The sequence below is a fragment of the Dipteris shenzhenensis genome, chromosome 11 (genome assembly GCF_047967505.1).
Source record: "Dipteris shenzhenensis isolate YYH24624 ecotype China chromosome 11, Dip_SZ_1.0, whole genome shotgun sequence".
Taxonomy (NCBI): Eukaryota; Viridiplantae; Streptophyta; class Polypodiopsida; order Gleicheniales; family Dipteridaceae; genus Dipteris; species Dipteris shenzhenensis.
The window spans coordinates 26,417,360-26,489,448 of NC_141606.1; the positions used below are offsets into that span (position 1 = coordinate 26,417,360).

The 72,089-nt window shown below is 44.2% G+C and overlaps 1 protein-coding gene across 1 annotated transcript; it reads left to right on the forward strand.

The window, feature by feature from the left end:
• Positions 1-24,947: 24,947 nt before the first annotated feature.
• On the forward strand, positions 24,948-55,754 carry LOC147896835 (COP9 signalosome complex subunit 6-like). The gene is made up of 9 exons (XM_087381393.1): positions 24,948-25,396; positions 25,913-26,001; positions 51,045-51,138; positions 51,265-51,326; positions 51,417-51,495; positions 51,595-51,687; positions 54,611-54,711; positions 54,887-54,942; positions 55,205-55,754. Exons 1-9 carry the CDS (start codon positions 25,147-25,149, stop codon positions 55,284-55,286), a joined length of 906 nt encoding a protein of 301 aa, XP_087237519.1. The 5' UTR covers positions 24,948-25,146; the 3' UTR covers positions 55,287-55,754.
• The last annotated feature ends 16,335 nt before the right edge of the window (positions 55,755-72,089 follow it).

Below are 72,089 nucleotides of genomic sequence, written 5' to 3' on the forward strand. Positions count from 1 at the left end.
CCAGAGCAAAATCCAGTTGCAGAAAAGATGAACCGTACTATTCAAGAAAGGTTGCAATGCATGCTTTCCAATGCAAGTCTTTCTGGTGGTTTTTGGGCTGAGGCAATGAAGACTGCAGTGCATTTTGGGTGTGAGGCATATGCACATTTGCCAAAAGAAGCTAGATCCTAAGTCTAGGAAATGCATCTTTCTGGGTTATGGTGAAAGTGGAGAGATGGGCTATCGTCTCTGGGATCCAGAAGCAAAGAAGATCATACGCAGCCATGATGTAGTCTTGAATGAGAAGAAGATGCATAAGGCACCCATGAGGGATGTGGAAATGAGGAAAATCACTTTCCAGGATGTGAATGCACCTGCATATGTTGATAGACAGCAAGCTGTCCATGCACCAAATGTGCAAGAAATGGTACCACCAAGTACTCCCACAGGTATACAATCAAGGGTAGATGATGGATCATCTATTGGTGGATATGATGAGCCAAATTTGGCTGATATGCAGGTGGGACAGCAAGCTGAAATGCCCTTGAGAAGATCTTCTAGAGTGTCTAGACCGCCTGATAAGTTTGTTACAGGGGTAGACTATATGATGCTTACTGATTGCGGGGAGCCTTCTTGCTACAGAGAGGCTATGATGCGTGAGGATCAATGCAAGTGGGAGTTATGCTATGTAATCAGAGATGAGTTCACTTATGAAGAATAAGACTTGGGACTTGGTTTCTTTGCCACATGGAAAGAAAGCATTGCCATGTAAATGGGTCTACAAAATGAAGGTCACAGGTGATGATGTGCCTAGGTACAAGGCCCGTTTGGTTGCTAAAGGGTTCAAGCAAGAGAAGGGTGTGGACTTTGATGAGATATTCTCTCCAGTTGTGAAGATGACCACACTTAGATGCATGCTTGGACTAGTGGCATTAGAGGATATGGAGCTTATGCAGATGGATGTCAAGACAGCTTTCTTGCATGGGGATTTGCATGAGGAAATTTACATGGTGCAGCCGGAAGGCTTTGAAGAAAAGGGCAAAGAGCATTTAGTTTGCAAGCTAAAGAAGAGTCTCTATGGTCTTAAGCAAGCGCCTAGAGAATGGTATCAGAAGTTTGATGCTTTCATTCGGTCCAAGGGTTTTAGAAGGAGTGAAATTGATCACTACCTCTACACTAAAAGGGCTAAGGATAATAGCCTGATAATCCTGGCACTATATGTGGATGATATGCTATTGGCTAGCAAGAATACTTATGAGCTAGATGCATTAAAGGCCAAGTTGCATGAGGCCTTTGATATGAAGGATTTGGGACTTGCAGGTCATATTCTTGGTATGCGCATCACACATGATCGGAGTAGGAAACTCCTTTGGCTTTCACAAAAAGAGTATGTTACAAAAGTATTGCAGCATTTCAATATGGAGGGGGGGAAGGCAGTGAGTACTCCATTGCCTCCATATGTGAAACTGAGTCATACAGATAGTCCCAAATCAAATGAGGAAAGGGCCATGATGGCCAAGGTTTCTTATGCATCAGCAGTTGGGAGTCTTATGTATGCTATGATAACTACTAGACCAGACATTGCATTTGCAATGGGAGTCATTAGCCGGTATATGGCTAATCCAGGAAAGAGGCATTGGGAGGCAGTTAAGTGCATCATGAGGTACATGAAGGGTACCAAGGAGATGTGCATCTGCTTTGGTAGAGGAGACATGTGTGTACTTGGGTACACAGATTCAGACTATCCAAGGCATGTGGATAGTAGGAGATCCACTTCTGGTTATGTGTTCACCTTTGCAGGTGGTGCAGTGTCATGGATGTCTCGTGCACAGAAGTGCGTTGCTTTGTCTACCACAGAGGCTAAGTATGTTGCAGCCACAGAGGGTTGCAAGGAGGCTATATGGCTTGATCGACTAGTGGGAGATTTGGGGATTAATACAGGTGTACCGACATTGCATAGTGATTCCATGAGTGCTATTCAGCTAGCACGGAATCCGGTCTTTCATGCAAAGACCAAACACATTGAGGTCAGGTACCATTTCATCAGGGAGGTACTTGAGGACAAGTGCATAGAGCTTGTCAAGCTTCATACAGACGATAACCCTACAGATATGCTGACTAAGAGTCTACATAGTCAGCGGTTTGAGTATTGTCATGTATTGATGGGCATTCAATAGTATGCTCACTGATTGTTCTCCCTTAAAGGCACATTGTCCTTTAAGTGGGAGGTTGTGGGGGTTAAAGGTCACCGTGTCTTTACCCCGGTTATGTACAATACTCAAACACATATATAAATGAATGAAAAAGAAGATTAGGGTGGTTCTGCACCCACCAAAACTTGTGTGGCTCTCTGTTTCTCTCTCTCCCTCTTCCATTCTTGCTTCCGTTGAGAGCGCTCTCAAAATTCTAGTGACTCAATTTGGTAGCTCTAATAATATGGACAATTCAGTCATCGGGGGCTTGCACGATAATTTTATTGGTATCTCTAGAAACTTAGTTTGGTAGCTCGAAAAATGCGAACAATTTTAGACACCAGGCTAACATGCATGACTTAATTATCTTTAAAATGATGGTTCAGTGAGGACCATCTAATTTGGTGATCTAGAGTGGCACTTAGAATGTAATTGGTGATGGATGATTAAATTCCAATGACTTAATTTGGTTGTTCTAAAATTGTGGGCAATTACAGGCACTAGGCTTGCATGATCTACCATGTGTGGCTTAATTAGCTCTAAAATGATGGTGTGGTTTAGGAGTATCTATCTACCATGGTGGAGGACATGGTTTAAGAGGATCACCACTGTGGTGGAGATGAATGATGGCCATTGGGTTGACATGCATGACTTAATTAATGTAATGCGGTCTCATGCTTTATGTTAGAGGTTTAAATGAATAGCTAAAGTAATAGCCCACTGGATCAAATTAATTCTTCAAGTGGTGGGATCTAGTGGGATTTGGAATTTGACTAAGCTTAGGAAGCTAAGAAATTTCCATGGTGGCCAAGATAGGCTACCATGGAATGTTGCACTGGATTGGGATGCCTTTTCTATGATTGCAGAGCAAAACAGAAGTGCCTGTGATCGAATTGTTCAGTTGGCTTATTTTGGGTTGATGCACATCGTTGCTTTTCTTGTATTTGGATGCCTTCAAAATAAATGATAAAGAAATACCAAAAGGGGCGCTAAGTTTAGGGCCAATATGTTGTTTGGTGTCTAGTGCAGGTAAGGGCACTCTAGCTCCTGATTTTGGTTTTTGTTATGTATTTGGTTGGCTGCAATAATTCTGTAATTGGCTGTAATCATGGTATTTGCTGGTTATTAATTGTTCACTACCCTTTGGAGTTTCTGAAGGCCGACTACAATGGTTATGTTGACAGGACATCACCAACTTTCTTAAGGGGGTGAGATATGTGGTTGTTCTGGATGATGCTGGGATTAGGCATATTGCCCTCTCTCAAGAGGCGAGGCATGTGGTTGCTAAGAGAATTCAGCCAAGACAATTAAGTCAAGATGTGTGCAGTGAAAGCATAAGATGTGCCAAAGTATATGCCTCATGCGGAATAGCCAGAGACAGAGGAACATGATGAGATCTTGATTAAAGAACAATTATTGGCACACAATGGTAGAGTTTCCTCGTCGCTATTTGGATGTGATGTGGATGGAGGAGGGCGAACTGGTAGATTTACCTTAATTGATGCAACTCTACTTTTCAGTTTGAACTAACTCCGGTTGTGGCTTTCAGGCTCAGCAGAGCATTGGTCTGGAGCATTGGATGATGCTCAAGAAGGGGTAGCACCTCCACTCACTTGGTACATAACACTTCAAATATCTAGAGGTCGCTTGGTGACACTGTATGTCTCACCCAAGATACTGCTTGTCGACGGTATATCTGCCACCATGAGACTTCAAAAGGCTTGTGTAGTGGATTGCCATTAGTGGAAAATGTAACTTTTCATTGGAAAGGCTTGTGTAGTGCCATTCTTGTAACTTTTCACTTAAAAGGCTTGTGCAGTGGATTACCATTAGTGGCAAATGTAGAGTTGAATGGATTGGTGTTCCTCCAATGTTGAATGTTGCTTTCCCAGTGCACGCTAGCAAGAGAAATTTGGGGGATTCGATGTTGTGAGTTTGTTTATGTGAATAATGCCTTAAGAGGCTTGAACCATGGCCATTAGCATGAGTGTTTTCCCAATTCCAACATTTCCTATTAGGAAAATGTGAAATGCAGGTTTTGTGGTGTCAATCCTTTTTTTGAGCATGACATCCTCTATTATTAGTCATTGCTCTTTGTTTAGCCTTTTTAACATAATGTAATACTCATTATTAGATAGAAGTTTGTATGTTAGCAAGGATGGTATGTGGAGTTGATTTTGTTTTGTTATTATTTATGTTTTTGAATGTAGATTCATTGGTTGAGGTTGTGGGAGTAGTTGAGGTACATGTTGAATTTGTTTCAAATTTGGGAATAAGCTTGTTGAATTTGTCCTTGTTTTGGTCAATGATAAGTTTGTTGCAATGATACATATCATGCCATGTAGTAGTGTTTTGGTCAAGAGTGGGTTCAACATCGTGATATGGCAAGAACAAAGTGCACAGCTCTCTGAAGTAGTCCTCAGGATTGTTGACTTGATTGTAGTTATTGAAATTTAATATTTTACTTTCCCCCATTTTTTTGGCATTTGTTGCAACAATTGTGTATTCAATTGCGAAAGTTGCCAAGCAAATTTTGTGGGGATGGGCAAAATGTTTCAACTATTTAGTAATGATGTCGTCAAAGAATATGTTGTGCTTTCTATATTGAATTGTTGTAGTTGTTCTCATCATTTCAGTGGCAGTGTGCGCTTTGGTGCGCTTTGGAGGGTTTCTATTAATATATTGAATTGTCTTGTGGAGGTAGAAAGTGGCAAAGACAAAGCTAAGTAGACTACTTGTTGTGAGCTTAAGTGTTGCATAGATTGTGTTTCCAACTCATCAAATTCGCTCATTTGGTGATGCATTGGATGCTATGCTTTGTGATAGTGCTTCTTTTACTGCTAATGTGGTTTCTTTGTCTATTTTGGTGATGTACGATGTGCAATAAGAGGTTGTCCATGGGGATTGAATGTCTATGTTTGCATCTCACAACTTTGACAAAGTTGGATTGAAGATGTTTGTGTATATGTCTTTGGGCTCTCTTCTCAGAAATAGTGTTGGTTGGAAATAGAAGCTTGTAGTGTTAAAATGTACTCTTCTTTAGACTAATAGCAGCCAAGAATGAAATATAGTTTAAGAATGTTGTTGTGTCTTCCATCAAAATGGAGTTAATGAACTTGATGTTCTTTCTAAGGACGATTTGACTAGAGTCAATTTCCAATGGCAATAATACTTTTGTGTTTTGCATAGGTGGACCTAGGGGAAACCAAATCTGCATATTTTATTCTTTTTGAAGGATGTTTTATGGTGCGTGTGTGTTTGAATTTCCCTTTGCTAAAATGGAAACTCAGATATGTTTGTCAAATGTATTTATCCACGAAAGCTTTTATCTCGGTATTAGAAGATTTCCCAAAAGTAGGTGCATTCTCAACACAGAGAAGCCCATGATCGTGTTGGCTTCCCTTGTTTTGGAATTCAGTGATGAAAAAGAAGAAGTTAATCTTTCCTAAAATGCTCTAGTCTTTCCACCATGGGAAGGCACTCTAAAGTGGGCACTTTTGGATGCGAAGGAGAAAGCACATAATTTTTTTGGCTATTAAAAGGCCAATTTTGCTTGAAGGTAAAACATTGTTTGAGCCACACAAGTTGATTAGCATTTTTTTAAAATTATGCATGGAAATTCACCAAGGAGATTCTAATTCTCGACTAGAGCACTACCTCTAAGGAGCCAGTGCTAATATGTTTCACTCATACAATCACCACTACTCCTCAAATCACAAGGGCATTCATTTGCTTGAGTGATCCAGGTGTTCAGTTGCCTTTTGCATCTTTGCATTGTACAAAGCTATGCACACCCCTTCCTTGTGTCTGTGAGTTTGGGTGCATGGCAAGAAACAAAAAACTCTATTATGTTATATATGGCAGTACTATAGCTTGGAAGTTTATTCTAGCACATTCCTCGTGTCACTCGCCCCTAGGGTCCACTTTGAGTGATTGGGATTATACCCTCTTGCGCTTGCAAAGACTTATATAAACACTGACATGTTGATGCTCCTCTGCCTGTGTTGTTGGATTTAGTTTTTTCAGGAAATTCATCAATGGTTCCCAAAGTTTCTCGGGTATTGAGAGTGTAGATAGTACTTGTAGTCAACAAATGTTTGAAGATGTGTGAAGTCTCGATATCCTATGTTTAATTCTAGCAATTTCTTGATGTTTGTATCCAAGAGTGCATCCTTGACTTGTAGTGCTCTACCTTTTGTCTACACTTTGTGAATACGAACCCAAGATGATGATAGTACTTGCCGTACTAAAATTTTCATCATTTTAAAGAAAAGATTGTCTATGGAGAGTGCAAATCGATGGTCCATGTTGGTGAGTTCCCAAGCTACGGTATTTTCGTATGATGTATGATTTGGAATGTTATAGTTTTGTTGGCTGCCAAAGAAAAGTTTGGGGAATGCTAGCTCCTCACAAATTTTGTCTTTGAAGATGCTCAAAGGTGAAAAGCCTTTAGAAGGGGCATTGGCAATAGTTGAAATACATGGAGAACTTGGAATATTTGAAATTGCTTTTGTGTATTGTTCTTCATAAGATTTGTGATTCCTTTGTCTTTTCCATCTTTGAACTTTTGTGTCAAGTCCCGATGTTTATCTTGTTGAGGTTGGTGTCTCAGAAGTACAATTAGGTGCTAGCACAACTCTTCTCATCTTGTATATTTTGTTTAAAGTAGCTTGGAGTGTATATGCACTTTTCAAACAACGGCTTTGAAACATGGATGCAATTACTTAGGCAGGGAAGTTTGAAATTTGCAACACAAGCTGTTGTAGTTGTGCATCATCTTCTCTAATCCATATTTTGTAGAAACGTTTCTCATGTAAATGAATCAATAGAGTGATTGTACAAACATGGTCTGATTCATCCAACAATAAGTCATATTGTAAATGTTCTTTGTTTTTTCGTATGGTATATTTTTGGAAAAGTTTTATTCCATCATAGCATAACAAAGTAAATGATGCTCTAAAGATGGAATGAAAACGCTATAGAATGTCTACAATTAACGCGTGAGATGTTGAAGAATTAACAACTAAATTTGTATGTTTTCAATTGTGAGGAAGGCATCTTTAGGCATTGTAGTGAACATGTGCCATGGAGTATTAGATGTTCAAAAGTGGACATGATGTTGTCAAAGATGGTACTTAGCACTTGTTGATTTGTTAGACTTGGAAAGAACTCTAGAACTCATTGTATTATGAAAGATGAAATTTGGATTTTGTGCTAATTGTTTTTTTTGAAGAAGTTTGTGTATGTCCATGGTCTCTTGTTGCTTTTTTTCAAAGTCTAAAGAATGAATTCATTAGAAGGTTGAAATATTTGCTAGTGCAAGTAAGGACATTGGATGTTGACCAATGAAAGTAGCAAAAAAACATGTCATAAAGATAGGGGAATACATTATGCATTTGGCTCAAATGCAATAAAAAACCCAAAGCTATTAACAATGAAGCTTCCACTAGGTTTGCAACTCTTGAGTTTGTATGTGCCATCATGAGGTCTTCTTCGTACAATTGAAGAAAGGGGATGCCTAAAGAAAGTACAATGTCAATGTATGGGCCTCTAATATGAATCGCGACTTGGTCACCTCCACGTTGGACAATGTCTCCAATCAGGCAAGGAACCTTGGTAACGATGTATGGGCTTTTGCATGAGAAGCAGTAAGGACGAAGGTGATCTTGGCTAATGTGAACACCTCCACAATCCTTGCAAATGTACTCAAGCAAATCAGCATTTACATTGGTGAAGTATAACACCCCAAACACTTGTAATTTTGAAAATTAAAATATGTTGCAAAATAAGAATAAATGATTAGCCATAGTATGTCCGAAGTAAACTAAGCAAGCAAAAAACAACCTAACTTACTATTGCTGTGGCTCAGTCTTCATCGCGTGGACCATCAGCAATAATAATTTGGTCTGCCATGCCCTCATCACTTACAACTTTGATGATCAGAATTGCAAGTTTTCCCATCACACTAGATATCGGCAATTTGGTAAAGTTGATCATCTCAAAAGACCAAGGAACAATTGTGGATGGTGAATGATCAGGTAGCAATCAGAGATTTCCCTTAAAAGGTTCTCCTCTAATGATGCATGTAGTGGCATCAATGAGTGAAGAGAACCTAGAAGTCCAGCCTTCAGATGTCCCTCTTGGCATGCATGACACTTGCCCCCTCTACTCTATAAAATTCTCCAATTTGCAAGAAACTAACAAATTGGTGAATGTAAGTAGAAGTGTAAAGAATAAGGGAGAGAGATAGGAGACTCAAGTGCAGCTTTCTTCACAACACACAAAAGAGAGAGGACACAAGGTTGGAGGGTGAAGCCTTTCTTCACTTTTGCACACAACAACAATACAATAGAAGAGGGAAATACCCTATATGTCAAACCTAGAATACGTGGTTCATATGTGAACCCAAACCAAAAACATACGTGGTAGTCTAACTACACCACGAGTACAACTAACATAGGCGGTGACATAAATGATAGTCATCCAGGAGATATATCGGCGGTAGAGCTTGATATCTCAACACTCCCCCTCAAGCTCAAATCTATCTCATGTACACCAAGCAAGCTCCTAAATCTGCGAAGCTTCTCGGTACCCAATGCCTTCGTAAAAATATCAGCCACCTGCTCCTCAGTGCTGACATAGACAAGATCAATCTCACCAGCTAGAACCTTCTCTCTCACAAAGTGATAATGCACCTCAATGTGCTTCGTTCTAGCATGATAAACTGGGTTATTAGCAAGCATGATGCTGCTAATGTTGTCACAATGAATGACAACTGCTGCATGAATTGACTGTCCCATATCTGCAAGTAGCTTCCGTAACCAAGCTACCTCACATGCAGCCATTGCTGCACCCCTGTACTCAGCCTCTGTGCTTGACAAGGCAACTGTTGGCTGCTTCTTACTGCTCCAACTAATGGCACCACTCCCAAGGGAAAACATAAAACCACTAGTAGATCTCCTGTCTGAGACACTACCAGCCCAATCAGCATCTGTGTATCCATGTACCTGTAATGCACACCCAGCTTCATAAAACAGTCCATAATGCAATGTGGACTTCACATACCGCAGTATGCGCCTAGCCGCATCCAAATGTGGCTTCCTCGGTGCCTGCATAAACTGACTCACCAGCCCCACAGCATAGCTCAAATCTGGTCTGGTTATAGTCATGTAAATCAAGCTACCTACTATGCGCCTGTACATAGTAATATCTTCAAGAAGCTCACCTGTCTCTGCATTGAGCTTCACATTCTGCTCCAATGGAACAGAGATAGGCTTACAGCCTGTCATCCCATATTTGGACAGCATGTCCAAACCGTATTGCCTTTGCAACAGCCATATCCCACTCGGGGATCTAATAACCTCAATGCCCAAGAAGTAACGCAGCTCTCCCAAATCCTTCATCTCAAATTTCTGCTTCAACAGCAGCTTCACTTCATTAATGTCTGCATCACTATCACCTGTAATAATCAAGTCATCAACATAGATGACTATAAGCACAATCCCTCTGTTTGTCCTTTTCACATAAAGTGAAAAATCTGAATTGGAAATTTGAAATCCAATAGTGACAAGATATTGCCCTATCTTGTCTGACCATGCCCTCGGCGCCTGTTTTAAGCCATACAAGGCTTTGCGCAACCTGCATACAAAATCGGGATGTGAATTATCCTCATAACCTTCCGGCTGCATCATATAAACCTCTTCCTGCAAATCACCATGCAAGAAGGCATTTTTCACATCCATCTGATGCAAAGACCATCCCTTTGCAGCAGCCATAGCAATTACTGCTCTCACGGTTGCCATCCTTGCAACTGGGCTGAAAGTTTCCTCATAGTCAATTCCATATGTCTGCGCAAAACCTTTGGCAACCAATCTTGCCTTGTACCTGCTAACAGACCCATCAGCATTGTGCTTTACTTTGTAAACCCACTTGCAGCCAATAGCCTTCTTATCATGAGGCAAAGGCATCAAATCCCAAGTGTGGTTTGCATCCAAGGCAGCCATCTCTTCATCCATAGCTGCTTCCCAATTTTTATGCCCTGCTGCATCCTCAAAACATGTGGGCTCTGGCTCCTCTAGAACCTTGACCATATAAGCATAGTGATGTGCTGTATACCCATCATATCTCAGCCTGTCAACTGGATACTTAATACGAGTGGACCTCCGTACAACTGGATCAGTTGTAGGAGTCTTTAAATCATGCCTGCTTTTCCTTGCACCAGGTGTAACAACAGACCGAATCCCAAGTTCCTCATCAAGGCTCATTTCAGAGCCGCTTGACTCTCCATCAACATGAGAGCTACCAGCAGACACATCAAACACTGGAGCATGGTCCACTTTTTCTTTTCCCTTATGTGATACCTGCACAACACTATCAGGACTGCCATGTGACGATTCACTAGATCTCAATCTCCCTGTCCATGCATTAGATCCACTAGTAGAGGACTCTCTGGGTCCACTCAAGGCTTGAGATTGCTGCTCTGCATTTATTGCAGCATTCCCATTTCCTGCATCTGCATCTCCTACCATAACAGTTGGTGCATACCAGCTGCTCATTTCATCAAAAACAACATCTCTGCTCACTTGCATTTTGCGGGTGGAAGGGTTATAACAGCGATACCCTTTCTGGTGCAGAGCATATCCAATAAAGATGCATTTTTCTGCCTTTGGATCCAGCTTTGTTCTCTTCTCATCAGGAACATGAACATAAGCTATGCAACCAAATACCTTCAAGTGAGAAATATCTGGTTTTTGGCCTGTATACATTTCTTCAGGCGTCATGCCATGGACAGCTGCAGTGGGGGTTCTGTTCATAATATAAACAGCAGTTGCTACTGCTTCAGCCCAAAAATAATCAGGCATGTTTTTCTCATTTAGGATCGCCCGTCCTACTTCTGCAATATGCCTGTTCTTCCTTTCTGCAACCCCATTCTGCTGAGGGGTAGACCTGCATGAGTACTTCCTTTGAATTCCCTGTTCTTTCAGATATTCACAAAATTCTTCTGAAAAGTACTCTCCCCCTCCATCAGATCTTAGCACTTTAATATGCACACCTTTCTCTTTTTCAACCATGGCCTTAAAAGCCTTGAAATGGCTGAACACTTCACTTTTGTGCTTCATAAAATAAATCCACACCTTCCTAGTGTAGTCATCAATAAACGTCACATAATAATGGCATCCACCAATAGAAGCAGTTTTGGTTGTCCAAACATCTGAATGGATCACTTCCAAAGGTCTTCTGCTCACCTTAGCATTTTTGGGAAATGCATGTCTGGCCTGCTTACCCATTTGGCATGCTTCACATACCTTTTGCATTCCCTCAACTCTGAATTTAGGCAAACCTGCAACAATGTTTTTCGTTTGCATAGATTTCAGCCTTTGTATATTCACGTGCCCAATGCACTTGTGCCATATCTCAATATCTGCAATGACACCTCTCCCATGCGCAAACATAGCAGCTTTCACCTCAGGCATATCAACATCGAAGGTGAACATTCTGCCATTTTTGTTGCCTTTCGCAACCAAGCGGCACTTATTTTTCAAGTCCTCAACAAAGCATCCATCAGGATTAAATCTAACCTGCAGACCTTGCTCAACCATCTGGCCAACTGAAACCAGGTTCTTAGTGATTTTTGGAACATGAAGTACATCTGCCAAGTACTTCGTTTTGCCATCCTGCATAGCCAATGGCACTTTACCAACTTGCGTAATTGGGTGCGCAGTATCATCACTTGTTTCAACATAACCTGGCTTATCCAAATTTCTAACATCATGAAACCACTCACCATGACTGGTCATGTGGTTAGAGGCACCTAAATCAACATACCAAACATCATTGCAAGCTGCAGCATCTCCTGACATGGAGTTAACCATATGCTGCATCACAAAAAGGTGCTCATTTCTGTCATCACCATGCCCACTTGATGATGCATAGTTGCTTTGCTGCAACTTCCCACTTTTGATGTCATTCTGCTTTTTATAGCATGTATTCTCCTTGTGTCCAGGCTTTCCACAATAATAGCATTCTGTGCTGCTATTTACTTGCTGGTTCCTTTGCCATGAACCACGGCCTCTTTGGCTCCCCCTGCCTCTAGAACTACCACGTCCTCCTCCATAGGACTGGTTTTCTTGTTGTTGCTGTTGGTTCTAATTTCCTGCACGGCCACCAAAACGGCCTCTTCCTCTACCCCTGGCTCTACCTGTATTCGAGTAGAAAGCAGTCTCTTGAGAAGTTGAGGTGGCTGAACCACCATTCCTTTGCTCTTCACTCAGCAAGAGAGCAATAAGTTCCTGAAAATCAGGAAATGTTTCACGGACTCCAATGGATGTCCGAAACTGTGCATAATCTTTCCCAAGACCATTCAAGGTCACGGACACTAAGTCCTCATCATCAACAGGTGCTCCAATGGAGGCAAGAGAATCTGCAAGGCCTTTCACCTTCAAGGAATACTCATTTATATTCATATTTTTCCTTTGCACATTGTGCAACTCCTGCTTTAGCTGCATCTTTCGTGCTTTGGTATTTGTGCTATACAGCTTCACCAATGTATCCCATGCCTCCTTAGGTGTCTCTACATCCTGTATATGCACAATCATAGAATCTGAAATGCTAACAGACAGCCAATACAAGCATTTTCTGGCTTTTTCATGCCATTCTTTAAAGGCCTTCAATTCAGCAGGAGTGGGAGCAGTACCCAAAACTGGTTCTGCAGTTTCACCACTGATGTACTCCCAAACTCCCTTTCCCATAAGGAAGTTTGTCATCCTGAACTTCCATGCTTGGAAGTTGTTCTTGTCAAGCTTCTCACTGACAATGGTAGACAGATTCTCAGACATTTTACAAATCACGAATTGCAACAGCAACCTGTAAACATAGCAAATGCCTCACAAGGGCAAATAGCAAAACTTCTGCAAAAAGCCTCACAGGGGCAGATCTGCAACACTGACGAAAGTGGTATTTCACCACACAGTCACTTCCTAGTGACGATTTTGCATCAACAGGCAACAGGCATGAATCTGCAACTCCCAATATCTCTGCACACAGGCATACGATGCAATTTCCGTGGCACCTTTCCACCGACTAGCCGCGCAGTGGTCGCACAGCGAAAAACAGGGCCTTTTTCTGAGTGCCTGCGAAGAACTTCCGCCTTCAAAACGGGCCCCGAAACGGCCTCAAATCCCAAAAATAAAGTCACCCAGGGCTTCGCCCTATCCCACAGCATATACTGCGCTCTCGCCACACCGCGAAGGGCCTCTCAATCTGAAACAGTGCACTCCTGCACTTCTGGCTGTGCTACCTGCAGAGATTTGCTCCCAAACTCGAAATAGGAAAGCAACACTGGTCCTCTTACCAGGACACCACAAACTTGGCTTGCTTTCTTGAGCTCCTTACCACGAACAAGGCTCTGATACCATGTAAAGAATAAGGGAGAGAGATAGGAGACTCAAGTGCAGCTTTCTTCACAACACACAAAAGAGAGAGGACACAAGGTTGGAGGGTGAAGCCTTTCTTCACTTTTGCACACAACAATAGAAGAGGGAAATACCCTATATGTCAAACCTAGAATACGTGGTTCATATGTGAACCCAAACCAAAAACATACGTGGTAGTCTAACTACACCACGAGTACAACTAACATAGGCGGTGACATAAATGATAGTCATCCAGGAGATATATCGGCGGTAGAGCTTGATATCTCAACAAGAAGGTATCAGCAATGTCACTGTGTGAGAACAAAACTTATCGGTAAAGTATCCTTTCAAGAATGTGGGGTATTTTCTTGGTATTTTTGGTTTATGACTTTGTATGTGCCTTATATGCAAAGTAATTTTCCTTCTATAAGGCACACAATTGGATAGATGAGTTATGCTTAGTGAGACCAATGAATTACACCCTCTTACAAAATTCTCTTTGGATGCGATAATTGCTTTTGCAGTGGGTGAAAAATTATGGGGTGATGGTTGGAAGTTGTTAGCATCATTAGGGCCATTGTATGAATTCACTTCATCATTCTCTTCCTCGGTCATAAGTTCCTTGCTTGCTACAAATACAAATATGAGAACAAGTAAGATTGCATTCTCCTAGTTTGTCTTCCATAATATCCCCATAATATGTTTCTTTTAACCATCAAAAGAAATAAAAAGAGTGCATGTTTAATCATTGGTCAAACCACATCTACATTGGATATTATTAATATGAAGATACGTTTCAAAGAAGGTCTCTACGTTTCACAAGAATGCATCAAGACAACAACAATACTTCATATCGAGATTTCTACAGAAACAAAGTGCCATCATGAGCAAATCCCATATTCGAGCAACAACTTAGTCGGAGTCAACGTTAATAACATTGATCGTGCCGGTCTTAGGTAGGGACAACTTCTCCTCCAAAAATACTTGCACATTGCACATGAGAAGTAATTGTGGACTTAAAATTAACATAATCTGAATTTTTGTGTATAAGATTCCTCACTGAATACCAAAGAAAAGAGGCCAATAAATTATAAAGTAGCACTTGCTAAAATCATAGAATAAGATAAAGTTATTTCTTTACCTTGAGCGTAAGCTTCTTGTGCCATTTCTTGGAAAGAGTCCTTCAATGAACGACGTGAGGTCTTCCTAATTAGAGAGTTCTTCAACAAATTCTCCTTAGGAGGTCTACTTGGAGAAGCATTGTCCAATGGACTTGATTTTGGAGTAGGTGGAGAAGCACTTTTCTCCATGTAATAACAAGCTGATGTTGCCACAACCCCTGCAAGAAACATAGAAGTCAGCCATGGAAGTATCTTCAATGAAGGACACGTGCAAGCAAGAGTATGGCCATGTTGCAAGACCATAACATGGACAAGTAACAATGAAAGAAATTAACACCTTAGCAACTGTAACATAGGAAGACAAAGAAAGTGAATATATATAAAATATTCAACTGTATTTTCGTCTTTTTGTTCGACTTCTCTTGTTAAATAGATAGAGGGGTCCATGAAACTGAATAGCAAAATCTATTCAATGTTATTCAAACAAAATGAAATACAAAAGTCAATGGTCGAACCTTACACTGAAACATATATATGCTTGCATACACAAAACTTTAGCACAAGCGAAACGGAATCTGAAACTAATCTATAACGCACGTTGAGACGGAGCTGCGGAGCTGCAGTGCCAAAAGAACGCAATATATTGTTCTATGTAGATGGAACAGCAGCACAAACTGAAATGCAAACTGAATCTAATCATTCACGCACGTGGACATGGAATTGAAGTGCGAACGGAACGCGCAGACGGAATTGCAGCGCGAACAGAACCCAATGGAACGCAAGGAACTGCACTCAAACGGAACCGCGCTGCAATTGCGTTCCGTACTATTTTATAGTGTATAACAAAGAGATTTGCCGCGGAGAACCCAATGCTTTTGTTACACTATAAAATAGACGGAATTGCAGCGCGAACGGAACGCAAATTGGAAGTAATTCATTAACGCAGTAATTTTACACGTGGTACTCCATTTGTTCAACGTTCCTTCGTCAAATGAAACTGCGAACAAACAAAGCACACAAACATGAAAGTTCTGGGTTTCAACCATGGCCACAACTAGTTGCGTTGAGATCGTTCGCCATCTATTCCACAACGGCTAGCTTCGCACTGGTTGGTGAGACGGGAGATCCAATTACTTCAGGACAGACCTTTGCAAGGTCTTCATACAACCGAAGTCATGAGCGACAAACGAAACAAGTCCAAAGTGAAGGAAAGACGCTCTGGATCAATCACATGACAAAAGTGAAGCCAAATAATCCGTCTGTATCACACCTTTGACAAAAGCTCCACTGTTGCAGATCTTCAAAGAAAATGGAGTGCCTAATTCCTCACAACGTACCATTTTATAGTGTAACAAAGAGATTTGCCGCGGAGGAGAAAATGCGTAACAGAGCATACCAAATCTGTTTGTAAATCTTTGCAATTAACATCGATGGAGCTGTTTATGCTCAAATCCTAACTATTTTCTTATCTTTAAAGGAATGAGGTGTCGATCGGTGTTCAGATAGCTCTTATCTAGCTCTCCTCTTATCGGTGTTGCGGGTTACAACGTTTGGCGTGGCGTTTGGCTATGCGCTTTCACCTTCCCACCTCCAAGCTCGGCTGTGCCCTCCCCCCTCCTCCTCTAGGCAGGGTTCATCGCTGCAAAGCCAAGACCCTCCATCTCTACTTAAATCTCCTCGATGTCTTCCATCCTTCTTCTCCTCTCCAACCGTTCTTCAGCAGTTCTTTTGCATTCACTCCCGACTTGAACCCTCCTTGAACACTTCTTCTCTGCAGTTCTGAACCGCCCCGCCCTTTCGATCTCTGTCAACAAAACCACCATGGATGACCAATAGACTTTTGGAATTGGCAACGCCTCTGTCGGAAGTCCTGGCGTTTCCATGCACGGTGTTGTCATGAGCCTGCCTTCACCCCCTTTCGGTTGAAGCTAGAAAAGAAAAGCAAGATGGTACCTTAGTTGCCTCTTAGTTTTCCCTGCCCATTGACTCTAAGACCAGGGACGTAATCTGTGGTGACTTCTTTTAATTATTGTTCAACGAGCATTTGAGATTGAAGGGCCTTTTGCCTACTTGCAAGCCGACATTGCTTCAGCCTGCTTCAGCCTAAATTCAAGCTTTGCCTGTTGCTATTTCAAGCTTTGCTTGCTTTTCTTGCTACGAGCAACGTCATGTGAGTCGATGGGTAACTTTCAAGCACCCCAAAACCCAATCCATCGGCTAAGCATAGCATGCGTTAGGGATGAATGGTTTTTGGTTCGAAATAGGACCTTTGATAATCCACACCTACTAGAATAGCTGTTGAACTAGGGTGCGGTAGGCCGCCTAACGGGAACAAAGGAATGAATTGCAAAATTTATAATAAGTTGATTTAAACTAACAATGTTTTAAATTGAAATGAAAAAAGTAAGCTGAGAATATCAAAATTGTATGCTTTTCGCTTAAAAAGCAAAGATATGCTTTTACTTGTATAAAACTTTCATGATTGACATTAATTAAAATCAATCTATAGGCTCATATTTGTAAGGGCTAAAATCAATGTAGGGGCTTAAATTCGTTACAAGTGACTCAAGGAGATGGAAGAAAACTGAAGAATATGATTTCTGTACGTTTTGAAAGTCAAGAAAGGAAAATACCTTAGTATAAACTAAGCAGGCAATAGTAGGTCTGAGCAAATGTCGTGTGTAAGTGTTCTGTTCTTGCAAGTACCTCAACACAGAAGCAGATAAGAATTTAGAATATGCAAAAGCAAAAGTCAACAAACAAGGTGAAATTCAAAACATATATATGCATATATATAATATACTTTATATAACCACACATAGTGTGGGCGGGGAGGCGGTGCGCTTCCTTCCCTAAAGAGTTATAATCTGAGGGAACGGGCCCTTCCTCGTGCGTCGAGAATATTAGCGCCGAGATTGAGTATCGCGAATATGTAAGAGACTAACACATTACTTAAATCTCAATGGGCATGTTTGTATTCCAAGTTGAACATCCAAATTCGTGTACGCACCAAGTATGTACGTCTGCTTCACTTTCTAAAAAGATACAAAAAACACGTCTGAAATGGAAACAGTATTAAAATACGATATTATTGAACAACAAATGATTAGTCTAGCTTTTATCAAAATTATATATATAAATTGCTACATGTAGTGTTGGAATGTAAACGACATTTTCAAGGTAAGGTCATAAACATATGTGTCTCTCAATCAAAATCACCAATTCTGATATGAATTTGTCTCGAGTCTCCACTCAGTTCCATGGTTTGATGTATATGTGGAACACTCCAAACTATGCAAAAGTCTAAATATGTTGGCATGGTTTGTTGCATTGTATGCGAATATTTTAACATTGGGAGGGAGCTTCCTCTTCTTCTAATATAGAAGAAGATCAATTCGACCATCCTAGGATATATGAAGGTGATCTGCCAAATGGTGCTCGTAGCGGCAAGCTTACTTTATGAATCACTTCCTCAAGAAATCATCGCCGCATACAATTCTTGCATATCTGCAAATCCTCCTATCCCTCTACATGCTCTTCGGCATCATCTTGGTGAGCCAATTAAATATCAAAGAAGGAATCCCTGATCAAATCTTTGTCCTCGAAGCTTCAGCCTTTGTTAAAGCCATAGCTCAATTCAAAGTTCTTATGTTCATCATCCTTTTGACCAAGCTTTGCCCTACCGACAGTGAAGGCTCATTAGTTGCTTTCTTCATGTCCTGCCACTTCGTGGCATCCATATCTAGTGGCTATCTAGGCTAGGCACCATCCTTGCGTAGATAGTGAGAAGGAGGGAGAATTTGGGTGGTGAGGAAGAGAGGGTAGTTTCACTGACAAACCTCAGCAACCCATTCTGGTTTTGGTCTTCTTACTCATTCCTCACTTTCTTGATCCTGCTAATTCCAAGATGTTTATTCCACCATAAATGCTTTTCATGAAAAGCTTTCTTCGTCTGGTGTGCGCTGGTAAACCTACTAGCTTGTGACATCCTACCCAATTACTTGAAGCACAAAATTGCTCGAGCGAGATGAAAAGGAAAGCTAGTGGGCAAGAAAGGGAGCAAGCATCTTATGGCTGTTCAGAGCTTTTGTTGTCAAGCGTACATTATTAGAGCTAATGTAAATATTTTAAAGAAGTGTATCTGCTACATTATGAAGGGGCATTTGGTCTTCATCTCTTCTTATGAACTCACTTTGACATGACTATGGAATCATATCCACTCTGGTGCAGTTGCATATGATTGACAAACGCTAGCTTGGGCAAAACGAATGAGCAACATAGAAGCCTTTGAGGGTATTGGCAAAGATTCTCAGGAGGCAAAACTGCATCGATCGACGTTGCCTGCCCACGCTTGCATATACAGCCAAGGCTTTTCCAAAGCATCGTCACCGAGATCGAATCAGATATGAGCTCCCATATCATTCTCTTAAGACCGTTCATGAGGAGCTTGAAGCCCTAGCTCGGTCGCCCCGGGGATTTTCGTCCCTGATAGCTACGTTTGTCGAGCTTTGTCAAGACCAACCTTGCTAGTTGAAAATCCCGCAAAATATGGAAAACTTGAGTACATAATGTGAGCCTAAAATCAGAAGAATGGCGTACCTCCATGACTCCTACTAGTGATGTAACCCGTATAAATTGCTAGCAAAGCTTTGATAAGTAGGTATTATCTCCAGAATAGCTTAGACGACTGTCGACACAGAGCATTCCACAATCTATATCTCCTTGGAATGATGAGCAAAAAGTAGATCCTTATATCGAAGTCTCTCGCGAAGCAGTAAGTTTATGTGAAATTCAGTGCTAGCAGCTTCCTGTAGCTGAGATTTGATCTGAAGGTCGATGTCCTTTTCAAGAAGTCCAACTCAGTTCTAATTTCCAACATGAAGCCAATGAAACGTATACGGCATGCAAATAAAATTATCAGAACCGAGGAATGTGAGTCGTGACACACAGCTTGACACCTATCCATAAGAGAAAACGATGGTGGCTGGCCTCTGCTTAGGGAAGACCAATCCACTCGCACCAAGAATCCTATGTACTAGATGCAAGGTGTTAGTGATGCTCGGATCGCATCTCCTTCTTTAACATCTTCAAATCAGCTTTCACAAACTCTATCATCAAATGGAAGTCGCCATTGTGATGGTGCAAGACATAAGTGTTCCAAACTCGTAACACTATCTTCTTTACTCTGCGATGACCAAGGACACTGCACTATAACCCAAAGATAGCAGAACCAAAGGCATAGGTGACGAAGGCTGAGAGACTGAGATTTTCTACTGTAGTGATGAAAGCGATTCAGAGCCAAGGCGAGCTGGAAGCTCTCATGCTGGAGGACTGCAGGTAACGAATACGGGGAGTGCCAAAGTGACAGGAGAAACAAACAAATTTATTGCTAGAACCACAACTTCCTTAAAACTGTTGCTAAAAGGTAAAGCTACAAAATCAAAAAGCAAAGCTTTCCCAATCCACACCATTAGATCTTGAGAAAATCAACATATGAAATTGAGACAAGTGGCTTCGTGAGAGCTTAGGTAGCCTACCGTAAAGATAATGCAATATTCACCTCTTACGATAAGACTAGCAAGCCATGTGGTGGATGTCCATTTGGGTTTGAATGCTAGTGAAGGCGCTTACTGAGAGGCAAAGGTTTGATAGGAATAACCGGAGATGATTTGCTCCCTGCTGTTCACATCCAAGGCCCTCTCAACCCAGGCTCTTCTATCTCCTTCTCTATTTCTTTCTCCATCCCTAATCTTTTGAGAGAAAGAAAGGTTCGCACTCTTAGTAGGAATTTTTGGCAAAGAGGAGGGATGGAAACAAACGTGAGAGGGGGGAGATATGAGATTTACCTAGTTTAAGAGAGAAAGGCAAATAAGGATGTGGCTGCCTAACCCGTTGTAAAAAGGTCAGGTTACTTACTCATTAAAATACAACCTTATTAAGGTGCAAAACAACACAAGAGCATCGAAAGAACATTAACTGCATCGCTCTGCCTCTTGCCTATAATGATACAGCAAAAGAATTTGCAATCGATGTCCACGCAAAACATAAATTCCACTTACCAACAAGTGAGTACAAGTACTCGTGAGTACTACCTTCAAATTGGCTCTGTTAAAGGAAAACAATTGTCAAGATGAATGAATGATTAATTTGCAACGCTTGTGATGGAAGCCCGTGCATAGGAAAGTTTGAATGGTGTGTGTGCATGTGTGTGTGTGTGTGTGTGTGTGAGAGAGAGAGAGAGAGAGAGAGAGAGATATCTTAAAAAAAGAAAGTGTGTGTGAGTGAGTGTGTGTGTGTGTGTGTGTGTGTGTGTGAGAGAGAGAGAGAGAGAGAGAGAGAGAGAGAGAGAGAGAGAGAGAGAGAACCAAAATAAAAGGGGCCACTTGGCAACAAAGTGTGTGGGACACTTTTGAACAAAAATGTTACTAGAGCGCTGCCTGGAAGGCAGTGCTAACAAAGATATATCCATGAAAGACCACGTGGACTACCTTCACCCAATAAAAAACAAGCTAATCATTGAAATTCCACTAATTGGGTTATTTCCACTTTTGCAATTTAGAGCCAATGCTAAGGCTACCCCTAAGGCACGCCAAAAAGGCCAACCGCCACTACAAAACGGCATCAAAACGGTGACTCAAAGGGGTAGCCAATCGATGGTGCAACCTACAAGGTAGGCAAGATAGAGCCGCAAAGCACAAGAGCACTAGCAAAAACCATGAGCAGCACTAAAGATGATAGCAAGAACTGGTAGAAGTGAGTTAATGGCATAGAGCATGGGAGCCAAGATGGGCAAGAGCTGGCGGGGCGAAACAGCTTAACAGTTTGATAGAGTAGACAACTGAGCACAAAGTAGCTGCCAAGCATGTAGTACATGTGGGTCCCACTCTCCCATGAGGTGCAAAGCATCTTGAGCACAACAAAGCACACAAGGACTAAAAATCGGTCACGTCAGAGCTGAAGACATGCTTGGTTTAGATGAAGCTTATGCACGTGACACGTAGTGTGGGAAGAAGAGGCTACCCAAAGATGCTCATTGGCAACAAGGTGAGGAAGCCTGTGAATGTAGCCATTAAAACCGTGGCAAAAATATATGGTAATTGGCATGGTTTAATTCAAAGGGAGATATATGCTCCCTTGAAGGGGCCTTTAGAGCCCTTTGAGGTATAAAATCACGCATTACAAGTGTGCAAAAAATACCACCAAAGATCCTCCAAAGAGAATACCATGCAATTAAAAAAAGTGAGTGCCTAGAAAAATATATTAATACAATTATGCAATAGAAGAAGATTCACACAGTGAAAGCCGAATGAAGAATGCAAAGGGTGCGCATGAGAAAGAATTCGACGGCAATTAAAACCCAACTCAATATTGAGGGGGGTTGTTGAAATGGGTGCAATCATGAGTGAGTGCATGAGGAGAAGACGTGGTAAATATGTGTAAGGGGCAATCCCATAAGTCAAATGGGTCCCCAAATGTCAAGGCTTATAAGCCTTGAAGGAGGAGACCTCCAATAGCCAGGATCCTTTTAAGGGGTGTGAGGTCCTTGGAGTGGCTAGGTGGCTATGGGTTGGGGTGCCCTTAGTACACGGCCCCACGTTGATTTAAAGCCACATGTCAAATTCTTGACATTCCTTACTTTGAGTTCTCTTGTTTTACGCCAACTATGCCTCAAATCTAGATAGGATCTAGACCCCGGTGCTTCCCGTTTTGTCCTTCTTACAAAGTGGTGGCTTTACATTATCACCACCACTGTATGTCTGATGTCATTATAGGTCTTATTTGAAAAGGCATTTTTCCTTATGAAATGCAGGTTTGCAAGATTTTCAAATCACTCTTGGAGGGATTCTTTTGACAGTTTTTTTTTTGGCCTCATGCCCTTGTTTGCAAGGCAGTCAACATGTTTATGGGGGAGTTTCTTAGAGTTACCCCTTGAAAATGGTTTGGCCTAAATCTACTTCATGTGGACTGTTGCAATAGTAATATCCATAATTGTAATAATATAAAGACTTTTCTCAAACATAAATGGTGTCAAATTTTTGCATGGTTTAGTTTAAAGTATTTATTATAGAGATGGTGCATCACAGGGCAACTGAAAGAGAGAGAGATTCTTTTAACCTCATAGGAACATTTGCATTCCCATCTTTGCGTTCTGCATACAAGCAATCGTACTCACATCCAATTGGTGCATTGCTGGGTGAGTGAGAGAAGAGAGATAGAGAGATAGATTGTTCTAATCCTCGTTTGAATATTTTGCATTCCTGAATCTCATCACATAAAGGGGCACATGCAAGCGATTGAGCGCGCACACCCAACACTTCCTTTGGAAGTCGACATGACCTGTAGTGGTTGCTATGGTGATTGCACTGGTTGATGTAGCTAGTTTGATCCATTGCGGTGCACTATGCTACAATCAGGTTTAGATTGTAATTCTTATGTATGCCACTTACTCTACCAAGAGTGCACGTAGTGCCACATGTTTTGTATCACCAACCAGCACGCTGGTTACTGTAGTCAATTATAGCCTTCATATCTACACTAATATGGCCATCACGATGGTTGGTTGGTGTAACTAGTTTTGAGCCTATGTCCTCCACCAGAATCCTATTCATGGTTGTAAAGATGCATGTGCACTACCACATTTCAACATCAGGAACCAACACAGTGGTTTTAGTAGATCTCCAACTCCATGTGGCATTCCGCCACTGCATAGTAGATGTAATGACGTAAGCAGTACTGGTATAATTAAGGAATCTGCAGCTAGATAGTGGCTGGTTAAAATTTGGTCATGGTGAAAATTGGGGCCCTCCCATATGATAATGGTCACACTACACAAAAAGTTTGGTAAGTGCATGAGTTGTTCCATGTCACCATGAGCCGTCATTGACTTTGTAATCCCCCCCACTAGCACACATCATAGCACACCCCAAAAGCGGTTCCATGATTGGCTACACGGGATCGTGCCTTGACCCATACAAGTGTGTGTGTGTGTGCGCGCGTGCATTAAAAAAATAAAAAATAAACAAACATATGTATTTGTATTTAGATACAAATATAGATATAGATATCTAAAGACATACATACATACATCTATATTCATGCATGCATACATATATGCATACACATACATACATACATACATACATACATACCTATATAGATAGATACATACATACATGTGTATGTGCGCGCACATGTATACATGTGTACATCCAATTAACATCCATATACATATACCTATTGCAAATTTGCATGCTCTTATGCATAGAGAGACTCACCCCCTAGTTGCTCTCTAATTCTTCCATTAGTTTGCTCATTTATGCTTCTCATATACCTATTTTAAAGGTTCTTAATCTCAAAATTTTTTTCCATACATATAACTTAAGGAAAAATGTAATAAAAAAGGCCTTTATTCTTTAATTGAGAAATCCAATTGCTTTCTTAGGATATAAGCTAAGGTCAAAGGGATAGCTTCGAAATTACATGTATGGAGAAGAATTAAACTAAGGCATCCATAACCCATTCTCCAGGTCTTACGACTACGCTAAATGAAGATATTGTGAAAGAAGTAGAGTAGAAGATTGGTGCCCTCATAAATAAGAGGGGAGGCCCTCTCCCGTCACTTTACTCACTCTCCTCTTTACCCTTCTCTTGCTCTGTTTACCAATAATCAATACATTTTTGAATTCTTTTGAAAAGGGGGTCCCTTTAGGCGTGACTTAAAAAACCATTGGTAGCGCAAGTGGTTTGGGCGTTTGCCCACCTGAGCTGCTTGCTCGCGTTCGAATCCCCCCTTTAGGTGATACTTGCGACCTGAATTCCCCCATAGTTTTCTCAACCTTAGGAATTTATTCCACTTATACAACTTAGGCTAAGGTGAAGGATAATTGAAAGGCATTTCTTTTAAATTGAGAAATTCAATTGATGTAAGGGTGGAATGCACCAATTAAGCTAAGGTAAAAGGGATGCCTTCTCTTGTTTCCACACTCATCCATCCAAGGTCGGCGCTATGAGGGGCAGCTCTGCCCTGGACAGCTTTTCTTTTTTCCACACTCACCCATCCATGGTCGGCACTACGAGGGGGCAGTCTGCCCTAGGCAACGTTGCCAGGCAGCAAGATTTGAACACGGGAAGGCAAGTAGATGTCCTACCGCTTGAGCTACCGTTGCTAAGGGTGTTTACACACCTAGCAAAGATTCCTGGTCGAAGTCGAGATGCAATTAATGCACCATGGGCGAGGCCATGTACAAACGTAGTCTCTCTAGACACTCTTGTCTACCTGAAAGATAAATAGAGGGGATATTGCAATGTGGGGATCTTTCTGCAAAGAGATCAAGGACTTGGTGTTCAAAAGCTTTTGAATAGGAAAAGATCACAGGGGAACGGGCATGAATCAACCTTTTCTTTGTCCATATTACTAGTTTCTCTCCGTATTTAGCCTCAAGGATGTCTTCCGGCAGTGGCCTTACTTTCAAGCTTCATCCCCTCGTTATCGTCAATATTTCTGATCACCACACGAGGATCAAGGCGCAGGAGCCTTCTGGTGCCAGCTCCAACAAGCCGTCCCGAGTATTTGGATGCTTGCTCGGTGTACAGACGGGCCGGACGGTGGAGATTTTCAACAGCTTCGAGCTCAAGTACGATGACACCGCGGATTGTCTCGATCGTCCATTCTTGGACACGAAACAAGAGCAATGTGACTTTCCGCTTCCTCTTCTATTTGCCCTTTCTATGGTTGCGGTATTCTTCGAATTTGAAGTGTTATTGCCTTACTCTTTACCAGGGTTTGGAAACCTTAACATCATGAATTGGCTCTTAATAACTAGAAGCCCAAAGATGCTTTCTCTTTCTCGTCAGGGATGATTGCCCCTTCCAGAAAAGCACACTGATTTGGATGTTCAAATTTATTCGTTGGACAATGTTGAAACGTAGCAAGGATTCCGTTAGCCATGGGGGGCGTGTGAAGTGAAGTCTGGCCATACAATGTGCGACTTTCTGATTTGCATGTATATTAGAAGTGCGTGTAACGACATACTGCAGGATTAATTATCTTCTTGTGCATGTGCTTCTCTCTTAGAGTTAATCTGGCCTAGCTCTTCTGTGTGGTATGCTGAACTTGAGGCTCTTTCCTTGCTGCAGTAGCACGATTGAAGATACTTTGTCCGCACTAGTTCTGAAAGTCAAATTTTCTGGCTCTAATCTCCATTTGCAGACAAAAAGGTTTTCCCCAAGTATGACATTTTGGGATGGTACTCTACTGGAAGTGACATACAGGAGACCGACATGCAGATCCATAAAGCCGTGAGTATACTTTTCCACTGTGTCCACAGTTATTATTTTTGGGATGTATATGAGTTGATGAAGCTCTGAAAAGCGTATCTTTCAGTTTCTCGTGTTAGGAGCAAGAACAATTGATGCAAGCTGCAGGGGGTCGTAAATGTTGTGGAGCACTGGAGTATGAATGAAACTCCAACTGCTTTTGTATGGACAAAAAACCTAAAGATTGAGCAAAATTTACTGGGCAGCTGATTTTAAAATTAACAACATTGCTGTGAGCCTTAGGGAATACTAATACTGATCAGTGGGTCATAAACGGATTATGGCTATATTGCAAAGGCATATTTTTATTTGTAAAATTAAAGAGGTGTATAGGTAGGGACGTTTCTAAGGTGTTGGTTTTGATAAAGAGAAGAGGTGAAGATGGAAACCTGATGGAACTCCCCGTACGTAAGGAGAGTATCTTGCCCTTTTGTGGACAATGGCAGCATTACAGAGATTGAGATGGAAGTGTTTCTAATCTTGGTCTCTGCCTCTCTCTTTCATGCTGCATTCCTTTCTTTTTTCATCCAAGACACATTACTGCACTCATAGCTCTCTTTCCGAACTTTTTATGAGCAAGAAGTGGTATATATTAATTTGTTTGTAAGACAAGTGTTGTAAAGTGTGCGTCCATACTTGAAGTTGCTCTTCAAAATCCCGCATGTTGGGATGAGTTGGGCGGAGTATCCTGTGTAATAAGGAAAGTTGCCTGCTGAGAGTGTATGTGTTTTTGGCATTGTCGTGGCACTGCACGGCCCTGTAGTATTATGCTAAGGGTCCCACCCAAAAGGCAGCAAAGGAGCCACGCAACTAGGTCAGCCAAATAGCTGGCGAGCTGTCATTGGAACCCTGCACTTGGAGGTGCTGTTCAGGATCCTGAATGTCGAGATGAGTTTTTTAATCTAAAAAATAAAATAAAAATAAATAATCTTCCAGCTGTGCTGGTAAGCAGATGCACTACCACTGGTGTCCCGATGAGTTGGCTGAGTATCCTGTGTAACGAGGAAGGTGGTGTGCTGAGCATGTATGTGTTTTGGGTATGCTGTGGCATGTCACAGACCTTTATTACTGTATCCAATCAAGCTGCCAAGGGCCATGCCAAAAAGGTAGCTAGGAGCCGACCAGCTAGGTCATCTTAGTCAGCCAAATAGCTGTCGAGCTGTCAACCACCTGGCCTGCCTGGTACAAGCCTGGTCAGCGAGAAGAGGGGCACAAAGGGCAGGTGATCCAGCCACAACTCGGTGTATTTGAGAGCATCCTCAGCCTGATTCGTGCATTCACCAGCCAAGTGCTAGCCAAAGTTGGAGTCAATAGGACTATTTGGTGCCGTAGGACCAAGGGCATCTATGCAAGGCATAACCTAGAGGCACTCCACCCATAGCATTGTGCTTCAGCTTCCAGTATTTACTATAGAAAATACCTTCTAGGGGTCTGCAAGTAGTTCTTGCTCAGGTATGTGGAAGATAGTACCTCACATGCTAGTTATGGTAGGTTTAGATCATCAGAAATGTTCAAAAGATAAACATGTACCGATGTAGGAGAGTGCTCAATGAAGCCTGCTTGCCCAAGAGCCCACTGTCTAGACTCCATGGCCCTCTGTATGGCTACTGATCGTCCTCTCCAGTACCGATCCCCAAATCTTTGCCAGAGTGTGGCCAATCATGAGAGTGCGGTATTTCCAATTATCCATGGGGTCCCCCGCCTTATGTATTGGTACAATGGTGGTAGTGCTCCAAGTAGGTGGGAAACCATGGCATACTGCATGGTTGAACAACTGCGCTACAACTGGGACCAAGACCTATTGTCCATGTGCGAAGTGCTCTGTACATAGCCCCTCATGGTGTAGTGCTCTACGGTTATGTAGACGGAGGAGAAGGAGCATGCATATCTATGCCAAATCTCTGGGTCCGTGATGGGAATGGGCTGTTTCCCCTGTGATAGAAGTCCCCAGCCTATAGTCGAGTCTCCCCCTTGAAAGGATCCTACCTCATCAATCTTGCGGGTAAGAAAAGTCCGCTTCTTACGTCGTGTCATCAGGCATGAGATGCGATGTGCCTCAGATGAGGGAAGGAAACTCTTGGATCCTGCGTCCTGACCCATGCTTAAATTTATGAAGAAGGATCTGCTCTGGCTGCACAACTTCGGTTTCATCAAGAACTTTAGGTTGTTGCTCGTCGGAAATCTCTATAAGAGGAGGTTCAAAATAGGGCTTCAACCAAGCTACATGGAACACATTGTGCATAGTCCAACTGTCCGAAAGACGTAACTTCATTGAGACATCATTGATCTTTTGAATTATAGGGAATGGTCCGAAGCTCCTGAAGGACAACTTAGGGCATCGCTTGCCCACTTGCTTCAAGCTTTGCATTGATAATGCGTAAATACACTCATTGACCCTCTTTATACGATGGACATCTCATCTAGATTTATTAGCCCGGCGCGTGTACGATGCTTGAGCTTTGGCGATGCGGCTTTTCACGGACTCCGTAATCTTTGCCATTGATTCGGTGGTTTTGTTGGCTTCAAGAGATGGAGACCCCATCTGGGTGAGGAGTGATGTAAACCGCAGTCCAAACGCCGCTTCATAAGGTGTGCGACCAATGCTTGAAGAATAGGTATCGTTCAAAATGGCCTATAGAAGCGGAAGAAACTGCTCCCACTTTCCTTGAGCATCATGACAATATGATTTTAATATATAAAAGGTCATACCATTATACTTTTCAGTCTCTCCCTTTGATTGCAGATGGAAAGCATTGGACATCTGCAGCTTAGTACCAAAATTATCAAACAAGGCTCGCCAAAAATTAGACTTGAATTTGGAGTCCCTGTTGGATGTGATGGTCCTTGGCAACGCTCCAATGGGATACCAATGCTTGATAAACAAACAAGCTACATCTTCAGCGCTAGCCGTCTTTTTGCAGGGAAGCATATAATATTTACTAAAGCGACAAACAATAGTAAGACATTGAGTGTTACATGTACTTGCAGATGTTGAAAGTGGTCTCACGAAGTTCATAACTATGACTTGGAAAGGACCGTCAGGTATTGACAATGGCCAGTGTCACAAGAAACGTTTCTAAGTTTGACAGGCGTTTCGCCTAGAAACGTGGTAGAAAATGCATTTTTTCATAAATTATATATATTGTATTAATATTTCCCACATGTAGGGGGGACAAGCACAGTGGATTACTTGATGGGCTCTCTTGCCTTCGCATCTCAGATTCACGACTTTGTGGTACCCCCTCCCCTACTTGGTGCTGATCACTCATGCCTGACATTTTGTATTTCCTCTACCAAGGCAGCCACAGAGAGAGTCCTTCATGCGCCCACTTGGACCCCTGTTCACTTTGACCGGACTCTCGATCCAATTTATGTGAGTCACTTAGCTCGAGAGCTTCCGACCCTACATGGAGCTGAGGTAGATCTTGCTCAGGTTTCAGCCACTTTGGCTTCAATGGTATAGGAGGCTGCCATCATATCTTTCCTTGCGACTCGACCCACACGTTTCGTGATCGAGGTACCCATGAAGCAGTGTGGTTGGACGCATACTTTTTCCAGGAGTTCCCACAGATGTTGGGGGATTACTTGGAAGCAATGAACCTACTGCCAAGTTAAAAAGGAGGGAATGTCACATGCACCCTTGCACTTGGGCGCAATGTGACACACTGGCTACATCAACAAGTGCGTAAGTAAATGGGATGATGGAACTTGAGTGATCTCAAGGGACATTAATGAAGGATATCACCCTTCATTGTGAATCTCACGTAGCCTCCTCTAATCACCTTGCATTCATCCGCCATCTCTCTCCCACTTTGCATGTAGGTCGAAAAGAGAAACAAGTACTCTCGTGAGGGCGCTCTTCCCCATTGGCATTCAAATTCTGCATATATTGCACACATTTGCATACTTGAGAAATCTGGTTCTCTCTCTCTCTCTCTCTCTCTCTCTCTCTCTCTCTCTCTCTCTCTCTAGCCTCGCTGCTCTCCGGCCCGCACCACTCCGCCAGCCTCCAACTCTCCCCGCTCGACCTGCAGCCCCTCCGCCTGGCTACAGCTCTCCGCCAGCTGCAGCTCCGCCCACAGCAGCCTCGCCTTGCAGCCCCCTTCATCGGGCTCTCTCTCTCTCTCACCCGCTCCACCCCGCCCCGCCCTCACTGCTTCGCCCTCACCTGCCTAGCCTCCCTACTTGTTGCTCCGCCCTCACCCGCCTAGCCTTGCTCCCTCCCTACCTGCCTAGCCTCCCTCCCTACCTGCCTAGCCTTGCCTCCTTAAGCTCCCGCCTAGCCTCCCTACAGCCGCCTCTCCCCTCGCCCGCTGCCTCTTCCGATCCTCCGCTCCTGCTGCAGCTCCGCCCTCCTGCAACCCCCCCGCCTGCATAGAGGGGGCATGGCGTGTTGGGAGAGACCCCAACCGAGAAAAGCCCCTAGTCATCTGCTTCAGAGATTCACATGCTCGACTAGCGACACTTCGACGTCGAGCCGCTCTACAAGAGCATCCCACCCTGTCCATGGATGAGGATTTGACACCACTACAGATTGAGGAGCGCCGAGTTCTTCTCCAGCAGCGGGATGTTGCCCGCAAGGAGGAAAAATGGGCCGTGGTCCGAGACGGTAGGTTGTGGACCGGCACCCGTCGGGTTCCCACCCGTGCTCCCTAGGGGGACGGGGGCTATGAGATTCAGGTTTCCGAGACCCTAGCGTGCACCATAATGGTACCTTATGGTCAGACCCAGGGAACTTCTCATAATCTTACACGGGACGAGACATAGTCTTTTACACGGAGACACACCAGAGCCTAGAGCGTCCACTATCGATAGTCAGTGGCTACACATGGGAGTCAGCCTTCAGGGATGAGACGAGGGATATAGGAGGAGTTCGAGGATCAGGCGGGGTTGCGGTATTGTACAACTCTTCCCTCGCTGGAGCCATCTTCGTTGAGAGGAAGGAGGCACACTCGCGATTCATGTGGGTCCAGATCCGACGCACGGCCACTCGTGACCTTTTCACAGCAACATGCTACTTCCTGCCATACACATCCCACTTCGCCAGAGTTGTGCAAGAGGAGGGTGAGACATCGCCATATGCACCCTTACATTCGGATATCTTGGACCTTTCAACTCGCAGGGAAGTTCCCCTTGTTGGGGACTTCAATGCCAAGACGAGCACTCGCTTGGCACCACTCCTGGACCTCCGAGACGACTCTATCATGCTACTAGACATGGACCTAGACGGAACAGGTATGACCAGCATCTCATCGGACCGACACGGCCTTGTTACACCATATGGACACGCGCTCCTTGACTTGGGCAAGATGCATGATCTCATCATCTACAACGGGCTTGACCTATGGCCCTCCTCAGGTGGTTTTACTTGTTTCCCACATGGGGGGGGGCACTAGTGTAGTAGATTACATCATGGGATCCCCTACCTTCACCTCACGTATCACCCACTCCCTCCAGGAGCTGATCGATCAGACATACCTATTCTTCACTATCGCCACCTCACGCTTAGCCACACCACACACACCACATAACGTACGGCACCTACCATGACATACACTTTGATCACAGCCTCTCCCCTGCCTACTCTGGACGCCTCAATAGACTCCTAACCTACATCGATCACATACCACTCATAGAGGACCGTGCTGCCTTGATTAGTCGCACACTCCATGAGGTTGCCCTCCAAGTCTTTCCCCACACCACACGGGCCACTAGACCACCACCTCTTGGTTCTGTACCCTGCAACAACTGGTATGATGCGAAGTGCAAGGCTTTTTGCCGACAACTCCGACTTGACACCAGGTGTCATCTCCCAAACACACTAGACAAGGTACGCAAGTACCGACGTCTCGTACGTCGGAAGAAGCAGGCATTTCTTCGTCGAAATGAGGAGGAGCTGCTAAACATCTTGTACAGCAACAATTTTGGCGGAGATTCCTTGAGCGTAGGTCTCCATCACCCCTCACTGACACGAGAGTTTGGCACACGTATGCACGCCATCTTCATGATGTTCCACACCAGCCTACTCCAGATCTCATATACACACCTCGCCCCACCACTTGCACGTTCACTAGAGGGGGAGTCAAGGACGCGACATTGAAACTGCACAATGGTCGAGCTAAGGACCACGAGGGGCTATGCACTGAGTTTACTGCATATGGGATCGACACGTTAGTCCCGATCCTAGCAAAGCTATTCAATGACGCTGTTTGTCTTGGCTTTCCTGGCACTTGGACACTCAACACCATCACCCCCATCCACAAGGTAGGGGATCCCATGAACCTGAGTAACTACAGGACCATCATGATTGGACAAGTGATGTCCAAGATCTATGTAGCAGCATTGGATGCGTCGGTCAGCCTGTTCGCAGAGATGAGAGGGCTCAGAGCAGAGGGTCAGGTTGGTTTCAGGTGAGACCACGGAACTATGGATCACATACTCACACTCAGGAGTGTCATAGAGGAGGCCAAATCACGGAAGGAGAGGATATATTGCTGTTTTGTGGATTTCCGCAAAGCCTTTGACATAGTATCTCGAGCTTGACTCATCACACGCGTACATGCACTGGGATTTGACCAAGAGATCATTTGGGCAATCATGGCACTTTATGAGAGTGTCTCAGGCAGAGTTCGGACAGGCGCAGGTTGGACATATGAGATCTTGAGCACCATAGGGATCAAACAAGGTTGTCCCTTATCACCAACCCTATTTGCCTCTACATCGATGAGCTTGAGACTTTCATGGGGGCTTCCGGAGGGACCGGTTGCTCACTTGCCGGGATCATCATCATGATTCTTGTTTATGCAGATGACGTGGCACTCTTATCATTCACACCCAAGGGGCTCCAGCGACACCTCGACGCACCGTAGGCTTTTTGTTTATCCCATGATTTGGAGGTCAACCTTGGCAAGACCAAGGTCATGATCTTTAACACCTTTCGAGCAAACATGCACCGGAAGCTTTTCACTTTCGGTGGGTCACCAGTTGAGATCGTATCCTCATACACTTACTTGGGGGTCATCTTCTCCGGTGCGACCTTCACGATGAGACCAACGATGCAGGCCAGACTGAGCAAGGGATTGCCTCACTGGCTCGGCTAGAGAGATAGTGCTTCCACTCCCACTTCCAGGACCCTCGGACCAAGGCTCTTCTCTTCGACTCCTTGGTTCGACCAGCCGGTATGTATGATAGCCCTTGTTAGGGACTTGACATGTCAGATATAGAGTGGACACGGGTGGAGTGCCTGCAGATCCTTATGCTCTTACGGATGATCTGGGGGAAACCATCTGTACCACATCATATCATTCAGGTTGAGTTTGGTGCTTCTCCACTCCAGCTAGATGCAGCCTTTCAGACCATCACATATCTACACCGAGTTAGATCATATGGGGATTGCACATCAGGGAGACAGAGGTTGCCATGGTTGGCTCTCGATTCCTCCATGAGGTTGGCAGTAGAGGGAGACGAGTGAGGCTAGTATGCACGGACTCACAGATGGTTTGTGAGACTGGGGTTTCACATCGATATGATACCTCCTTTTCAGTATAGTTTGGATGCCCCTTCGGTACTCCCACCCACCATCCCGATCGGGCGACACACCAACCAGGTCATTCGAGAGGATCTCCTACAGCTACACACCTTTAGGACCTGGTTGGAGCCGAGGGAGCTTCCAGTGAAGCTGAGCTTCTACAGAGATCACTATCTTCGTATTTCGGAGGAGGGATTCATCATGCCATTGGGGTACACTGAGCTTCACATGCCTCACTCACTACGGATCTCCATCGGACAGTTTCGGGTATCGTCACACCGCGTCCGCATAGAGAGCGGCAGAGTAGAGGGGATTCCTAGGAGTGTACTACGAGATCTGAGGTCGCTACCACTGTCTCTTCAGAGACGGCTTCGGGCTCGTTTCCAGATTCCTCGCCTACCCAGATCAGAGATGCCTAGCGGCCTTCATTCACGAGGGGGTCCGACACAGAGAGTACTTACTCATGCGACGGGGCTTGGCCACACCTCTAGACACCTCTCAGAGCAGGATCACAGAGTTCTTCCCATCGAGTGATATTGATTGTCCAGTCTCTAGACGCAGATGTGACAAAGACCCCGACCCGACGACTGTAGCACGACACACGAGGCATCGAGGGGACACACAGATCACTCTAGGGGACCTCTCGTCATTGTTTAGACCCGGGGCATGCCCCACGGGAGTCACGGTGGCTCTGGTCTTGCGTCGTAGCTCCACCCTTACTGTGATTTGTATCAGGTTTTCTTTTAGTCTCATAGACCCATCGGTCTTCCGAAGACTCTAATAAAATTCCTTTCTTTCTTTCTATCAAAGCAACGATAATCCACGACCAAGATGAGAAGAGGCAGAGAAGGAGCGAGGAGACAATAGGCAGAGCCGTCTGGACACGCAGGACATCGAACAGTACGGACAAGCAGAGCCGTACGAATAGGCAAGGGCGTGCGGGAGGCAACGTACGGTGGGATAGGGAGTGGAGGAGAGGCGCATGGCGACGGCAAGGCAGCAGCGAGCAACGAACGAGGAAACTTCTTTGTCCAGTAAAGAATCTGATATTTGAATCTCTAAAAATGAATTTTGGATTACTGTAAAAACGAAATTTGGATTGCTGCGCTGGAGTCTTGAGCTCGAAGTTGTTTGACACATTGTTCTGGCTGCAAGCCTTGAATTCGGAGGGTCTAGAACAAGGGATTTCTATGGAAGTTTTGCTATTTGGAAGGGGAACGATGTGCACCCTCCCCCCCAGCCTGCCCGCTGTTGTTGTGTAAATACGCCCTTAAATGTGAAGAACCAGATTTCTCAACAATGCAAATGTGTGCAATGCATACATAGTTTTCAATGGGGGAAGAGCGCCTTGTGAAAGTACTTGTTCCTCTTTTTGACCTACATGCAAGGTGGGGGAGAGATGGCGGATGAATGCAAGGTGATTAGAGAATGCTGTGAGATTCACAATGAGGGGTGTGAAAGAAAAGAGCAGACAACAGAATGGGAGCTAGTGAGCTGAAAGCTAGAGAGTGCAATAGAAGAGTTGAATGAAGTACAAGCTGGGTAAAGTTTTGTCTAAGTGAAAACCTTATCCTATTCACTAACCGTAGTTAGTGAACTAACTGTGGTTAGGGGAAAAAACCTCTAAAAGAGGGAGAAGTGCCCTTAACCCACTTATTGGCATTACATTGGTCACTGCCTAGAATATATCAATAATTCTAACACCCCTATGTAGTGCCAATGCCATGTACAAGGAAAAGATCAATCACCAAAACGAGATAAGTTCAGGGCACTGCGAAATGCCTCAAACTTCTCACGTGGAAGTGCTTTGGTGAAGATGTCTGCAACATTGTCATGTGTTGACACATAGATCATACTGATCTCCCGTGCATGTAACTTCTCTCTGACATAGTGATAGTGAACCTCAATGTGCTTCGTGTGAGCATGAAACACAGGATTCTTTGCCACTGCAATAGCACTCTGACTATCAGTGAGAATAGGAGAAGGACCCTCCAATGAGAGATGAAGATCAGCAAACAAACGACGCAGCCAAACACATTCAACTGTCGTTGTGAAAGCTGTCCTGTACTCAGCTTCACATGAGGAAGTAGCCACCACAGTAGATTGTTTCTTGCTTAGCCAAGAAAAGCAAGCTTTGCCAAAAAAAAAACAATTGCCACTTGTGGACTGCCTGGTGTCATAGTCTCCAGCCCAATCTGAGTCACTGTAAGCATGCATCTGCAAGTCACACCCCTTGGGAAATATCAAGCCAAAAGACTTTGTGCCTTGCAAGTAACGAAAGATGTGTTTTACAGCTTGCCAATGTGTTTTCTTTGGGCTGTGCATGTACTTGCTCACCTGAGATACTGCAAACTGAATCTCTGGCCGTGTATTACACAGATAAATGAGGCATCCAACAGCTTGGCTGTAGAGTGTGGCATCCATTGATTCACCTGCATCATATTGAGTAAGCTTCAGCCCTGGCTCCATAGGAGTGGCTGTAGGCTTGCAATCCTGCATGTTGAATCTATCTAAGAGCTTTTGCACATACTTGGATTGAGACATAACGATGCCACGTCTCTCTTGTGTGAATTGGATCCCCAAGTAGAAATGTAACATGCCCAAATCTGTCATGTCAAATGTGGCCTTCAATTCAGCTTTGAAATCTGCAATTTGATCTATCTACATAAAGAATAAAGACTAATATATCCCTCCCATCCTTCTTGATGTAGAGGGTGCTTTTTGTTGGACTGTTTTGCAGCCCTTGCTGGTCAGAAAGGCATCAATCTTGGCATACCATGCACGTGGGGCTTGTTTCAGCCCATACAAAGCTTTATTCAGCTTGCAAACTTTGTGTGCATTACCCGAAAGTTCAAAGCTTGGAGGTTGTTTGACATAAACCTCTTCCTGCAAGTCCCCATTAAGGAAAGCTGTTTTTATGTCCAACTAATGGACATTCCAAACAAAATTTGCAGCCATGGCAATAACGGACCTTATGGTGGTCATTCGGGATGTAGGAGCAAAAGTCTCCTAATAATCTATGCCCTTCTTCTGTGCATAGCTTTTGGCAACCAGCCTTGCCTTGTACCTGTCAATGGACCCATTTGGCTTCCTTTTCACTTTAAAAACCCACTTGGTACCAATGGCATGCTTATCTGGTGGCAAATCCACAACGTCCCAAGTCTGATTTTTCTCAATGGACTGCAATTCATTGTGCATGGCATGCATCCAATGCATATTATCCTTTGCTTCTTCAAAAGAGTCAGGTTCTTCTTCATCAAGAAGAGTACCTGCAAAGAGTCCCCCCTGCGTGCCTTGCTGCACCACGAGTCCTGCCAGGCAATGGGGCCTCAAGCCTACTCTCCCTGAGAGTCTGTAGCAACCAATTCGGGGCTGTTTTGGCTGCGTGTATCTCTTGAATCTCTTGCCTGACAACTTCATCCACACCCTGTGGAGGTACAAAATCAGCTTGTGGCTGAATCGGGGCATGTGGATGAGGAGGAGGTTGCTGTAAATTCTGATTTTCAGCATGAGCCTCAGGTGGGGAACCAAATGCTATAGGAAGCATCCCCTCAAAAACATCATTTGAAGAAGTTGGAATTGTAAATTCAGCATGTGTATGTGGTGAATTTTCTGAAAAAACAACATCTCTACTTAAAAAAATCTTGCGAGAAGCAAGATTGTAGAGACGATAGCCTTTGCTTTGTGCACTGTACCCAACAAAAATGCATTTAAGTGCCTTATTTGAGAACTTATGTCGAAACTCCATTGGCACATGTGCATATGCAACACAACCAAAAACCCTGAAGTGATCTACTGAAGGCTTTCTCTCATGCCATGCCTCATAGGGAGTGATTGTCTTCAAAGCCTTTGTGGGAGCCCGATTCAAAACATAGTTTGCACACATGAGGCCTTCGAGCCAAAACCTGTGAGGCAACTTTTTACTGGTAAGCATGCATCTATCCATCTCCATAAGAGTGATTCTTGCTCTCAGCTTTACCATTTTGCTGAGGTGTAAGCCTCACTGTAAGCTAATGCGTGATGCCTTTCTCCTTTAAAAGTTCCTCAAACTCATGAGATATATACTCCCCCCCTCTATCTGTGCAAAGTGTCTGCACCTTGAGTCCTGTCTCATTCTCAACCATAGCCACAAAGTGTTTGAAATGCATAAACACTTCTGATTTTGCCTTAAGACCATAGACCCAAGTGTAATTAGTGAAGTCATCTATGAATGTAACATAATAGAGATAACCACCAAAAGCAGGTGTCCTCATGGGACCGCAGACATCACTGTGTATGAGCTGTAATTTTCGTGTAGCTCTCATTGCACCATCCTTCTTAAAAGAAAATCAATGCATCTTGCCAAGGATGCAACCCTCACATGCATGAGGAGGAGGTGACTCCAAAGGAGGCAATGCATCAACCATAGCATGCTTCTGAAGTGTCATTAAGTTGCCATAACTTATGTGCCCATACCTGGCATGCCATAACTCTGCATTCTGCATTGCAGCAGTGGGAGTGCTCAGTGAAAGTGCAAGATCGGATCTTTTTTCATATATGTCAAGCTGAAAAAGACCCCGATGCAAAGTGTCAGACAACATCAAAGCATAGTCATTCTCTTTGTCTCTGATTGCACACTTAGCATCATCGAATATAACTTGAAATCCTCCTCTATTGAGAGAGGACATTGAAACCAAATTCTTCTTTATACTTGGCACATAAGGAACATCTGAAATTTGTGCCATCAGTGGATGTAAGGATGATGTCCCCCACTCCACACATTGAATAAGAAGAATTATTTGCACAAGTCATCTTCTTTTTAGTAGGTGGAGGATGCAGAGATGCAAAAAGGCTCTTCTTAGAAGTGATGTGCTTAGAAGCACCACTATCAAAATACCAAGTATTCAGTGTCCATCGACATTGAGAGAGCATGCATCCTTTGAAGGATCATAACTGCAATTCAAGAAAGCATAAGGATCATCCTCAGTAGTGGCTGTAGTATCTGAACTACCCACTGAAAAATTTGAAATGCAAGACAGAAAGGCATAGTGCTCTTCCACAAAGTTGGTTGTAACATCTCCCTCATCATGTGCATGAGTTGATGCATCTGACACAGCCATACACCAATATAATGACCTGGCTTCTTGCAGTAGTGACAAATGTCCTTTTTAGGCTTATTTGCATCACCCTTAGCCTTATAAGAGGGCTGTCCTGAATCAGCATTATGTGCGGGCGGATTGGCATGTTGCTTTTGGGCTTAAACTTAGAAAGCATGGCATGCTCGCTAGCCCGTGTTGCCATATTTCTTTGTGTCTGCTCTTCCTGCAATAGAAGTTCTACCAACTCGTGAAAAGAGAGAGGATTGCTGCCCCCCCCTCAATGACAAATTCAGCGAGGTGTGGAAACCAAGATAGGACTCAGGAAGATAATTAAGAGTGGTGGTAATCATCTCTGAACTTCATCAATATTCAACAACTGCTGCCTCAAATCATGAAGCTTTGTGAGGTGAGTATTCATTGAATCTCCCTCATCCATATGCGTATGAGGTAGCTCTCAGTTTGTGGGCACAAAGCGGTCTCTGGTGTGATGCTTGACGAATTGATCGCTCCTGCGAGCTTCCCCTCCCCCCGTCGTACTCCTACCTCCCCCTAGCCTTCCCCTCCGCCCTCACCGCTCCCCTTGCCCTCTCCGTCCTCACCGACCCCCTCACCCGCCGCTGCACTCGCCCTCCCTCGCCATCCCTGCCTCACCGACGCTCCACCCCCCTCCGACCTCCGCCCCCCCCTCTCGCACCTCCGCTCACCCCCCTCGCGACGCTCCGCCCCCCTCGCTACGCTCCGCCTCACTCGCTACGCTCCGCCTCACCTCCCCTCGCTACGCTCCGCCCCCCTCGCTACGCTCACCCCCTCCTCGATCCGCCCCCCCCCTCGCTACGCTCACCCCCTCCCTTCCCCGCTCCGTTTACCCCCCCCCCCCCCCCCGCCTTCCGCTCCACCCACCCCGCTACCACCTCGCTCACCCCCGCCTCTCGTCCCCCTCACCCCTCGCCTCTCGCCCCCGCCCCTCTCGCCTCTCCGCCCTTCCGCTCCACCCCCGCATCCCCCTCCCGCCCTCCGCTTCCGCCCCCTCGCCCCCTCGCTCTGCAGAGAAAAAAAAAAAAACCTTCCTCCGTCTTCCGCCCGCCCTCTCGTCCCACTCCGCCTTCCCCCCGCCCCCGCTTTCGTTCCGCCTCGCCCGCTCCCCGCCCACAATTCTTCACCCCGCGCCACCTCCGCTTCCTGCCCTCCCTTCCCGCTTCCTCTGCCTCTGCCCTCCATCCTTCCCGCCACACCCAGGCTCCACCCTTCCGCTTCTATCCCCCCCTTTTTTGGGTGGCAGCCTCTTCCCCACCGGAAGCCTCGCAGTTTGTCTTGGCGGTATGGCGGCTCCCTGCCCGGAACCGGAGGCCCAGACGGACCCTCCCTCTCCAGATGCCTATCGCGTCATCCTGACAGAGCGACAATCATCTCGGGTTCAGGAGGTTGCCAATGACTTTGCCCTTACCTCTGTGTATGGCAGAGTCATTGGACATTCCCCCTCCAGATCAGCCATCAGGGACTGGCTCCAGTCCACTCTCAGGCTAGAGGACGGCCATATTGAGGAGGTGGCCCTTATGGGTAGGGGCATCTTCTGGCTCAAACTCTCCACCGCGAAAGCGGCGAGCAACCTGATTGCTGGCTCCCCCACGTCAGTGGACGGAAAGATTATCATGATAGTCCCGTGGTACCGTGGATTCAGCGCAGCAGATTTTGATGCTCGATTTCGTATACCTCGTCATCCAGTGACGCTTGTTTTTTCAGGTCTTGCTGCTGAGCTGCGGCCGATTGTCAGGGACCTGGGCTCCCACTTTGGCTGGGTTATGCACGATACTTTCGCTGATGCGGTGACTACGGCAGGAGCCCCCCGAGTCCGTGTGGCGGTGGCGGATCCTGCGACTCTCCCAGCAGTGATCGAGATCGTGACAGATGCCGGCAGCGTCACCCAGAGCATGGTGGTCACCGGACAGCCAGGACAGTGTCTGAGGTGTCACGGCTTTGGGCACCTGGCGGCTGTGTCCACGATTCGCCAGCTCTTCTCGGCCTCCCCCGCCCCCTCCCTCTCCGCCCCCTCCCCCCCCCTCAGGGCAGCCACGCCAGGAGGAGCAGAGGCAGCCGGAGCCTGGACCAGAGCTAGCTGGCGGCTGGACTGAGGTTAGAAGGAAAAGAGGAAAGAACAAGAAGATTTCTGATAAAGGCAAAGAGGCCGAAGCTACCCAACCTGCAGCTGCACCTCAGAGACCCGACAGGCAGCCGCCCCAGGGATCTGGGAGAGCATCTTCTTCGACGGTAGTCCGCCCTCCACAGCCTCAGGTCCCCCTCTCCTCCTCTCCCCAGCCTCTTCTCGTTCAGCCCCAATCCATCCCACATCTGCCCCCCATATCTCCCGACCCGCAGCTTCAGCCCCATCCTCGTCCTCCTCAGTCTTCTCCCCCTCCTTCTCAGCATCCCCATCCCTCTCCCCCCCCCCCCCCCGTTTCTCTTAGCCCTCCCGCAGAGCTAGATGCACAGATGGTTCCTCAGCCGAGGGCAGCCCCCGCTCCCCCTCCTCCTCCTCCCCCGCTAGTCGCCCCCGAGGAGTCTGAGTTGCCTATTCCCCAGCCTCCTCCCCCTCCCCCTCCGCTGGCAGGACACCCTGAGTCTACACCATCACCGGTGCAGGCCTCTCCGTCCGCTAGCCCCTCAGTGGCAGACTCTGACGGGCCTCAGCTTCAGGAGAGAGCGCTCCCCCGCGACTTTTACAGATCTGGCCCCTGGGACTACTTGGATGTGGCCGACCTCGGGACCTTCCCTGCTTGCCTCGACATCAATATCTTCCTGCTCCGCAAAGGGGCGGATGGGAAGCTAGCCGCCTTGGTCCCCAGGGATGGCCCGAGCTTTGCTTTCACGTTCCTTAGCGACGGCACCGAGACCTGGACAGACGACTCGGTCTGGGAGGCTCTCAGGGAGCAGACACATGCTCAGGTTTGCTCCTGGATAGGCCCGTCCGGTGGGCAGCTTCTCGAGACTCAGTGGTCCGAGGGTGACGTGCGCCTACGGTGGCGTTGCGCCGCCAAACGCTTCAGACTGATTGTGATCCTCAGGCCCCCCCTGTCTTGGCCCCTCCCCCAAGATGTCAGAGCCTGGACTCCTCAGAAACTCCGCGCCTTCTATGGTATGTCCACCTCAGAGATCTCGAGTTGGCTCGAGAAAGCTTTCGCTCATGGTACCAAAGGTCTCTCGCCTTTGCTGAAGGTGTTGAAGGATGGGCAGGACGACCCCACCTCCCCCTCCAAACCTTCCCATAAGCGTCAGCGCCTCCACTCCGACATGTCAGCTTCTTCTTCGACCTCGACCGCGAGCAGACAGTTGTTCGCAGCCTCCCAGTCCTCACCATGAGCTTACACCTCGTATCCTGGAATGTGAACGGGTTTCACTCTTCCGGCACCCGTGGTCCCAGGAAGCTCATCTTGAGACAGGAACTTTAGACAGCAGTGATTGGTCGTTTGGATGTTCTTCTGCTCCAGGAGCACAAGCTTTCTGCGGCTCACTCCCGTAGATGCGGGAAGATTCTCCCTGGACGCTCTCACACTTATTGGGAGCCCTCGATCGGCGCTATGGGGAGGAGTGGTGGTGTCTGTACCTCCGTGGGCGAGCAGCTAGCCCAGGGAGTTTTCGGTCATGGCACGCTGATACCAGGCCGTGCCCTTTGGGTAGGCCTGGATCTGGAGGGCTCCAGAGTTGGTGTTCTCAACATTTATGCTCCCACAGATCTCTGTTGTAGAGTTACCTTTTGGAGGACACTTACAAGGATTCTCCCAGACATGGATTCTTGGATTGTTGGAGGCGACTTCAACAATCTGGAGACCTTGGAGGACCAGCAGGGCAGAGGACCGGAGTTTACAGGCATGTCTCAGGCAGAGCAGTCTGCTTGGGATTCCTTTATCTTTGCGACAGGAGGAAGGGACAGTTGGCGAGACCCATCCTTCCGACGGTGGCACGGGAGCCTGGACTTCTCGTGGGGCTTCCGCAGGGAAGGAGGTAGACTCCTGGAGAGGCTGGATAGATTTTATGTCAGTGATTGGGCCATCAGCAGAGGCGGTCAGGCGGGTATAGTTCCAGGGATGACACTCTCCGACCATGCGCCTGTGCTCTTGTCATTAGACTCGGCAGCTCAGACCCTTCCTCCCCGCTCTTGCCGGATTCCCGACTCCATTTTCTCGAGGGAGGACGTACGCAGCAGTATTTGTAGTCTTTGGGACAGAGACTGGGGCGAGGGCGTGGATTTGGTGGATTCGGTGGCGCAGGCTTTGCAGGAGTCTAGTCAGATTTGCCAGCTCGCAGCCCTACAGGTTCGATAGGAGTGGTGGGGCAGAGAGAGAGCTCTTCGGAGGGACCTCGCCTCCATTCAGCGACTCCAGCAGGCTTCCCCGGGCTCGGAGGAGCTCCAGATCCAGGCCCTTCGAGCCCGAGCCCTTCTTGAGGAGACACTCCAGCGTCGCTCAGAGTTTTTCTATCACGCCTCTCTCTCCTTCTGGGCCTGGAAGGGTGACCGGATGTGCAGGGAGTTCTTCAGGTCGCATGGTCAGAGAGCTGCAGGTGATCAGCTTCGGAGTCTCAGGACAGCGGAGGGACACATTATTACGGATCCGGGAGAGGTCTTGGGGTTGGCCACTGACTTCTACAGGACCCTTTTCCAGCATGAGCCGCTTGCCCCTCGTACTCGACGTGCCCGTGAGGAGGTGTGGAGGCACACCCCTTCCCTGGTACAGCCTAGCATGCAGGCGACGTTGTTGGCACCGTTCTCCACGGATGAGATGTTGGAGGCCTTGATGGCCCTCGACGGACAGAAATGCCCAGGAGAGGATGGGCTATCCCGGGCATTCTTCACCTCCTTCTGGGACCAGATCCATCAGCCCCTCCTAGCAGCTCTTCAGAGGATTTTCAGCAGCGGTTATATGCCAGAGAGCCTTTCCTCGGGAATGATTTGCCTCATCCCGAAGGGAGGAGATAGACAGGAGATTCGTCAGTGGCGCCCGATCACTCTCCTTACCACTGCCTACAAAATCCTCGCCAAGATGATCAGCGCCCGAGTTCGGCCTCTACTCCCAGACCTCATCCATGACACTCAGACAGGCTTTGTCCAGGATCGCAGTATCCTGGATAATGTCTTCACCTTTTCAGAGGCGGCGGAGTGGGCTCAGCATAGCGGATCACACCTTGCCATCCTACTTCTCGACTTTGAGAAGGCCTACGATCGAGTGGACTGTTCCTTTCTGGAGGGGACTCTGGAGCGGCTAGGTTTCCCAGCAGGTTGGATTCAGGGTATTTCAGCTTTGTACAGGACAGCCTCTAGCAGAGTCATCATTGGAGGCAGGATGGGTGAGCGCTTTAGCTTGGAGAGATCAGTGCGTCAGGGTTGCCCCCTTGCTCCTTACCTGTTTCTCTTCTTCGCCGAGGCTATGACCTACTACCTTCGGGCGAGGTCTACAGGGATCAGGGGTGTTCGCCTTCCACTCCGGGAGGACACGGAGCTCTTGGATTCGGAGTACGCGGATGACACAGCCCTGTTTGTCCAGGACGATGAGATGATGCTGGAGAGGGTGAGGATGGCCCTGGAGGTCTTCTGCTTGGCTGCTGGTGCGAAAATCAACTGGAACAAATTAGTTGGTTTTCTCACAGACCCCGGGGCAAGTTCTCAGTGGGGGAGGTTTTTGGGTTTCAGGTGGATCCCACGGGGACAGACAGCTAGATATCTTGGTTTTCAGGTCGGCCTGGACATCACGCTAGCTCAGTAGTTTCTCTCGGTGCTAGATTCCATCCGACGGAAGCTGGCTTTCTGGAGCACTGCTAAGCTTTCCCTTGCAGGTCGTGCCCTGGTAGTCAACCAGATCCTCCTAGCCACGGCTTGGTATGTGGCGTCCTGTTGGTGTTTCTTGAGATCCAGTGTGGCACAGCTCAGGAGGCTGGTTCGGAACTTCCTTTGGTCCGGTGAGGATGGCCTCAGAGATACCAGAGCCAGGGTTGCTTGGCAGACAGTCATTCTTCCGCAGGCTGAGGGTGGCCTGGGGGTCATCGATCCAGAGCTTCAGAGTCAGGCCTTGTTAGGCAAGCTAGTCATCCGTGGTTTGACCCCGGGGGGGCAGACGTGGAAGATGCTACTTCAGCAGGGGGTCGGTTCTTGTGTCCCGCGCCGAGGTGGAGAGTGGTTATCGTCCCTCAGGTGGATCTTCACTTCCGCCCCGCTCACTCAGCCCTGTTCCCCACTCATTCGCAGCCTCCTCATGGTTTGGAGGCGACTCCGTCTTAGTCTCATTCAGTCCCCGCCTAGCTGCTAGGAGGAGATCGATCGCCAGCCGCTTATTTGGAACGATCAGGTCAGAGATGCTGAGGGTCTTCAGTTGGGGGAGAGATCACATATCAGGTGGGAGGGTTGGATGAGGGGGCCAGCCCGGTCCCTTCGAGTTTGGAGGGACACGTACAGACATCTGGAGACGGCTGATCTCGCAGACGCAGCTGGAGGTGCACGAGGAGCCCAGGCGAGACGCATAGAGATCGACGGCGCGATCCCAGCTGATTGGTTGGTTCCACCTGAGCCTCAGATCCTCATGCCTGGTGACGTTCGTTGGCTGGGACAGTTCACCTCCCGTGGCATCCCACTGGTGGTCGCAGGACGTATGGATGACTCCTCTACTTCCTTCTTCGCGGTTATGGGGGATGGACGACTCAGGAGAGAGGATGCGCTCATCGACCCTCTACTCCCATGGCAGAGGGTTCGAGTTGTAGGCCTTTTTGGGAAGGTCTGGCGTACCGATCCTAGCATTGAGCAGGATCAGTTGCAGCTTTGGCGACTCTGGCTCTGGGAGGGGCGGGCCTTGTCAGAGCTTGATTGGGACCCAGGAGAGTGGAGTTGGCCAGAGATTGTGACAGGTTAGGGGCCGACCTCCTTCTTTGCCTACAGCGCACGACTCTGGGCAGGCGAGTTCTTGGGAGGATGCAGAGCCGCCCCCCCACCCAGCGGCCCAACTGGTATGCACAGGGTATTTCGAGGTTCTTTTTGCAGGCCTTCTGGACGGCCTTGTGGGAGTGCTGGCGGCCGTGGAAGATCTCCTACTTCCTGTGGCTTCTTGCCCACAAAGGTCTTCCAGTGGGGAGTTGGTTGCAGAAGATAGGCCAGGACGGATGCTGTCAGATCTGCCACGAGGACGAGGAGTCACCTAAACACTGCCTGTGGAGCTGCACTCGCGCCCAGGAAGTGTGGAGGTGGACTTTCGGGATTCTTACTCGCGCAGCATCGGAGCTAGGTCTGATCACTTGGGGCGCATTCTGTTGGTGCAGCACAGCACCTGGTTTTCATCACTTATTCGAGGCTTGCCAGCAGGACGCCACTTTCCTTATCACACAGGGGACGTGGGGGCCGCTCGAGGGTATCCCGCAGCACCTAGCAGAGGCTGATACAGGAGTTCAGGAGAGGCAGCCAGTCTGGGAGATTATTAGCAGCATCGCAGGATGGCACATTTGGACCTCGCGTTGCACGCAGATCCTCGGTGGCACCTCCTTATCGACTGCCCAGATCATGACGGATATCTGGAGTGAGATTATTCATACACTCAGAGGCCAGTGGGACCAGATTCAGGGAGATTCCCGGGCCGGCCAGGAGAAGCGGAGACGCTTCCTCCGGGCTTGGGACACACAGGGCCTCTTCTTCGAGCAGACTTCGCAGGGCCTTCGGTGGTGCTACTCACCACCCCATTGGCTGTTCATTCACACTCGCCTTATCCCTCCGTGAGATAGTGATTTATTTTGTACCTTTTTGGGCTGTGTCCGATTTGTGAACGCAGCCCGTCAGCTACAAGCTGACCTTTTGTATCTTGCTCTCGAAGTAATATAATTAGCACTGTTTTTTCGGGGGAAAAAAAAAAAGTATGAGGTAGCTCTCTCTTCAGCAAGGAAATTCTGGCATCATTGCAAACATACTCCTAATATCTCCCAAGCTGCCTTTGAGGTCTTGCATGACCGACTGTGAGGAATAATGAACCTCTTGACAGAAAGAGAAATCACTGATAGAGCTTGTGCATCCCTAGAATCCCATCTTTTCTGCTTTGCTGTGGGAGCCACTTGAGTAGTAGTAGTTGCTCCAATTACTTGTGCTGCATTTTGACCTCTACCCCTGCCTTCAGTTGTAGGAGTGATAGGTGTAGCCACTGAATCTGGCCTTGCTTCATCTCCATTGACATAGTCCCAAAGATGTCTGCTAACCAAGATGTTGCGTACCATAAAACTCCACAAGGAGTAGTTTACCATCCAACTTGTCCTCTTGCGAGAGAACACCAAAGATATAGTAATTCTGATTGTTTTGGGCCATGTCTGCCAAAAAATTGCTGCAAATGCACAAAACAGAATTCCCTTTCTGGGAATGAAGGTGTACACTAAAATCCCTGCTGGGATATCAATGCAAGTTGTTAACTTCCAAAAAACGCAGGCAATCAATGGTTCTGAATGCAACAAGACAGAAGCATAAACCCACTAGTATCTCTGCCAAGTGTTCCTGCAAAATACCTACAAAGTGTCCAAAAGCCCCAAATATAGGAGATTGGGTGTCGAAATACAAAAGACAGCTTGCTGTCTTAGCCTAGCAAAGGCTTTGACTGCACCCAAAAATCTTGCCAATGTCCAAAACTGCCAAAATAACACTGCAAAACTTGCCAATGTCTGCAATGTCACTCGAAATGAGTCCAAAATTGCCTGCAAAACTCCCAAATTGCTCTTTCATTGCACAATTGCAACCCAAATGCAAAAGCCCCAATTTCTTGTGGGAAATTGCATACAAAAGAGGGTAAATAGATTGAAAGCCCCAAATGTTGGAAAATTTGCACTCTGCCTGCAAAAGCCCCAATTTTTGGGGTGAAAGTGAGCAAAAATTGGAGCAAATCCACGAAAAGCCCCAAATTTGACAAAATGCCCAATACACAAAACGTGTCCAAATCTGCCCACAAAATGGCTTGCAAAGCAAAAATTTGCCTGGAATTTGATTTACCAACCAATGGCTCCCTACAAAATGCTCCTGCAAGAAGACCTTGAATGCACACGGAGGCTTGAGGAGACAGCGGGTGACACACTCCGTACAAAAGTACGGAACTATACGGAATGTACAGGTAGACTGTACGGACGGGTATGCTCTTGTGTACTGACATGTTCAGCTCTTGTGTACGGAACAATAGAGGGCTCGATATTCCAATCTGATGGTCATGAGCAGGTGCAGGTCTGTACGTACAAATAGTTACAACAAGTCGGCCTGCTGTATGGATCATGTGCGTTGTAGGTGGTTGTAGCAGTGACTGTGCGTACGGATGGCGCTATCAGCGCATGCAAGTATGGACAAGCGTATGGCGCTTGCAGGCGTGGGGCTGTACGGAATGGAGCAGTAGCACCGCCCGTGCAAGAATACTATACGAATTGTACGGACGAGCAGCTGGTCAACCGTATGGATGTATGGAGAAGCTTCGTTGGAGATCTGTGTACGGCGCAAGTACCTATACGACTGTACGGAATCAGTCCGTACTGAGTGTACGACCGATAGCGCAACTGAACGGGCTTGGAGATGATGGTGGCAAGCATGTGACAAAAGATGGCAAGCAGCAGGAGTAGATTCGGGAGCTGGTCCTACTCTGATACCAAATGAAAGAAAAGAGCAGACAACAGAATGGAGCTAGTGAGCTGAAAGCTAGAGAGTGCAATAGAAGAGTTGAACGAAGTACAAGAGGGGTAAGGTTTTGTCTAAGTGACAAAACCTTATCCTATTCACTAACCGTAGTTAGTGAACTAACTGTGGTTAGGGGGAAAAATCTCTAAAAGAGGGAAAAGTGCCCCTAACCCACTTATTGGCATTACATTGGTCACTGCCTAGAATATATCAATAATTCTAACAGGGTGATATCCCGTCATTAATGTTCCTTGAGATCACTCAAGTGCCATCTTCCCATTTAGACCTACCCCTAGTCTATGACCCATGCATCTACCATTCAATGCACCTTAATGCACCCTTCCCTTCCGATTGCCCCTAGGACCTAGACACGTGGGTGCACATCTTTATTAATAAAATATGTGTTACATGTTCAAATTTGATGCTGTCTGAAGCGGTGTCTCTAGCTCGACTAGCCCTATCTACTCAGATGATCCACTGCCATAACAATTTGGTCAGTGTCCATCATAAATACAAATAATGTTACACCATTAAATTGGCGTATGATATATAATAATGTTCTAATGTCTACTACTTACAAATTAGTGATTTCTATTGCCATACTATGCCTCTTCCTAGTACATAACCAAATCATGTTTAGAGCGGTTGACGATGCCTCTATATGCAGGATGAAAATTTGGTTGTTTTCAGGCTACAAATACGAGAGGGTTTTGTGGGGATAGCTGCTCAAATATAAAAAGCAGCCCACATATTGGAAACAGAAATGGACAGCATGAGAAGGGCTGTTATATCAAGTTTGCAGAAGCAATACATTGGTCCAGATGATGCCTTGGCGGTTCAGCATACTGATGGAACAAGCCTACATTACCGTGACAATGAAGCGGGCCTGATGGAAGTGTGGTAGACACTTAATAGATATTTTGGCAGACCACAGATTTGAAGCAGAAACCAAGAATCCTAACAAGTGGGAAAAATGTTGGAAGGATATTTCAGATCATATCCAATGGATGATGAGGGAAAAATTCTTTATGATGGCATGCACCATGCCCACACCTGGCTGAAGATGAGGATTCATTTTGGAAGCCCTACACATGGGCAGCTTTCAAAGACCTCATAGGTGTCACAGTTTGAAGGAATTTACAGCGGTACAGCCCAAGATTGAAGGCCTTACAAGTGAGGACTGATGATCCCTGGAAGGTTGAGGAAGCACAAGAACTTGTCAAACTGTTTGAGCCTGAATATAGCATCTATGATGAACATGACTTTCAGCTTGCTGTATTTGGGCAAGACAACATTGCCAGAGATGCAGTGGATATATGGAAAAGCAATGAATGCTCCCAATGTAGGCAAAAGGGGACAGCAAGGCATAACGATGCGTGCAAAGTAGACTCCATGGAGACATGCAATAGCCATGTGATCTTGGAGCTTCTTGATGATGAGCATGCTAGGTGGGATCAATGGTTACATGACCCGGGAGGTGCGACAACATCTAGGGCAAAGAACTATCCTAGTTTCTCTTTTGACCTGTTGCAGCATGTTTATTCTACAGCAGAGACTTTTGGAGTTAAACCATCACTTGCAATTTCGAGGACAAAATTATATTGAGCATAATGAAGGCCAAAAGTTGGCCAAGTTAGTGGGGGTTAGGGTTATTTGTACTTGGGAGTGTTTGCAAGATAGAGAGGTCAAAGGGGATAAGGAGTAATATATAAGTACCCTCCCCTCATGTTCAATGTACTTTTTGATGTGACATTAATCCTATCTATTCTCCCTCCCTTCTCCTCGCAGCCTACTCTCTCTCTCTCTCTCTCTCTCTCTCTCTCTCCCTCCCCCCCCCCGCCCCCCCCTTCGTCCACCCCATCTTCCACTCTCTCTTTCTCTCTAATCCCTTCTCCTTCCTGCTCCCCCTCATTCTCTCTCCCTTCAGCTCTTCTATCCCGTTCTTTAATCTGCCCCTACCCCCTTGTCTACAGTATGGGTGTAGTTTCGGTAGGAAAATTTTTTAAGTGTTTCAGTTTTGCATTTTGGAAACCATTTTGTTTTGGAATTGAAGCCGTTTCAGGTAACGCTGTTTTGGTCGGAGTATATAGCCTTATTACAAGCAGTGGCGTGAATTTGGCCTTTCTGTAAAAGTGTCTGGTTCTGTGTAGTTTCCACCGCAATTATTGTAGTTCCTATGTGTCACATTGTGTCATTATATTTTTAGAGACGAGATTTAAAGTCAAAGATTTGGGGTTACAGGATGCACTTCTGTTACTCAGATTATGTCTTTTATGCTCTTCATATACTTTAGTTCTCCACATCTTCTTTTGTTGGTGCACATTTTGGTACTATTGTGCTCCTCAATCATGAATATTTGTGACTGTTCCTTCGTCTCCTTTGCGTGGCAATTGTATTTGAAGAGGGTAGAAACCTTCAGAGGATGGGAGAAGGTAGTTTCCACACCACCTGTAGTCAATATGTTTTCCTCCATACCTGGCCCGTAGCAACAATTCACTGGTTCAGTTTTGTTTTGAGTTGTAAAGCTTTTAATTCTGAGACATAATTTTCTGCTCATTTTGTCCCTCCATTGTGTAAGTTTTAGAGGATTTGTATCTTTGATAATCTAATTTCCTTGGGTGATTTTAATATTTGAAAGTAAGTTTTGGAATAGAGCAGAGTCCTGGGCTCTTAATAAGTATTTTATTGAGAATGGCTGAACTTTTTATGTGATATCCTCTTATTGCGCTGTGTTTAATTGGTCTTTGTTGAACATGAATAGTTGATGGATATCAACGAAAGCCCAATATACTTGTTGTTGAATCCTGCCATCAATCATTCACAAAAGGATTTGCCAATCACTATTCACGAAAGTGGTGAGTTGTATAGCCATTGCAGTACTTTTTTGCAATTGTTTTTTTTCGTTTTTTTTCGACTGAGTTTTATTTTCCTCTGATTTCGCTTGTGCAAGCTTGCAATCATTAGAGTTTCTGTTTTTGCAGAGCTACATGTTATTGAAGGAGTGCCATCTCTAATATTTGTCAGATCGAGCTATACTATAGAGGTATACTCACTTTGATTTCAATAAAGAAATCTTATACATGCAATCTTCAGGTTTTGCTTATATCTGACATTCAGACAACTTTTGTGGCAGACGGTTGAGGCTGAACGCATTTCTGTAGATCATGTTGCACACATTAAACCCTCTGATGGAAGCTCTACTGCCACTCAATGTGAGATTTTTGTCTGCTTCAAAGCATTGCTCATGTTTGTCCTTCCAGTGTGAAGGTTTTCTTAAACCAATACTAAAACCCTTTTGCTTCATTTGGCAGTGGCAGCACATTTGACCAGCATTCATAGTGCAGTCAAAATGCTGAACTGCAGAATCAGGGTGCTCCACCATTTCCTAGTCTCCATGCAAAAAGGTGTGTTTCAAGCTTATCTCTGCAGGATTGCTGTTATGCCTATCTGCTAAGGTGACCTGTTAAAGAGAGTTTTCTGTTTTACCACATTGAACATGCCAGATTTTGTGTATTTGCAAGCATCTATGGTCTGTTTTTCAGCGGTAAAATTTTGATTGGATTTTGACCCTCTGCTCCTTGATGGAGTTTTTCATAAAGTGGTGTATGCCATATTGAAGGTGGTACCTTCTCGCTTTGTCTTGACCTTATTCTCCGTGGGTTTCGCAGACAATCAGAGGCTTCATTGAGGCATGTGTTTGATGCCAAACACGCTGACATCAAACCTTGTGACCCTACAACTTGCAGTGATCTAGATTACTAATGGAGATAGGGGCAGAGGACACCATGTGAAGAGCAATGTGAGAATCCACAAACTGAAGTTGCAAAAATAAAGAGTAAAAGAGCACAAGGATCGTTGACATGACAAAAACCTAGGGGAACCCCAAACTAGGGTTAAAACACCCCCCCCCTAACTCAACCACTAATTGTGGTCAGTGGAACTATCCTTAGATAAGGGAACTAACTAACTATTACATTGGCATCCCTTCGCCTTAATATACCAATATCTCCAACCCCCTGCAGTGGCAATGTCCTAATGTGCATCTGATATAGCAAACAGAAGTAAGCCCAAAGCTTCGAGGAAAGCTTCACACTTTTTCTCTAGGTAGAGCCTTTGTGAAAAGATTTGCAACATTAGTATGTGCGGGCATGTGGATTTCTATGTGTGAGAGCATATGTTTATACCATGGTCTACACCTGCTGTTACGTCATTGGGGATGTCATAGCAACTAGCCCGTGCTATGCTTGATGGAGGTTATGGTTTTCAACCTTATGAGTGACTATCATGAGATTGAAACTGCACACTGTGTTCATTTTTAGAGGATGAGTTTGGGCATGATCCCGGATTCATCTAGATATATATTATGATGTGTAGGACAGTAGATCAAACTGATCTCTCCTGCATGCAATTTCTCTGTGACATAATGATAATGCATCTCAATGTGTCTTGTGCATGCATGATGCACAAGATTCCATGCCATTGACTGTCATTGAGAATGGGAGTAGATGGCTGCAAACCACCACGAAGGTCTACCATCAATCTCTTGAGCCATACACACGTTCTAATGTAGTAGTGAAGGTTGCCTTGTACTCAGCTTCACATGATGAAGTTGCATGGTTGATTGTTTCTTACTCAACCAAGAAATGCATGTTTCCAATAGACAAACAATTTCTTTAGGTGGAGTGTTTGGTATCGTAGTCCCCAGCCCAATCGGAATGACTGAAAACATGTAACTCTTAACCACCCCCTTGGCATAGAACAGACCAAGAGACCGAGTACCTTGCAAATACCTGGAAACACACTTTAATGTTGCGTCTTTGCTCAAGTGGGATATATGGAACTGCCGTGGTAATTGAGGCACCCCTTCTGTTTGAGCCTTTGGCAACCAACCTTGCCTTGTACCTATCAATTGATTTTCTCTTGAACTTGTACATCCTTTTTATCCCAATACCAACTCTTCTATGGGAAAACCCACTAGTTCCCATGTACAGTTTTTCTGGATGGAATCAATTTCAACTTCATAGCTCTGTGTCTTGAGTTCATTGACTCAAGCATCCACAAAAGTGTTGGCGCATCTGTATCATATGGTGAACTCATCCAAGCTGTAAGCATAGTTTACTCCTCTTGTTCCTCTGAACAAGCTCTTGCCCTATTGGAGAGAGGGATTGAAAGTCTTTTGTCCTGAAGAGTTTGTGTAACAGCCACCTAGGGACTGCTCTGGCTTCCTGTGAAGCAGCTATCCCGTTGTTGACAGCTTCATGCACATCCTCATGTGTGATAGACTCATCCTGAACCTAATTGGAAGCATCCAAAGGCTGCTGTGCATCAGCATGTGCAGGCTGAATATTTTGATCTTCTATTGGCTGCTCTAAAGTGCTTTCAACTGCCAGTGGAAGTGATCTTTCAAACACATCCTGAGAACCTGTATGCAGCTGTCTATCAAACAAGTTCATTGGCTGATTTGAGTTTCTGCAAAATACACATCTCTAGTCTGTTCAAACTTCTGCAACCAACAAAAATGAACTTAAGGGCCTTATCATCCATCTTACTTCTCAACTGCCTGTTCAAATGTGCATAGGCTGTGCAGCCAAACACCGTCAGGTTATCAACCTTGGGTTTTCTGTTATAACAAGCCTCAAAGGGAGTAATTGTTTTTAAAGGTCTTGGCTGGGCACCTGTTCAAGATATGTGTTGCTCACCTTATTGCCTCCATCCAAAATGTGTTAATGATGTCTCTAGCCATTTCTATTAGAGGCCCATTTTTTTCTCAGCAACACCATTTTATTGAGGTGTGTACAAGGCCGTACGTTGATGCTTAATGCCTCTTTCCTTCAAGAAATCTTTGAAGGCATCTGACATATTCTCCCCCCTATGTCTGTCCTTAAAGTTTCCACGGTATGCCACGCCCTGACTCATTCTCAGGCATAGCCACAACTGTGCTGATGAGCCCGTGCCTCCTAGTGTCTTGATGAGAGTCTCAAGCTCATCGATGTAGATACCAAACAATGTTGGTGACAAAGGACAACCTGTTTGACTATGATCATGCTTTTGGCGGCCTCGTCCATCTGGTGGCCATGCAAACCCTATTTGAAACTCCTGCCCAGATGATCCCTTGATGGTACCCTAGATCTTGTAGGCGTAAGATGAGACGTGCATATGACACTATGTCAAAAGCCTTGCGGAAACCACAAAGCAGCACTAAACCCTCTGTTTTAGCCGTACATAGCCCGGGGCGGATCAAGGGATCAGAGAGAGAGAGAGAGAGAGAGAGAGAGAGAGAGTACTCATTCATGTTTCTGTGATTATGCTTTGACGTTTGTCTTGTAGGGGAGATCCCATATGAACATTCTCTTTTGCGGCAAGTTTCAAGTCTCCTACGCAGATTGCCTGCTATAGACTCTGCAAAATTCCAGGATGACTTTCTAATGGTAATCTCCAGTGGGTGCTGGATACTCTTATGCATGAAAATGTCTGCTCAATGCTCAAGCATGAGTGTTCTTTTGAATTGACATAGCTCTCATATATGCATCTGGGTTAGGATTTTCTGATGTTGTCTTTTTTCAAGAGAAGAAAGGTCTCAGAAACTTTGCTTTGCTGTTGCAGGAATACAATGATACACTTTTGATGGCTTATCTTGCAACAATAACAAAGTGCTCAAGGTATGTTCTGGTAGCCGATTACAGATGGCAAGGGACAATATTGATATTTTAAGATCAGTCTCCAACCTATGTCGTGTTAACAAGTATAAGGTGTTAAACAATTGCCATGATGCTTAGCTTACTACCAGACAAAACGTTTTAATATTTATTAGAGGGGTATAGGAGCAATTCCTTTAAGGTACATCTGCAATTCTTGACAATAAGGGGGAAGGATAATGTGGGGGAAAACGATGCGGACTAACATACTCTGATTTTGTCACAGCACAATCAATGAGCTTGTGGAAAAGTTCAATACAGCTTATGACAAACAGACCAGAAGAGGAGGCAGGACCTCATTCATCTAGTAGGGTTCTTTCGATGACATCTTGTAGCCATATTAATTGGCTCTGAGGCCTTTTTGCTAGTCATACAGTACTTAGATTATCTGGGTTGGGCTGATTTTCCTCTTTGGCTTGAAAAATGGCTTATGTTACAAAGTTCTTACGCCCTCCTTTGATAGGTGAAGCACAAATATTCTGTAAAATAATTTTCAAAATTTGGGATCTGAGAAATAATGCTCTAATTAGAGTTTGCAGAAGTCATTTGTCCTGTCTGGAGTTGGAAAACGTTGATGCGTCTGACAAGGAATAGTGAGAATATGACGGTAGGAAAAAAACTTAAAGGCAAACTTACGGGATTTGGACCCACCATTCTCGTTGCATGTGGCTTTTTCTGTGACTTAATTATCGGGTTGCTTCCTTCATATGCTTCCTTCAATTCTGCATACAGATTTGTATATCCTGCAAGTGCTAGCAAAGACATTTTTACAAACATGTGAGGCTTTTTTGAAGTGATGGCTTCAAGCACGTGATTTTGGAAAACGTAAGCTTTTGAGTTGAGGATTGTGATATACCTCTCTTTTTTGAGTTTCAACCTGTGCATGTTGTATTTTCTTTTTATTGATGAAAAAGGAAAATGAAAAACAAGGATTTGCTGAATCTGACAAAATCAGGTCATATAATGTGAGCAGTGACATGCTATTAAGGAGCTTCAAACGAGTTTGTGGTTTGAAGCGACTCACTGTGTACAATGTAGTGGACATTATCTAGTGCGAGACTATATTGAATGTTTATTGGGAATAACCAAATTGCATCAGGGTTGATATCATGAGCCCAATCGGAATGAGATGCTCCGTGATTTATATACTGCATGCTATGTCCAATCACCAATATATTGAAAACTTATATGGCATTTAGAGATCAATTGGGTAGCATAAAGTCTAGAGATCCTTCAAGGCTTTAGAGTTAATTGTGTCTTCCATCGAACAATTGCTTAGGCAAAGAAAATGGTTTTGCTATCAGACGGCTTTCTAGGTTGTGTACGCATGATGGTAAAAAAATAAATACAAATATAAAGAGGAACCCTTTGTAGCTTAGTCTCTTGCACACAATTCACCCTACAAAGTCAAATTTGGCTTAAGATGGAAATGCAAGAGTTTGTGACATTTGTAAGGGCTTTGGTACTTGAGTCCAATGATTTGGTAGGTGAAACTAGTGTTGCAACAAATGTAGGGTAGGACATTCATGTGAGATGTCACGAGGATGTGAAATTATGGGACTTTTGATTTGCGACTCATAATTTGTGTGTGATTGTCTTCAGTCTTTGGTTCATGAGGGTCCGGCCATGGGGCGGGACTACTTGGGAAATTAAAATTTCCTAATGGGTCCTTGGGAATTGTGAATGTGCACCTAGTTACTAGGTAATTAATTCTTGTGGCCAAAGTATGCAACAAGGGGGCCCAAAAGAGTGGTGCAATAAAAAATTGCTAAATTTAGCACAGGACTTCAAAAAGAGCAGAGCGTCTTGTTATTGGGGACAGAAGGCCAAAATTAGTTTCAGAGGAGCCAGATCTTTAATTGCGAGTTGTTAGAGTTTGGCAGGTGTTGTCAGAGCGAAATCGCCATCTGTCAGGAGTATCTAAAGCCTATCAAGGGAGATCGCCATCAGCTAGGGTCAGTTCCAGTGCATCTAGAGCTTGTTAGAAGAAATCGCACTTGATCCAGGAGCTTGTTGCAGATTGCGATTTCTAGTAGGGTGTTTTCTTCAGATTGTGTTTTGATCTCAGGGCTTTTGGTCTGATCCAGGTGATTGCGACTTGTTTCAGGTGATTGTGACTTGTCCAGGTTGGAGATTGCGATTTGCTTTCCAGGCTGTCTAGGCTCTGCAAGGAACTTGCGATTTGATTTTGGGTGATGTTGATTTTGGTAGCTTTCTAGGCGTGGGTGTTCTCTTCTAAGTTGCTTTTGGGACTGTGGCAGAGCAGAATCAGCTTTCCTCTGCAGGATCTATGGTTTTCTAGCCCCGGTGATCTATCTTCTGTGGATATTAGTAGAAGAAGGCTTGCTTTTTGTGTGCTTTTGTCGTTCTATTGGGTAGTGGCCAGAGAGGCTATAGATTGAGGCAACCTGTTTGGAAGTATTGCGTTGATTGATTGCACCAGAGTTTGGCTGTTGAGGGCTTGTCTTGTAGTTGTTGAGCCGTGTTTGGTTGGTTGGGCACTTGGTTGTGCAATTGTAAGTGTGGCACAGATAGCGGATGCTTGTGGGGTCTCTGTTGCATGCTTTGGTTGGCTGAGGACATAGGGTTGTCTGGTAATTGGATGCTATTTCACAATTTGGAGTTGAGCAGGGAATTACAGGGTGGGCTGGACGGGGAGTCTGTGGGCGTCGGTTCGCTTGTGGTGTAGCTTCCCAGAGACCTTTGTAATCAGTCTGGCTTCAAATGAATGTTAAATAACTATTGCAAGGGGCGCCAATGTTTGGGGCCAATTGGTGTCCTTGTATCTGAGTAGGAGCGTTCTAGTTCCCTTGTGATTTGATCTATGGTGCATAATTATTTGTCAATTTACTGTGGATTCTGTAATTAAGTGGATCATACCACCCTTTACGTTGTTAAGGTTGGTTTCAGTGATTTCATTGTCGAGATCCACCTACCTTCTTCAAGAGGGGAGCTTGTGGTTGGCTTGGTAGAAGTCTAGTAGACTAGGCAAAGAAGACAACATACTATTCAGTTAATATGTCTTATAGGGAGAGATCTTTGAGTCTTATTGGAGAGGAAGAGGAAGAGCGGGTGTCTCAATCTCATGATGATGATCAGGGTGCAAGAGAGGAGCCCCGGCACGTCGTTGAGCATCAGGGTGATGGGACTGATGAGGAGGATGTGGATTTATTCAAGGCACAGACGCAGAGTTTCACGAGTGCTTTTATGTAGTTCATAAAGGATCCTCGCTTTCAGAAAATGCTGAATTATGATGTGCACCAAAGAAAAAGAAGCCTGATGATGGGGATAAGGATGTTGAAGCTCACAAGAGACCGCATGTTAGCGGAGAGATCTTTGAGTCCTATTGGAGAGGAAGAGAAAGAGCAGATGTCTCAGTCTCATGATGATGATCAAGGTGCAAGAGAGGAGCCCTAGCACGCTGCTGAGCATCAGGGTGATCGGACTGATGAGGAGGATGTGGATTTATTCAGGGCACAGATGCAGAGTTTCATGAGTGCTTTTACGTAGTTCATAAAGGATCCTTGCTTCTAGAAAATGCTGAATTTTGATGTGCACCAAAGAAAAAGAAGCCTGATGATGGGGATAAGGATGTTGAAGCTCACAAGAGACCGCATGTCAGCTTTTAGGATCAACTTTTAGGATCAGCCCTCTCAAAACCTCTATGGTTTGCAACACTTCGAATGCTTTTTCGGGGCCAACTCAAGGTAATAATTTTCAGTCCATGGTTTCCGGGCAGCAAGGAATTATGGCAAACCCGTGCAATTAGGTTATTTTGATGGTAGCGTTTCAGGCCATGGTTAGTCGACAAGCCCAATTTTTGGGTATGTCTGCTAGTCAAACAGTTGGGGGTATCAGCCTAGTTTACAGCCCATGGGATAGAATATGATGTATGCAAATGTTGGAGCAACCCCAGGGATGCAAATAGGTATGACTAATGCAGCAGCACGTAACCTTGGTTTGGAAAATATGGAAAATATGGATGTTGGTTTGAATAGTATAGCTTTTCCCAATGTTGATAGTATGGGAGATAGAGTGATTGCTGCTGCCCCATTTGCCTAGGCACCTATATAAGATAATTTGGCATCTCAAGGGAAGATGAAAGACATTAACGAGGCTAGGCAATAATAAATTTGAGACATTCAGTGTGGGGTGCAGGATAAACTTAAGGCCTTGACTTTTTTGTAGTAGTTTGATGCAGCCTACACAATAGGGAATTTCACAGAGTCATCCAAAATATGCCGGGTTGCAAGTTTTCTAAAGGGAAATGCACTTCAGTGGTGGACCACTATGCTCATGTAAAACACCGCACCAAACACATGGATAGGTTTTAAACATGTGTTTTCAGTTGTGTGGCTTACTATGACATATGAGGTGGATATCATGATTGCTTGGCATGAGCTGAATTCCAATAATTGCGTAATTTAGAGTATAACAACAAGTTTTGGGCGGCCTTGTTGCCTGTTAGCTCCTATTGCATTGTTCCTTTTGCTGAGTAGGTTGAGAAATATTGTTGCGGGCTGCCTAAAGAGTTGAGAGACTACTGCACGAAGACTAAAGTCTCTAATATGTCTCACCTTATCGAGAATGCTAGCACGGCATATGCTTTGATGCAGGGGAAGACCTTTGGGTTCAAAGGTGGACAAAAGCACGATGGCACAGATAAGAAAATTGGGTTTCGATTTTCCGAAATAGAGAAGGCGGCTAATCATCAGAAGGTTGTGTTTGTTGCAGGAAGGTGACAAAACAATAAAAAGGCAGCTGCGTATTTGAGTCAAGAAGAGCTGAAAACTCTCTATGAAGGAAAGAGATGTTTTATGCAAAGAACTAGGTCATGTGTCTCGGGATTTCCCATAGTGAAATGAGTGTAAATGAAGAGCATACTGTTTCCCGTTTAGAAAAGCAAAGGGTTGTTTTTCTAACTAAAATTTCAGATTGCTTTTCTAATGAGTTGCCTAGTGAGCTTCCATGAGAAAACGCTCGAGGACCATGGGATTGACATCATACCTGGTAGTAGTCCACCCAATAAACCACCTTACAGAGTTAGTGCGGCGTGGCAGGAGGAGATCATGAGTCAGATAAATGAACTTTTGGAGAAGGGGCTGATTCAGCCTAGTTCATCGCCTTATTGCTCTCCAATTCTGTTGGTTCAGAAGAAGGATGGTTCTTGGTATTTGTGTATTGATTACCGCGCCTTGAATAAGATCACCATTAAGAATCGCTTCCCTATACCCAGGATTCTGGATATGTTGAAGGGGGGAGCCTATTGTAAAAGGAGTCTCTCAACCCTCTACTATGAACTCTAGTTTTAGAGGTGTTTGATGTCCAAGATGTTTTCTCAAGCTCTTCTTGGCATTGTACTTACGATTGGGAGTAGGTTCACAGCTGCCTTTCTTTCTTGGCCTAGTTGTCACCTCTTTTTTAGAGCCTTTGGTAGCAGTTTTTGAGGACTTAAGCATTCATACCTTTGCTGAGAGCTCTCTTTTCTTGGGTTTTTTCAGCAAGCCTGTGGAGGTTTGTTGAGAGGGACTCAATCCTCTCGAAGCCTCCTCTTTTTTTCTTTATCTTTTCTTTTGGTAGCACAGTATTAGTGCTTATTCCTTCTAAAGAATGAATCTTGGTGATGATCGTTGGTCTAACCAGAGGGGCTCACATGGAAGCACCCTCAACTCCCCAAGACATTAGGGTTTTCCTCTCTCCAAAAGGCAAGCACCAGGTGAAGAAAGCAGTCTAGTCACTTCAAGACAGAGTAGTGGTGGGCAAGATAGTCCGTTTCACATCAGTACGGAGCTAGGTGCATGATTGAATTCAAAATGTAATAAAAAAGCATAAAAATAAAAATGTTTTTATTAAATTTATTTCTAAATATATAAGTAAATATTTTTTTAAACATCCTGGCAACATCTTCGAAGGGTGTGGAGTTGACTAGCCAATTCCCCATCCGAGTGTTCTGACGCAAAAATACTAACCTTTTTTAAGCTCAATCTATTGTTCTTTTGCTTGGAATTTCCTTTGGTGACATTAAATTGGCTGCTCTTGTTAATAGAGACCATTTAGCCTATTCATATTTGAACGTAATTGAGCAATATTTGATTCCAACAATTCGATTTCTTGTTCTTGTTTTGCAACATTTGTCTCCAATGCAGCAATATTTCGATTGGGTACATGGATCTTATGCAAGCATGAGCCATATCACCTCTGCTAACTAGTTGAGAAAAATCAAATCCCCAACTTTATACAAGCGAAAGAATTACCTCATGTTAACATGTGAAGAAAAATAAATCCCCAACTTGATCATAAGTTTCAAGATATGTAATCCCATCTGTTGAAGCTTCTTCACAGATAGAAGAATTAAAAAATAACTTCAAAACAAGTGTATAAGGTTAAAAATGTTAAACACTTACAAATCTCACTTAAAGGAATTCAAAACATTTCAAAGCATCTTTTTTTAAACTGTGGAGAAAAAAGACTACATTTCGAAGGTAGAAAAAATTACAATATGTTTATTGTAAGTCTCTCTCAGTTTTAAATAATTTTGAGTTTTTTCTTAGTTTTTGGTTGAGTCCTTTCTTCACTCTGATCATTTTCTTGCTCCAACACAGAATGCCTAGGTGGTGATGCATTGATGAACCATTTGAATAAGTTGAACATCTTTAAAGATAGACTAACTAAAAATGAATTTGAAATGGAAGACCTAGGCTTTGTTGAATGAATACTCCAAACTCTTAACCCCATCCTTTAAGAGCCTCAAATGTGGTAGTGTTTGCTAGAGCTAGAGTTATCAAGTTTGATGAACTTATAAGCCTATTCATCCAAGAGCAGGATCAAAGAAAAGGATTATAAAATGACCATGCTGAAGGCGCACTTGTGGCAAAGATGTGTTGTATGTAATTCAAAGGCAAGATGCCTTAGAAGAATGCCTAGCATGGTAGAAGTTCTTAGCCCAAGCCTGGACAAAACAAGAACCTCAAGGTCAATAAAGACACTAGTCTTATGCCAAGCAGAAGCCATCTGCAAAGAGCAAAATAAAGTGTTATGATTGTTGCAAGCTAGGCCACAATGCCAGATATTTTCCTAGTAAGAGGCTAGACATGGCAACAATGGCAAGAAAACTTTCAAGGCACATACAAAAGAAGTAGAGTTTCTTTTAAAGGTTCAAAAATGAGGTGAATCTTCACATCAAACGTGTTGTGCAATGGCTAGAATGCCAATTGTTGTAGATAGATCATACCCCAATAGTTCACTATGTAAAACTATCCCACATCATGTGCGTTCAACAAAAGGGATTTTGCATACCCCTTGTGTATGATATTTTCTATAGCTCCATAAGAAAATAAAACTCATTCTCTTGAAATCACGTGCTGTCTTCCATATTGTTTAGTGAACTCCCTAAGAGGTCATGCAGATATCTTAGACATCTCAAGAACATCAAACTATGCACAGATTTGATTGCATCAAAGAAAGTCTACCAATAGATGTTCATCTTGGAGATGATCATCCACTTCCAGTCAAAGGAATTGGTGACATATGAATTCAGCTTCAAAATGGTAAAATCAAAATCCATTTGTCAAAATTTTTAATGTGCCAATACTTTCCAAGAATCTTTTGTCAATTGTAAAATGAGGCGATCAGAAGAATTGGGTCCTCTTCAATGACAAGAAGGTGCTTTTCTTCACTCAAGAAGAGACCATAAAACATTAATTGACAGATGACATTTTTCATAAGATGACATTCACACCCCCTGGGTAGAGAGCATGCATACTTGCACATATTAACTCTTAAATGTGGAATCAAAGTTATGGACATCTTCACTTGAGATCCATGCAATTGCTTGCATGCAAGAACATGGTTGATGGAATCCCATCCATCCAAGAGGAAGACTTGTGTGAAGGATGCCTTTATGGGAAATATCATATTCCCAAGGGTCAGGCCACTAGAGCCAAGAGACCATTAGATTTGGTGCATAGTGACATTGTAGATACATGACCAATATGCCATCACGCAGTGGTAGCAAATACTTTGTCACATTTTTTTATGACTATACTTAAAAGGTATTTGTCTACACCGTGAAGCAAATGTCTGAAATTCTTGAAAGGTTTAAAGAATTCAAGACTAGAATGACTAAAACTTCGTCTAGTTGTAAAATCACATTTATTGGACAATAGGGAATATGCAGAGTGCTTTCATTGCCAAAGACACAACAATAAAATGGAGGAGTGGAGAGAAAGAGTCTCACCATTTTTACATGTGTAAGGAACATGAGGAAAACTAAGAATGTGCTTAACAAGTATTGGGCAAAATTAGTTTGCACAGTAATTTGTTTATTGAACCAGGTCCCCTACTAATGCATTATGTGATATAACACAGAGAAAGCTTGGAGTGGACATAAGCCAAATGTTGGCACCAACTCACAATTTTTGGATCAATTTCCTATGCTCATGTGTTTTGGATACGAGGAGTAAGTTTGGTTCCAAGAGAGAGTTATTTATACATGTTCTAGATTTTTCATCCTTACACAAAGTGTGAGTTCATTCTCTCTGTTTGTAAGGAGCTCTCTCTTGTAAGGACTTCTCTCACTAATAAGGACTTCTCTCTTCTTCTCACTAGATCATGATTTTGCAAGTATGATCAGATCTTTTCTAGAGAGCATTTTATCTGTCCTTACCCTATTAGATCCCACAGTCCTCCTTTCAATCTCAAGATTTTAGAAGCAGAGCTTTGTCACTATACTCCACACACACATAGTGGATGCTCTAGACTATTGTTTTGATCCTTGTTGCCCATAGAGTTAAATTTTGGTTTAGGATCCCTGTCATTGAAATCCAATGATAAGGGTTGAAGGATGAAATATTTGACCTCGTATTGTCCAAACATTCATCCTTAGCACTCTTTGCATATGATTCTATTCTAAAACTCAATACATGACATACCCATTTTTGAGAAGAGAAAAATTTATAATGTTGGCAATGTTCTCTGGTTTAGGATACCATCATTGAAATCCAGTGACCAGGGCTGAAGGATGAAAGGTTCACATCTTACAGTCCAAGTATTCATCTTCAGCACTCTTTGCACATGATCAATCTTTTGAAACTCAACACTCCCACACCGATTTCTAAGAAGATTAAAATTGCTAACGTGTATGCCTCTTCTTTCTTGCGATCACTTAGTAAAGATAGCTTAGTGGTCTCCTCTCATGGAAGAAACTGATCAATGTGCATTGTGAAAGTTTGTTATTGCTTTGATCAACCTCCTCACTATGTAAGGTAATGGATGGGGAAACTCTTCTCATACATGTGTTATTTCCTACTTCACCTTGCTATGTTGGTTATCTATCTATTGTCTGCCAATACTCTCAAAAACAAAAAGTGCTAGCTGCATACCTGTGCGATGAGAGACATTTTTATGCACGGTCTAGCAAACTATCTAAGCAAACAAGTAGGAGACTGTTTGCTTCTAAGTGTTGCCTGCTTTATCCTACACATGCTGATTCTACACATTGTTTTTACAAGCTTTAGCAAAAGGTGTTTGGGGTTGAGCACCATCTCCATGTTAGTGTAGCATACCCTTTCCCATCCCATGTTAGTGAAGGGGAGCTTTCACTCTACTCGTTGAGGGGAAATCGCCCCAATGGGTGATTCTCACCTTCACCATCTTCGGCCGCTGTGTATGTGTGAGTTTTTGTATTTGTTTGTGTGTGTGTGTGTGTGTGTGTGTGTGTGTGTGTGCACATACACACCCACACACACACACACACACACACAACAACAACAACAACAACAACAACAATAACAATTTGATAGGTTAAGATATTCAATACTATAATTATAATTCAAAGCATATATAGTATATATATATGAGAGTACATAATATATTACATAGTCTATAACATACACTTTATATTATATATTATATTATGTGCACAACATATATGGAGTAGTTGCCTTTACTAGGCCAATGAAATAAAAAAATTATTTCTATCCTTTGCAGCCAAAAGCATCTACTATACTAGTAGGCAGTGCCTGCCCACTCATACTTGTGCACTCTTGTTTATTTATTCCCACACATACACCTAAGACACTCCACTATTTTTCACTTTTTAAATTTAGCCAGGACAATCCATCCAACACTTGGCTATTGATTTGAATAGAGCTAAGAATAAATGAAGTTTGGAATTTTAGAAGTAGAATAAGCCACAAGTTTACTTTGTATCCTTTAGATTGAATTTGATCAAAAGCTAAAGATATGAAAAGCCAAAGTGCTTCTTTTACCCCTTCCCTGAACATTCCCATTCCAACACCCAAATTTTTAGAATGTTTCTATTCCCTGGTAACTATGCCATAAATTTCTAAAATTCACTTCTCCGTCCTCTTGAAACACAACAAATGTCCTCATTTGATGGTTCAAAATAGCAAGCACAAAAAATTAGAGAAATAAAAATAATGAGTGGCAGACTCTGCCAATATTACAGGTACATGTTCAAATATGTGCTTGTTACATCAGAAATGCATAAATAGCATAGAAAAATTAGAAAATATATAGAAGGGATGACTTGGTAGAGCTTGAGATAATGAGCCGTCCCAAATATACAATCAGAAACTAACAGTGACTAGTACATTGATCCAGAAGTCTCGCGACAGATATATCATCGGCAAGCGGTACCTCTGGTGAGACATAGATTGTCACCAAGCAACCTCTAGATATCCAAAGTGTTTTGTAATAAGGGAAGGTGCTAACCCCTTCTTGAGCATCAGGCAATGCTCCAGACCAATGCCCCGCTGAGCTTGAAAGCGACAACCGAATCAAACTGAAAAGTAGAGTTGCATCAACTGAGGTGAATCTGCCAGTTCACTCTCCTGCAACCACATCACATCCAAATAGTGACGAGGAATTTCTACCAATGTGTGGCAATAATTATTTTTGAATCAAGATTTCATCCTATTCCTCTGTCTCTGGTTGTTCCACATGAGGCATATACTTTGGCATATCTTGTGCTTTCACTGCACACATCTTGAATGAATTCTCTTAGCGACCACATGCCTCACCTCTTAAGAGAGATGGGGATAATCTTTATCCTAGCATCATCCTGAACAACCACAGATCTCACCCCCTTCATAAAGTTAGAGATGTCCCGAGAATGGAATCACTATAATCGGCCTTCGGCAACTCCAAAGGGTGGTGAACAATTAATAACCAGCAAATACCATGATTACAGCCACTTAGAGAATTATTGCAAACATCTTGAATGAATTCTCTTAGCAACCACATGCCTCACCTCTTAAGAGAGATGGTGATATTCTTTATCCTAGCATCATCCAGAACAACCACAGATCTCACCCCCTTAATAAAGTTGGTGATGTCCTAGTAACAGAACCACTATAATCGGCCTTTGTGAACTCCAAAGGGCGATGAGCAATTAATAACCAGCAAATACCATGATTACAACCATTTAGAGAATTATTGCAGTAAACAAATACCATGATTACAACCACATAGAGAATTATTGTAGCAAACAAATACCAAAATTAGGAGCTAGACTGCCCCTATTTGCATCAGACACCAGATTGGCCCCAGCACCCCTTTTAGTATTTCTCAATCATTTATTCATAAGGCATCCAAATACAAGAAAAGCACTGCTCTGCATCAACCTGAAATTAGCCAACTAAATTATCCGATCACAATAACCAGCCTTTAGGAACTCCAAAGGGTAGTGAACAATTAATAACCAACAAATACCATGATTACAGCCACTTAGAGAATTATTGCAGCCAACCAAATAAATAACAGAAACCAAAATCAGGAGCTAGATTGCCCCTGTCTGCAACAAACACCAAATTGACCCAAAACTTAGGGCCCCTTTGGTATTTCATTATCATTTATTTAGAAGGCATCCAAATACAAGAAAGGCACTGCTGTGCATCAACCCAAAATTAGCCAACTGAATAATCCGATCACAGGCAGTTCCGTCCTGCTCTGCAATCATAAGTACTTGTGCAAATAACACACCTAGGACCGTGTTTTTTGACATTTATGCATGACACTAAGACAAAATCGGTGTTAAAAGACATCTCAGTCTAGTTCAACATTCCATGGCAGCCCTTCTTTCGAATCTAGCTGAGGGCTCTAACCTAGCAGCTCTGATACCCATTAGCGGAGTCCTGGCAGGAGAGAAATCAGCCCAACCTGCCTTGGTAGCTTTGATACCTATTAAGACAAAGGCTAGCAAAACAACCACACCTGGCTATTTCTAGCAAATAGAATAGCCAGTTGTGCAAAGCAAAAGGATCTGAAGGTTCCGAGGAAGTAGGAAAGCTCCCGGAAAGCAATCAGCCAACTTTTATGTTCCTGGCAAATAGAAAAGCCAGCTATGCAAAGCAAAAGGATCTGAAGGTTGCTAGCAAGACAAAGGCCAACAAAACAACCACGCCTGGCTGTGCAAACAGAATAGCTAGTTGCGCAAAGCAAAAGTATCTGAAGATTCTGAGGTGGTAGGAAAGCTCCTGAAAAGCAATCAACCAACTTTTTCTGTTCATGGTATATAGGAAAGCCAGTTGCACAAAGCAAACGGATTTGAAGGTTTTAAGGTAGTAGGAAAGCTCCTGAAAAGCAATCAACCAATTAGAAAGCTCTGGAAACCTTGAGAAAATTAGCAAGCATAGAAAAAAAAAATCCCTGGCGAGATCTCTGCCACCTTGGTAGGTGAAAATCAGCAAAAGTAGCCCTAAAAAACCTGCTGGAAGAGAACCACAAAGTTTGGAAGCAAATAGAGTTGCCTCGAAGTTCCAAACTACATGGAAAAGTGTGATTTTGATAGGCACCTGGCCTGAAAAGCTCCCAGAATAACTGCGAATCAAATTTGGGCCTATGGGAAGGCATGAATAGTAGGCATGCAACAAAAACGAATTGATCTGGAGGCTCGTGACACAAAAACAAATTTTATTTTTCAGCTTGTGACAACCTTGAATGCCCTAGCAATTAGAAATCAATAAGGCGATGTGATAGAATAGCCTTGGAGCACTTTTTGACCCTGTGACTTGCCTCTCCCTCTCTTTTGTGGTCCAAAAACCAACAAATTTCAAAATTTTTTGCTTGCTTTTGAAGCCAGCTAGCCAAACGTGACTCTTGCAACTATTTTTAGTAAAAGGGATTTTTACTCCTCTCTAACTTTCATATCCATGGAATTAATTGCATTGAAGTGTCCTTTATAGATTTAATCACTTTGAGGCCAGGTTTGTCACCTTAAATTCTTAAAAATTACAAATTCACGTCCCCGTGACAGGTGCCCCAACATTAGGGAATACCTTTATAGCTACAAAATTAAAGTGTTCAATACACAAGGTGCATTACCTTATATCATGCTATTCAAATATGCCATGTAACAAGATATGCATCATATTGACCCATAAATTAACGTAGATCTACGTGAAATGTTCTTGGATTTCCATACCTGACTAGAGTGCTTAGTAAAAAAAGACAACATTCGATGAATCTCGTTACAACAGACATTGTTATAATGTCAAATCGATGGGATAGCCACATTACTAATTTATATAAAAGGGAACAAAAGTTTGTGTGAGATTCAAGTGGATGAGTAAAGATAGAGATACAACTTGCGTTAGACAAAAGTAGAGATGTAATCATATTACAGGTTGTCTTTGCTGACTACACTATTTGTTGATGAGCCTAAAAGTCCACTATTGTACTATGCCTAGAGAGAGAACATTACATAACCCTAGAGAATTGCAATCGGAAACAATTGTAACATGCTCTCCTTGATTTAGCTCAATATAACTTAGAAGATTAGATAGGCATGACACTGCATAGTAATTTTCCATAGCTAGAAACTCAGATTGAGTAAATTAGTGAAAAACAACGATAGAGTTTTTGAGATGCCCTACTTGAAAACAATATACTCATGGCTAACATGAGAGATTTAGAGCTGCACTGAAGTAACTCAAAGGAAGACATGATGAGATCAACAATGAAGGAGAAAGTGTAATTTATTCATGACAGGAAGCACCAATATATAGGCTAGTGATACATTATATGTAAGTTCAAGAGAGAGCATCACAGATCCACAAATCTTTTCACTGATCTCTCCATGAATCTCTCAATCATCCACTAGAACCTTCCACACTCACACCTGCTGATTGACACATCATCAATCACACCTACTACAGGCACACTCACCACATAGGTGGTCACACACATGGACACACAAGCACACACAAACATAGGTATACCTTCATCAATTTGTTCTAACACCCCCCCACAAATTGATGACCTTGACCCCTAGCAGTAGTCTATGGGAAACTTCATGGCTTGCCCACCTCTGGTGGCAACACACATGATCCCAACCTAGACTTACTCTAAGTTGCATTGGCAGTAGACTCATTTGGACACCCTACCTCCAACATGATCTCACTCCAATTTCGGTCCCGGGTTTATAATCTCTCTTGGAGGTTTCTTGACAAAATGACTAGCAACCCTTGTAAAACCCAATACAATCTTTTTAGGGGGACATCCCAAGGCAGAGAACCCTTATTGACCACACACACAAAAATTCTAAATTGAAGATGTGGGGAAATACCCCCCTTTGATGGCATGTCTTGTCCTTTTCCTTCTTCTCTTCCAAGCTACCATAGTGTGGGGTACATTGTCATTGGAGAGGTTCTTGGTGTAGCCCTTCTTATCCTTGTCCTTTACTATATCTTCAACAATCATCTTGGTCTTCAGATATTTCCCTTGATTTGTGAGTAATGAAACCAATAATGGATTACCTCCAGTAGTCATAGGGAAGGTCTTACCTTTGTAGGCAGTGTCTACTCCCTTTATAAGTGGCACAAATGCCATGATTATGTCATCCATATATATGACATTCATTTCAAGCAACAATGGAAGATGATTAAGGAAACATTCATCAAAGATAGTCATGAGGACAAACTTGATCCTAGTTTGCCAATCTACAAGTGTCCAAGCTACAAGTGTCCCTCTCTCACTTGTATTAAGTTTTGAGTAGAAGTATCTTGAATGTAATGATAATTTTGGCGACTATTGCAGAGACAATGTCGGGCACAATATGTCGAATTAGGCCGAGCCCTTCCTCGTGTGGATTTGCCTTAATATGAAGTATCTCCAGCTGAAAGGATGGAGCAAACAAAGCTGTGGATGAGGAGAACTAAGCTTAAAGAAAAATGGGCATAAGAGAGAAGAAGAGGATGAGTTTGAAGAAGATGAAGGAGATGATGACAGATGGCATCTAACTAGGATTTGGGCTCCTAGGCTCATGGTGGATCATATTGCTCTGATACCAAATGAAGTAACTCAAAGGAAGACATGATGAGATCAACAATGAAGGAGAAAGTGTAATTTATTCATGAGAGGAAGTACCAATATATAGGCTAGTGATACATTGTATGTGAGCTCAAGAGAGAGCATCACAGATCCACAAATCACTTCACAGATCTCTCCATGAATCTCTCAATCATCCACTAGAACCTTCCACACTCACACCTACTGACTAACACATCATCAAACACACCTACTACAGGCACACTCACCACATAGGTGGTTACACACATGGACACACAAGCACACACAAACATAGGTATACCTTCATCAAATAGTTCTAACATGCACTTACTGGCAAGGTAAGGCAACCAATGTAAACAAGCAAAGAAGGAAGCATAGGACTTCATAACATGAATAGACTTCACCAAATAGTTTTTGGATATCAAAAGCTCTTCGATAATCCAATACACTTCTTACCTCTCTAAATACTTTTGACACAAGTCTGTCATTATTGCAAATGGATACCTGTTATGAAATGGGCAAGTCTAAAACAAGATTCAACTCCATGGCCACCCATGACCGATGGCTTTCACTCAGTCACAACCATCATTGTGTGTTGTCATAGGACAAACTGGCAGATCAACAAACTACAACAAATTACGATGTTTTGCCCTTTCAAGAAGCTAGCACCAATCCTCTATCTTCTCTAGGCTTGGCTTCTGCATCTTCACCAACTGTTGAGTAGGAGTTACTATGGGGTGAAAAGTGGGATGCGTTAAGCTGATGCTCTTGCAAGCTATTCAGTAGCGTCAAACATCATATCTGCAAACCATCAGTTTACATCAAAGGTGACGAGACATTACTGCGATGAAAAGATAAAGCCACAAAAGTTGAAGTTGATTGCAGTACTAGTCAAACAAAGAAACAAAATGTCTTTGAATGTTGGTGCACAAGAGAGATGGGGGATTAAATCACTTTTTTGCTTTGCATTCTTTGCCAGTAAAGAGAGTGCAATCAGCACAATTTAACAATCAATTACTCTTTGACTAATGGATACCACAATGGAAGGGAATTCATACATACATGCGCTGGAAACATAGCAGCATGGATGTCAAGGAGCGAAGCCAAAGTTACTTTCCTCAGTAGTAGCAAAAGAACTACAAACCAGTAGAACTCAAATTCAATTGCAAGTCAACTGTTTTCTCGTTTGCCGAGGAGCTGGGAAACGGAGCAGCAACGAGATTTCCTGTAAATCACAGGAGAGCTGGCACTCCTTTGCCAAGGAGCTGGGAAACTGAGCAGCAACGAGATTCATGTAATGAGCTTGAATGGAAGCTATAGCAAGTCAAGCCGAGTTTTGTCTCGCTTTCAACACATTCTACGATTGCAAGGTTCAATGATGAACGAAATTGTGTCAAGCGCAGGCAGCTTCGCAAAGCTGGCTAGGCAGACTGCTAAAGGGCTTGGCAGGGACGCGCATTCGAGCAGGAAGACGGAGCTGGCGAAAACACGAACTATGTCATCTTCATGGAGCTGCTAATACTAGTACGTGAACGTTGGCGTTGACTGCAGGATTATTAGTTTGTTAGTTTGAAGGAAGTCGGTGGACGTTCACGTTCTGGAGCTCGGTGAAAGCAACCTGCTGCACGTTCACCGTCTCGAGCTCGATGAAGGTGGGAGCTCGATAGTTCACCACGCGAGACGTATTAATTAATACGTGCTTTGATAAGTTTAATAGGTGCTTTGATAATTAATAGGTGCTTTGATACGTTTGTAGAAATGGAGAATCCACGGTCTCAAAGGGATTATTCGCCCCCCACGAA

Bases quoted from the DNA above. Each gene is read 5' to 3' on its own strand.
- LOC147896835 (XM_087381393.1), top strand. From the start codon at position 25,147: ATGTCTTCCGGCAGTGGCCTTACTTTCAAGCTTCATCCCCTCGTTATC. The intron at 51,688-54,610 runs GTGTGTTTCAAG...TTTGTCTTGTAG, and splicing joins CCTAGTCTCCATGCAAAAAG to GGGAGATCCCATATGAACAT. The intron at 54,943-55,204 runs GTATGTTCTGGT...ATTTTGTCACAG, and splicing joins ACAATAACAAAGTGCTCAAG to CACAATCAATGAGCTTGTGG.